General features: G+C 44.4%; 2 protein-coding genes and 1 non-coding gene across 3 annotated transcripts; 1 reads left to right on the top strand and 2 right to left on the bottom strand.

Moving 5' to 3' along the window:
* The first annotated feature begins 13,706 nt into the window (after positions 1 to 13,706).
* Positions 13,707 to 13,778, top strand: TRNAA-GGC (transfer RNA alanine (anticodon GGC)). The gene has a single exon. It is a non-coding gene; the product is annotated as a tRNA-Ala (tRNA).
* A 16,793-nt stretch (positions 13,779 to 30,571) lies between these two features.
* Positions 30,572 to 48,168, bottom strand: LOC130480746 (mitochondrial amidoxime reducing component 2-like). The gene is made up of 7 exons (XM_056853369.1): positions 47,927 to 48,168; positions 45,066 to 45,239; positions 42,718 to 42,880; positions 39,836 to 39,976; positions 35,932 to 35,993; positions 35,539 to 35,610; positions 30,572 to 30,858 (listed from the first exon to the last, which is right to left on the bottom strand). Exons 1-7 carry the CDS (start codon positions 48,166 to 48,168, stop codon positions 30,735 to 30,737), a joined length of 978 nt encoding a protein of 325 aa, XP_056709347.1. The 3' UTR covers positions 30,572 to 30,734.
* Positions 48,169 to 50,124: 1,956 nt separating this feature from the next.
* Positions 50,125 to 59,165, bottom strand: LOC130480350 (mitochondrial amidoxime reducing component 2-like). Its single transcript, XM_056852839.1, has 7 exons — positions 58,915 to 59,165; positions 54,738 to 54,911; positions 54,102 to 54,264; positions 52,741 to 52,842; positions 51,853 to 51,914; positions 51,529 to 51,600; positions 50,125 to 50,251 (listed from the first exon to the last, which is right to left on the bottom strand). The coding sequence occupies exons 1-7, from the start codon at positions 59,163 to 59,165 to the stop codon at positions 50,125 to 50,127; spliced, it is 951 nt and encodes a 316-aa protein (XP_056708817.1).
* Positions 59,166 to 61,731: the final 2,566 nt, after the last annotated feature.

The raw sequence follows: 61,731 nt of genomic DNA on the forward strand, positions 1-61,731 counted from the left end.
TTCTGTCACCTTCTACTTTTGCTTCTCGTCTATCTCTGGCAATTTTAAGAGTTTCCTCAGACATCCATCGAGGTTTTTCTTTTCTTTTGGCTACAGGAATAGTCTTTGCACATTCTTCCTTGATAATATCTCTAGTTTCCACCCATAGTTCTTCAGGTTGACATTCAGTTGAACTTAGTAATGCAAATCTGTTCCTTACATGGTCTTTAAACTCTTCCGGAATATTGCTTAGATTGTATTTTGGTGCTATGAATGTTTTGGTGTTTTTCTTAAGCTTTATCTTGATTTTCGATATTACCAGTTCATGATCTGTACCGCAGTCGGCTCCTGGTCTTGTTTTGGCCGAGAGAATAGAGCTTCTCCATCTTCTGCTTCCAATTATATAATCTATTTGATTTCTATACTGGCCGTCTGGTGATGTCCATGTATACAATCGTCTATTTGGTTGCCTGAAACATGTGTTTGCAATGAACAGATTGTTGTCTTCACAGAATTCTCCGAGGCGTTCTCCTGCTTCATTCTGTGCTCCTAGCCCAAATCTGCCAACAACATTTGATTCTGCTTTGTTTCCTACTTTCGCGTTCCAATCACCTATGATTATCAGCATATCTTGTTTAGGTGTGTGATCAATTTCTTCCTGAACACAGGCATAAAAACTTTCAATTTCTTCCTCATCAGCATCTGTAGTTGGGGCATAAACTTGAAGGATGCTTATGTTGATAGGCTTTCCCTGAAGTCTGATTGATATTATTCGGTCAGACTTTGCATTATAGCTCCTGACTGCCTTTGCTACATCTTGCCTCACTATTAAAGCAACTCCGTTTCTTCTCTTTTTGTCATTCCCTGAATAAAACACTTTGTAATTTTCTGATTGAAAATGTCCTAATCCAGTCCACTTTAATTCACTTACTCCCAGGACTGAAATGTCCATGCGTTCCATTTCTTGTTTAACAATTTCAAGCTTACCCTGATTCATGCTTCTCACATTCCATGTTCCTATTATATGCGTCGAACAGCTTCGGACTTTCCTTTTGCATCTATTCATGTCAACCACTGAACGTCCTTTCGGCTTTAGTCCAATCGCATCATTAAGAACAGCGCTACTCGTACTTGTCCTCTGCTCTACCCCAGTAGCAGATTGAGTGCCATCCGACCTGGGGGTCCCATCTTCCAGCACTATATCTTTTTTCATTTTGGATTGTCTCATCATAGGGTTTTCAAGGTAAAGGTTGGTCAGAAGTGGTTTACCAGTGCCTTCTTCTGCGCAGTACTAACCAGAGTTAGCCGTAGTGGCACTGCCGTTGTCTAGGAAAGATCTTCCGCCAGTGTCACCTTCCACTACTGCTGCTGCCCAGTAGCTAACCTTCAGGGATTCCTCTACCCCCATCCCCATTGGAACTGCCTGTTCTCTTCTGCGGATGTGGCCATTGATCCCTTAAGGGGGTGGATGCATCTTTGTCTGGTGTCTCAGCTGTGAACATTCCGTCTTGAGTGACTCTGCTAGGAGTTTAGTCTCTTGATAGAGTCTAGACCCCTTACGGTATTGCTCTCAGCTTCCCTGACACTCACAAACCCCCTCACCACGTTAAGGTGTGCATCCAGAAGGGGGAGTTCAGTGTTAGAACACCTGATTTTCAGACAGTCCCAGGTTCAATTTCTAAGTTAAAAGGATTTCAAGTACGAAGGTGATAAAGACCCTTGTCTCGTCCCATACAGAGCTGCTACCTGATAGAATAGACAGAACTGGGCTAGGTAGACCAACTCAGTATGTGACAACCCTTATTTAAAAGCACGCTAATATTTGACTGATTGATATTTATAACCCATTTTACTCACTAAGATTCAAGGCAGATTACAGCATAAAAACAATGTACTCATACAGCATCAGATATCCAGTCCACAATGCAACAGGACTAGGATTACAGCATTAGAAAACCATGCAGACAACTAACTGCCTAAGGCAAGGCATAGGGCAAGCAATTTACTAAAGCAGAATTTCAAAGGTAGCCACAGCACAGTACAAGTAAGATAATGCCTAGGATAATAATTGCAGGGGACTACAATTCTATTCCATTATAAAGGCACCCCCCTGGACTGTCCCAGAGCCTTGAGAAGTACATTACAATAGTCTAACCTTGAGGTGACTGTAGCATAGATCCACATGACCAGATTAGCTGAGCCAAGGTAGGGGGCCACCTCCCAGGCTCCATAAGTATGAAAGAATGCATTTTTACAGCTGCATCAACTACCTTCGCCAGCAATAACTCTGGATCCAGTATAACCTCTAAGTTGTTAACTGAGTCGGGGAGTGATCAAACAGAGATTCCAACATGAATGTAAAATGAGGCAATAGGCAGACTGCGTTTGATAATTTGGAGTGTGCGTGTGCAAACACAGAGATGCAAACATTTGTGCAAACACAAATGATGACTAAGCTTTACAGAGTCACAAAAAGCCATAACAAATGTTCTAAAATGCTGTTCCAAGTTCAATCAGTTGTAATAGCGGGAGATCTCCAGCTACTACCTGGAGGTTAGCAACCCTCCCTTGTAAGCCCATTTACTTCGACTGATTTAGAAGAGCACGTTTAGGATTGCACAGTTTGGGGGTGCTTTCTTTTTTTACTTTAGTTAAAGCCCAGATTTTTAATTACTCCATCCAAAACAAAGACTAAATGTCCTTCCAGCTTCAGCAGCATTTTATAGTAATGCAAGGAAAAACGATTTTGTATTGCTGGTGGGAATTGCATGATTGATGTTAACAAGACACGTGCAGTCAATTCCTGAGTACATTCAGGCCCAGATGGAAAAGAGGTGGGGTTGTTTGTTCGGAACGGCCTTCCCTGCAGCACCTCTTGAGGTGCCTCTCGCCAAGAACTCAACAAGCCATTCTTTCCTCTGAATGAAAAATAGCCCGTTGTGTGTGTGCACGCCTGAGATGCCTATTTTTACACCTTCTGTTTGTTCTTCGGGGTGACGTTGTTCATCACAATCCCACCGACCTGCCATTGTTCAGCTCTTCAAGAAGAATGTTGTTATACTGATTGTTTGTGCGTCAGCTCAGCCCTCTCTGGAGCTGCACTTGGATGAAATTAGATAATTTCCATTAGCAGAACATGCATTATTAGTCCCCTGTGCCAGACCGGAGAGCGAGCCAAGATTACTATTTCTGGCCATGTTCACCTCAGGAAGGAACCTTCTTCGTTTTAATGGGATTTTGCTATTGTTGGTTGCCTTCTGTTTGACAGAGTGCCAGCAGGGATGCAAAGTGTTTAGAAAGCTGCATGAAATATCATGAAGCCCTAGCCATTTGCTGCAGCACATTCCACCGTGGCGTTTATTTTAAAACAAAGGGGGGCACAATTATTATCTTTTGCAGGGAGGAAGAATAAAAACCCTCCTTCGTAGCCCAAATCCAAAAACATAAGCTTTGTGCAGATATTGTCTGTGAATGACAGGCATCGCTGAACTGGATATGTGGAAGTGGGCCCAGGTTTTTTTAGAACGGAGCTCTGCTGATATTACACACACACACACACACAGAGATGAAAATATTCAGGTGGGGCCATGAAGAGGGTAAGAGGGAAAAAAAGGTAAGAGAACCTGCATCTTGACTTAGACTTGGAAGCTAACAGTCAGGCAGCATAAGGTCTTCCAAACATCAACAGTCAAGAAGCCCCAGTTAGAGTTGCCAGATCCCTCTTCGTTACCGGCAGGAGGTTTTTGGGGTGGAGCCTGAGGAGGGCGGGGTTTGGGGAGGGACTTCAATGCCATAGAGTCCAATTGGCAAAGCAACCATTTTCTCCAAGTTAACTGATCTCTATCGGCTGGAGATCAATTGTAATAGCAAATCTCCAGCTAGTACCTGGAAGTTATAATCAAAGAACAGCAGTGAAGAACGTGCTAACACAATATTTAGAAAATGTAAAACATGTGTAATATAAGGCATCCACAATCATACAGCAAATATCCTTGTACCTAATACACAACAAGAAACCTCAAAAAAAAGTCCACAGACACATATCTCCTTGAGAACATTGTCCATACAGCTTGCTCTCCCTGGAGTGCAATGAATCAATGCTGGACTTCAATCCTAGGTACAATGATGGTGATGCAAAGACGTAAATCCAAAGGTTCCTTGTAACAGTGAAATGTTAAATACTGTGAACCGTCCAAATGGACTACACAGGGATCCAGGTATAACCCTGTTTCGACAGAGTCTTCATCAGGATTCAACATGGACAGCTACATAGCCTGTTCTCATGTTGATTGGAACATAAGAGTTTTACATTTTCTAAATATTGTGTTAGTACCTGGAAGTTGGCAACCCTAGCTAGACCCAGTTGATAAACAAGTTGCCACATTTTGAACCAGTTGTTTCTGTGTTGTTTTCCAGACCTTGTTACACCCAAAACAACACAGAAACAACTGGATCAAAATGTGACAACTTGTTTATTGACTGGGTCTTTCCTTTTTCATACTCTGCAATGGAGGGCCACCATGACGATGGAAAACAGCACTGTGGAAACAAAAACAAAGCGCAGGATCCAATTGTTTTTAAGCAATTATTATCTGTGTCTTCTCTATAATAAATTGCAGCTTTAAAAAAAAGTTTTCTGCTTTGATATTGTAGGAATATAAGAAAAGACCTGGTTGATCAGACCAGTGATCCATCTGGTCCAGCATTCTGTTTCACACCGTGGCCAACCAGTTGCACTGAAGGACCAACGAACATGGCATGGAGGCTGAAGCCTCCCCCAGATGTTGCACTGGTGTTTAGAATTTTACTGCCTCTGAATGAGGAGGTTCCCTTTAGTCACCATGGCTAGTAGCCATTGCTGGACCCCTCCTCCATAAACTTGTCTAACCCCCTTTTAAAGCCATCCAAGCGTCTCGCCATCACTATATCTCATGGCAGTGAATTCCACGATTTAATTACTCATTGAGTAAGGAAGTCTTACTGAGACTGAGACTGAGGCTGTTGTATTTTGGTCACGTCATGAGACGATAAGAGTCACTGGAAAAGATAGTTATGCTAGGAAAAGTTGAGGGCAGCAGGAAAAGAGGAAGACCCAACAAGAGATGGATTGACTCAATAAAGGAAGCCACAGCCTTCAATTTGCAAGATCTGAGCAAGGCTGTCAAAGATAGGACATTTCATTCATAGGGTCGCCATGAGTCGGAAGCGACTTGACGGCACTTAACACACACACAAGGAAGTCTTTTCTTTTGTTGTTCCTGAACCTATTCATTGGATGCCCCTGAATTCTAGTATTATGGAACAGAGAGAAAAAATATCTCTTGATCTCCTTTGTCCACAACATACATGTCAGGCCAACCTGATCCCCACTCTGTGTTAAAGGAGGATATTGGCGGACCAAGTGCAGGTGAGGTTGGGGTTTGTGTCTTTATTACAGCATTCATTAGCTGCTAGGAAAGCTTTAAACTGAAAGTTGGGGTATAAATATTCCAATAAATATTCCAAATGAAAATGGAGGGGCGGTGGCTGAATGGGATGAAGGGGTTAAGGCAAAGCAATAGGCATCAGATGGATCTGTTGATCCTTGCCCTGGTCATTCCAATAGGCTATAGCACTGCACTGTCTCAGATGCAGCTGTGTGTAGCTCTCTTCCTAGCCTTCCCTACTGGTTGATCACATCTGGATAGTTAATCCAGGACTCTATGTGTTCTACTAAGCCTGTGCTGTTCCATCCACCTCCAGTTTCAGATATAACCCTGCAATACTCCTACATTTCAGGAAAGGTAAGATTGTCTCACTGTGATCTAAATATGAGAGATTCAGAGGTTTTAGGGAGTGATTATAGACCATCTGCCCTGACCTGGATGGCCCAGGCTAGCCTGATCTTGTCAGATCTCAGAAGCTAAGCAGGGTCAGACCTGGTTAGTATTTGGATGGGAGACCACCAAGGAATACCACGGTTGCTGTGCAGAGGAAGGCACTGGCAAACCACCTCTGTTAGTCTCTTGCCATGAAAACCCCAAAAAGGGGTCGCCATAAGTCGGCTGCGACTTGATGGCACTTTACACACACACACATAGACCATCTAATTCGTTTTCTCTAAAGGCATGACATAAGACACCTCTGAGCACAGACTAACACTTCCCAAATAATAATTGTTTCACACTCTGTTCTGCTTCTTCTGAGATTTATTCTAGGCATAAAGCCATTCATCCATAAGTTCTCCTTCTCAAGGCTGAAAACTCTAAGTTAGCTCAACAGTTTTAAAAAATGCATGTTTGCAGATGTACCCAAGAAGCGAAAAGCAAATTCTTAGGCCTACTGTGTCAACATTCTAAACAGCATACCTGCAATACTCCTACCTACGGCATCACGAGGCTTGTGCAGGGGAGATGCTATGGTCTCTCTTTGACTGCTAGGTCATATATTATGTGTGGGATGGTGTTGATCTTCATTCCATAGCATCATGGAAGCATTCCCCTGTCCATCACTGTGTGTTGACAATTGGAAGCCTTTTATTCAGGCTGTTTCCCTTGTGGTCACCCCTCCAAAGACTTCAATTTGGGTCTTTGTGTTGATTATGCATGCCGTTTCCGACCGTCAGAGGTCGCCTCGCTCTCCCTATTTCCCGCGTTTTGCATGCATTTTCAGGGACCTATTTTATCTCAAATTTGAAAATGCAATCAAAACGCAGGGAAACGCAGGGGAGGCCAAGGCTACCTCTGATGGCCAGAAACGGCATGCATAATCCAAACAAAGACCTGAAGTTGTCAGACAGGTGACCGCAAAGGAAATAGCCATGCATAAAAGGCCATAGTCTCTTCATGGTTAATGTGATGTTGCCATTGATGTATAAGATTTGTGGTAGATGAATGGTGGCAGAGTTGTCATGGACACTATAGGAGGGGCTGTTGGTGTTGCTACATTACTGGTATTTTTTGCTTTACTGCTGGAAGCACCTAGGAAGGTGACTGCATTATGCTGTGCAGCTGTTGCACAGAGAGCATCATCATAGCAGGACCAGAAGATAGCAGGACCCTGCAAGTCACCCACCTTTGCTCTGAGGTTTCTACATTAGCTTCGAAGCACACCTGTATATTCTTCCCTTTTCATGGATCTTCTTCTTGAACAGTTGTTGCTATGGCATCTGTAGCTGTTCGATAGACTTTCCTTGGCCTCACTTTCCCATTAGCAACTTCTCTTCAGTTCTCAGTTTGAGGGCATAGGCCAATCTAAACCTTATTGCTTTATTATATGTGCCACCCTGTTGATTGTATTTGGCCTACACTATGTAATCCACCTTGAGTCTCAGCAAGAAAAGGGGACTATAAATAATGTAAATAAATAAAATTGAGAGGTCGTACCCAAACACTTAGGAGTCTGAGAGCTCATGGGAAAAAAGCAGTATGTGTTAGAATCATAGAATCATAGAGTTGGAAGGGACCACCAGGGCCATCAAGTCCAACCCCCTGCACAATGCAGGAAATTCACAACTACCTCCCCCCCACACACCCCTAGTGACCAGAAGATGGCCAAGATGCCCTCCCTCTCATCATCTGCCTAAGGTCACAGAATCAGCATTGCTGACAGATGGCCATCTAACCTCTTCTTAAAAACCTCCAGGGAAGGAGAGCTTACCACCTCCCGAGGAAGCCTGTTCCTCTGAGGAACCGCTCTAACTGTTAGAAAATTCTTCCTAATGTCTAGACGGAAACTTTTTTGATTTAATTTCAACCCGTTGGTTCTGGTCTGACCTTCTTGGGCAACAGAAAACAACTTGGCACCCTCCTCTATATGACAGCCCTTCAAGTACTTGAACATGGTTAACTTATCCCCTCTCAGTCTTCTCCTCTTCAGGCTAAACATACCCAGCTCCTTCAACCTTTCCTCATAGGACTTGGCCTCCAGATCCCTTACCATCTTTGTTGCCCTCCTCTGGACACGTTCCAGCTTGTCTACATCTTTCTTAAATTGTGGTGCCCAAAACTGAACACAGTACTCTATTTGAGGTCTAACCAGAGCGGAGTAAATGTTCATTGCATCCAGAAAGAATCTGCAGTGAAAATATGGAGTTCCCTGTTGGTCTGATTCAGGAGGTATTAATAGCCATGGAAAGAATTCAGTGGGATCTGTAGTAGGCTTTCCCCATCAGTGCGAGCCTTTTTCATTTCCCTTCTCTCTATTTCCTAGTCTCTGCATGTACCTCGACAGGTCCCAAGATGCTAGTTGCTGTAAATTATTTGGAGAGCAGAGATGGTGGGAATGAGATCTTTCTCAGCCTTGACAACTCCCCAAAGATCTATCTTGGTTCTGTATAGCATGGTTTTGCTCTATAAATGACATCTTACAATAATTATTAATGAAAGCAAGATAGGCTTTGGAAAGTTTTTCTGATCTCTTGGTGTTTCCATTGTATCAGGTTCCTAAGGATATGCCAATATGATTATTGGGGAGGGTGAGAAGAGATTATCTGGGTGAGGGGGGACAGAATGGAGAGAACCTCTGTTAACTATGTATCGCGGCACACAAAAGAGCAAGTGTTGAACATTTGAATACTCTTAAATTAGAGCTAATACTGGGACACTACTCAGTATTATGCCATTAAGTATGGAGTTATGGAGACTGAAGTAACTTTGCTGGGTTTTGCTACTTATAGTTCTATGTGTCAGCTTAAGTGCCTGAGGGCAGACATTGTACAGAAAGAGAAAGGGAATTCATGGCTTCTTAATTTTTTTAAAAAAAAACCTCTATTAATTTAAAGTATTTGCATCCCATTAACAAACCGCAATTCTCAAGACAGTTTGCAACATTTTTAAAGAAGACAATATAGTATAAAAAGAAACGTTAGCATAAAACGAGAAACCTTATTGAATTCAGCTAATTCGTGAAAGGCACCAGGCATCTATCACAATGATCACAAAGACTATCCCTTAAAGCTCAGCCACTCTCATTCAGCCACATGGCAATCGGCAACCAATCTGCTGTTTGGAAAAGTAGAATTTTTGGAAGGGCCAAATATTGCAGTTTGAATGCTTGGAAAAATAAATATATCTGTAAGAGAAACACAGGCTTGAGGGGAAACAGGCTGTGACACAGCAGATGAGAAATATGTATGTATGTGTTTTGTGCAATAAATAGATTGTACAGAAAGACCATGCATCGTGGTACACTCATGTGTTTGTGTTTTTTCACAATAATGATTGAAAACCTAGACATTTGTTTGTTCCATCATTGAAAGGCTTTTCCCCATGAATGCATTTTCATCTGCTCAGAATAAACCTACCAGGAAAAGGTTTGATGTTGGGGGAGGGATATGACTGTCACATGAATGGGATATCAGCATCTTTAAATGGGCCATCCCTGAGGAACTTGCAACCCTGGGCAAGGGAGATCTTAGTGATTTTGCAGCCCTGGGCAAAAGTCTAGGGTGGGGCCCCAGAATCCTTCCTTCCCCCCCCCCCCCGGGTCTCCTCACCAGCCTCCCTGCTGGGGCCAAGGAAAGGGCCATCCTCACACCATGTCAGGCAGGCTTATGCTGTCCCTGGAAACTTGTTCCCAGCACCTGGGATGGAGCCAGCACAATTGGCTGCTACTGAGAGCCAGTGTGGTGTAGTGATTAAGAGCGGTGGTTTGAAGTGGTGGACTCTGATCTGGAGAACCGGGTTTGATTTCCCACTCCTCCACGTGAAGCCAGCTGGGTGACCTTGGGCTACTCACAGCTCTCTCAGCCTCACCTACCTCACAGGGTATCTGTTGTAGGGAGGGGAAGGGAAGGTGTTTGTAAGCTGGTTTGATTCTTCCTTAAGTGTTAGAGAAAGTTGGCATATAAAAGCCAACATTATTTCTTCTTTTTCTTCTTCTTTGCCAGCTGCCTGGGTCTTAGACAGATGTGAGTGGTGATGGCAGGAGCCAGCTCTATCTTTTCTTTTCCCTCTCCATCAAGGGGGCAGGGTTGCAGATGGTTGCCCCCACCCAGCATGAGACCCAGGGCAGCTACCCCTGTTGCCCATTGTCTCAGACCACCACTGACAGCAAATGCATGAAAACACCAATGAGCACAGGACATGTGAATCCTTGCAGATGATTGAGAATGGAGTTCTGATTTTTAAGCAATATTTGAAGACCAAGTCATTGTGTGTGTGTGTGTGTGTGTGTGTGTGTGTGTGTGTGTGTGTGTGTGTGTGTGTGTGTGTGTGTGATAAAGTGCCATCAAGTTGCAGCTGACTTACAATGACCCCAGCAAGGGGCTTTCAAGGCAACTGAGAAGCAGAGATGGTTGGCCATTGCCTTCCTCTGCAGAGTCTTCCTTGGTGGTCTCCCTTCCAACCCTCCTTAACTTCCAAAATCTGATGAGATCAGGCTATACCGTGCTGCCTTCCCTCCCAACCAAGCCATTGCAGAGGTAAAATCTGCCAAAGGAATGGTTGTGCGCCAAAGCTGAGAAGGTGGGAGGCAAACACAAAAAATGAAATCCAGATGGAATTCACATGATCTGGAAGAGTGTGTTTGTACCTTGTAAATTGTCTCTCTGCTTTAAAAAAAATTCACGTACCTCTGAAGCTGAAATATGGAAGAAAGCAACTTCTATTTTGTATGGTTCAAATTTAATTTTAGAAAGACCTTATTTTGAGATGCTGTTTAAAATTTGCAGCCAGGTTGGCTTTGAGTTAGGGTTATGGGATCTTTTAGGCTTGTTGGAAATTTTAACCGTGCAGTGTGTGAGTACTTTAGTGAGTGCAGAACAGACTATGGGGAAGAGGGAAAGAGCACCCCTGATGGGGGATTATTATGGGAAGGGAGAGGTTGGGATGGGGATGGGGGGTCAGGCAAGCCAAGCCAGTTCTCCAGATCAGAGTCCACCACTCCAAACCACCACTATTAACCACTACACCACCCTTAGCTCCTTGGTTCCTGCCCCTCATATGGATGGCTACCAAACAACCCTGGGAGGAACCCCAGGCACAGCTTATGTCTTGCACGATCAGACATTATAACGGGAGCTGATCCCTAAAGGTAAAGATCCCCTATGCAAGCACTGGGTCATTCCTGACCCATGGGGAGATGTCACATCCCGACGTTTACTAGGCAGACTTTGTTTATGGGGTGGTTTGCCAGTGCCTTCCCTAGTCATCTTCCCTTTACCCCCAGCAAGCTGGGTCCTCATTTTACCGACCTCGGAAGGATGGAAGGCTGAGTCAACCTTGAGCCGGCTACCTGAAACCAACTTCCGTCGGGATCAAACTCATGTCGTGAGCAGAGCTTGGATGGCAGTACTGCAGCTTACCACTCTGCGCCACGGGGCTCTTACACCAGTCGTTATGGCTGTCAGGTCCCAGGTGTATTGCTGTGTTGCGTGATGCTTCTGTTCGAATTCAAGCTGGGAGGGCTTAGGGTACTGATTAGACACTGGTCCAGCCTGACACTGCCCATTTCTACACCAGCACCACAGTTGCACTGGAACAGCCCTGGCCTGGATTGGCATTGGCATATCTTCAGTTACGCCAGCGGTGCTAATAGTCTCCATCTCTGATCCTGTGGTTAAAGTTGAAAATTACCAATGAGACATCAATAATAAGCATAAAACAAAAGGTGAATGTAAAAATAATATTGCACGAAATAAATATATCACTCCTTGGATAAAACAGCTGAAGACGCTTTCTGAGAAGCAGATACAGCGTTATCTGCTGTCAAATAGATCAGTCAATTGTGTGAGAGGTGTGGCAACTTTTCTCCTTATAATGTCAAGGAAAAATTAAATTTCATCTCCCCTTTTTAAAGTGTGAAGTGGTTGATGGATAGCCAGTGGCTGTTAAATCTAGGGAAAGGAATGTAAAAATATAAGAAATAAACAGGATAAACTGGAATAAAGACATTTTTCTGTATAAAAACAATCTTAGGTGGATACGAGTGGACAGAGAAGTAAACAAACAAGCAAAGAGGACTGCTATCCTTGGTTGCGTTAAGATTCTGGGCTGTCTTATAATTAAAAGCTGATGATAAAAATGGATTCTCTATGACAAGCCTTTTTTCCCCATTTCTAATTTTAAGATTTATGGGAGCAAATGACCTTTCAGTCTCAATGGTATGAACTCAAAAACATTCTTATGGGATTCCAGTCTTCATTTAGCAGAGGAATAAAAACTCAGATATACAGAGCAATAAGCCCAGATGTTTTAGTTCTACAGAAAAAGGGAGTGGGAAAGAACAATGTGGCTGATGCTTCATTGCTACCTTACTGGAACCTGGAGTTCCAGGAATTCCAAGCTCCTTGCTTCCTTGACCAAGAGGAGTCTCATAGTAGAGTCACAGTTGCTTGGAGAGAAAAGAATCCCAGAGACTTCTGGCTAGGGCTGCCAAGAGCTATCATGCCCCCTCCAACTATAGGGTTGCCAACCTCCAGGTACTACCTGGAGATCTCCTGCTATTACAACTGATCTCCAGCCGATACAGATCAGTTCACCAGGAGAAAATGCTGGCTTTGGCAATTGGACTCCATGGCATTGAAGTCCCCTCCCCAAACCCTGGCCTCCTCAGGCTCCACCCCAAAAACCTCCCACCAGTGGTGAAGAGGGACCTGGCAACCCTATCCAACTATGATTCTCCCTGAGGCTCCTACACAACAAATTCGGCCCATTTCACATTCACACACAAGACCCTTGATTAGAACAGGCATGCTGCTACTATCCCCATATTTACCTGGCAGTTGGGACCCCAGAGCAACCTGGGTCCTAGAATGTTGTGTGGCAGTTTCCCTCCCCAGCTGTCCTGCTGGACCACTTCTGTAATATTTATTTATTCTCCCAAACACAGGACAAATTGTTTGAACTGGAAGCAAACAGGCACTTGGTCAGGCAGTGTCACTCCAAATCATGTTTTTATCCCACCATTCTTCCAAGGAGCTCTGGTGGTTCTGCTTTCCTTTATTTTACCTGTACAACAACTCTATGAAGTTTAGGTTAAGCTAAGAAAGGGTGACTGACCAAGATTATGCAGAGAACTTTATGTTATGAGCAGGAATTTGAAGGAAAATCTCCCCAGTACTATTCTGACATGGTAACAAATATATCTCACAGCTTTACAGATGGAACCCTCTCCCAAGGGAACTCTAGGAACTAGTAGAAGAGTAGAAGAAGAGTAGGTTTTTATAACCCTCTTTTCTGTACCTTAAAGAGTCTACCTTAAAGTGGCTTACAATCACATTCCCTTCCTCTCCCCACAACAGGCACCTTGCGAGGTAGTTCAGGCTGGATGAGTTCTGAGAGAACTGTGACTGAGAAATCAAACCTGGTTCTCCAGATTAGAATCTCCTGCTCTTAACCACTACACCAGGCTTGCAAGACTCTGCCTATGAATGCTGAAAAATAAACAAAACAAATAAAAATTTGCAGGCGCTTAGGACACATATTTGAGTGCATATAGAAGTTCTGGATTGTCGTGCTATTCAGTGTTGTCTTTAGCCTCATTGCCAAATGATGCAAATTGACTCATGCTATTCCTATCTTCAAAAGTGAGAAAAGAGAAGGTTTACAGAAATATTATTGCCTTGAGCCAGAGGAGTCAGTTACTTTTGAAATAAAGACAATAATATATTCATTGTTATCACTATATCAAGAAGAAGAAGAAGAAGAAGAAGAAGAAGAAGAAGAAGAAGAAGAAGAAGAAGAAGAAGAGGAGGAGGAGGAGGAGGAGGAGGAGGAGGAGGAGGAGGAGGAAGAGGAGGAGGAGGAGGAGGCGTGGCTCAGTGGTAGAGCATCTGCTTGGCATGCAGAAGGTCCCAGGTTCAATCCCTGGCATCTCCAGTTAAAGGGACTAGGCAAGTAGGTGATGTGAAAGACCTCTGCCCGAGATCCTGGAGAGCTGCTGCCGGTCTGAGTAGACAATACTGACTTCGATGGACCAAGGGTCTGATTCAGTATAAGGCAGCTTCATGTGTTCAAGAAGAAGAAGAGTTGGTTTTTATACCCCATTTTTCTTTATCAAAAGGAGTCTCGAAGCGGCTTACAATCACCTTCCCTTCCCCTCCTCACAACAGGCACCTTGTGAAGAAGGTGGGGCTGAGAGACTTCCGAGAGAACTGTGACTGGCTCAAAGACACCCAGCAGGCTTCATGAGGAGGAGTGGGGAATCAAACCCAGTTCTCCAGTTTAGAGTCTGTCACCGTTAACCACTACACCACACTGGCTTTCTAGTAGTGTGACAGGAAGCTATGGATCTCTATAATAGATAGTTTATGGCACCTTTTTCAAACTACAGTTTCCAGGATTCTTTGAGGGGAGCCATGAGAGTTAATCTGGTATAGGAAGATTGAAGTATGATAAATTATATGATCCCGTCATCATTCTGCCTAGAAACATTCTTCCTTCTTCAGGGAGACACTCTGCAGAAAACTCCAGGGATTATTAAATTGTATTATTTTAAGCTTGTGACTTTTCCACATTAAACACTGTAATAACTTCAGATTATTATCGTGCTTTTGGAACAGTAATGTGAGTGATGTGCAAAGTATTTTTTAATATGTGCCTACTCAGAGACGTCATCTTAAAATAATTGTCTTGATCAGGTTCCTTTCACTTATGAGGCCAACAATGGTCATAACTTGAAACAATGGTCTTAACTCCTTCAGAAGACATAAAGGGCAACTGATTGCTCTGGGGCTCGGTCCTCTTTGCAAATAGCATTTCTGCTGACAGATGGCCAAGTCGAAGGGGGAACTACAATAATAAGATAAACAAGACAGAACTATTGTGTTGGCTTTGTCCTCATGCTGATAAGTGAAACAGACTGTCTTTGCTGGAAAGAGACTGGTTTTGGATTTAATAAACAAGACAAAATGTGTTTTGTTTGGAAATCCTGCTAAAAATAAAAGCAACTGCATAGCCACTGTGAGGTCAATTTGTTGAGAGCAAAAAGGGATGATGGTGAAATTCAGTGAGACGGCAGGGAAATACTGCAGCTAAGAAAGCGGATCATTTAAAATATTGTCGAAGGCTTTCACGGTCAGAGTTCATTGGTTCTTGTAGGTTATCCGGGTTGTGTAACCGTGGTCTTGGAATTTTCTTTCCTGACGTTTCGCCAGCAACTGTGGCAGGCATCTTCAGAGTAGTAACACTGAAGAGACACTGTCCTTCAGTGTTACTCCTCTGAAGATGCCTGCCACAGTTGCTGGCGAAACATCAGGAAAGAAAATTCCAAGACCACGGTTACACAGCCCGGATAACCTACAAGAACCAATCATTTAAAATGTTTGTGAACCTTCTATGGCATAACAGAGGTTTAGCCCATTTTCCTGTATGTGTGAGTGTATGTACAGGGAGGGTGGCTAATTTCAATTAACCCAAACCACATCTCTGGTAGCACAGGCTTCTATGACATCACAGCAGTTCAGCAAAACCCAAAGAATTGCTGAGTGATTGACAAGTCAGTCACAGTTATATTTTCAGGAAACATGTGTGCTTTTGTGTACTGTGCTTTAATTTGACTTCATTAACATACCTCCAAGTGCAGTGTGCCCCTCCCACTAGATACTATTTCGAAGGGGAAAGGAGATCACCAAAAAAGGACATAGGAGATACATATCTGAGCTGGTATTAATCAAGTGACATTGATTTTTCTCTGTAATAAAGGAGTAAGTAAAAGTAAACAATGGCTCATGAACACTGGCTCATGAATAAAATTATAGAACGTTTAAAAATTATATTTCAGGGAAATGAAGCATTTTTGCTATCCACAAAGAAGAAACCTGTAATATGCTTGATAGTAGCCTAATACTAAAGCTTTGATCTCATTAAAAAATTCTTTTACATGGTGTCTTTTCCTTCTTGGCTTGCTTTCACTTTAAATTATTGAATGGATTCCATGTGGAATTTTACCAGATGATATGAAGTGAACTAAAACGGATATTGCTAGGTTATAATGTGTGAGGAAGGTCACGTCCCTGGTTTTTACCCTGCCGTACCCGTTTAACCAAAACCAGTGAGGATACTTCCCAACACAGGAGCTGGCAAACAGCCTCTGAAATTGAAAGCAGTTCCTTATAAAAGTACTTCCTTGTTTGGAGAGGTGAGCTACCAACACTGTTAGGTGCCGATAGAAAGTAATGAGCCTTCACTTACTCCATTTGACTATGTGATTTGTGGGTGACCAGCAGTCTGAATAAGTGTGGTGAAAGGCCTAATAACCGAATAAATACTAATGGGTTACATATGTTAAATTAACAAAGCTTTAATTATAACAAATAGTTTTTAAAAATCCGTATTTTGCTTCCTGAATGTGGATAAACACACCACAGAGCCACAATTCATTCTGATCTTGCTTACAGAGATATTTGGACCATGAACAACCACAGTCTGGAAAATTATTTTTGATAGTCCTCATCTGAAACCACCTCCAAAAGTCTCTTGCCTTGAAAACCGTACAGGTCGCTATAAATCAGCTGTGACTTCATGGCATTAAAAAAATCTATTCCATTTAATCTGTTCTATTTAAATATTTCTGTTTAATGGATTTTTTTACTATTTGTTATACATTGTAGCTTTTTTTTGACTTAACATATGTAACCTGTTAGTATGTATTCTGTTATTATGCCTTTTGTCAATAGGGTTGCCAGCCTCCAGATGGTGGCTGGAGATCTCCTGGGATTACAACCGATCTCCAGGCAGCTGAAGAAAATGGCCACTTTGGAAGGTGGACTCTGTGGCATTATAACCCATTGAAGTCCCTCCCCTCCTCAAACGCTGCCCTCATCAGGCTCCACCCCCAAAATCTCCAGGTATTACCCAACTGGCAACTGGCAACTCCATTTGTCAACCTTCTTGGTGACCTGGTTTTTCTGGGTTTACGTTTTTTCTTCCCTGTTCTGTTTTGGTTTTAGTCTGAATAAGCGTGTCAGTCACCCAGCAAAGCATTACGGTACTTTGAAAATGCCAGTGTCTGGAAATGTTCAGAGTGTCCAAACCATGTGTAACAATGGCTTTCCCATAACACTTTCAACTCTCTTTAAAAATAGCCCCCCACCATTGTCTGTCTCCATCATTTGTGCAGGAATTCTGTATGATTTTTCTGAAGATCTCCTTTATTACCATGTCGACACACTGAATCTGACACACTGATATTCCATACTCTTAGGTCTTCAAATGTTCCCATCTGCTTCGGGGGAAGAATAATTTCCCTTTCTGGCAGGGATGTAAGGAGTGGGGCAGGCAGCTGGAATAAAACTACACAGACTTTCAAAGCCAGTGCAAAGTTGACCTGCCAGATGTGGTAGGCCATGGAATCTCACTGCAGCCCATAGTCCTTTGGGACTACTTTCCACAGACTGTCTATCAACTTGTATGTACCAGTATACAAGGTCCATTCACCAAACTTTCATTTCTGGAAGCAGATGGAAAGGCACATAGTAAAACAGACATTTTAGTGGAATAAATCTACAGTTCCTTAAGCCAACGGCATGCTTCTTATTTCCTGGATGAAGATGAGAACTAGAAGCATAAGTCTTTCTTTTGTGTTTACATTGCATGTGGAGTCAACCAACAACACCAGGATCTCCATCTGGAGTCATTTTACTGCACAAGAGCGAGTCTCTTTGAAAGGAAGCTAATATAAAAATACCACTCAGGAAAAAAGCAATATGTTTTATTGAGCTGGTAAGAAAAAAAATGTATATGGCTGAATTCAAGGCTTCCATTAAGGTCTATGAATATATCCAAAGAGATTTATTTTTATAATGACTTCAAAGTGGTAAGGCAAAACTGGGGTTGGGGTTTTCTAATGCTCACAGTAGCAAAGTTGCTCCAGAAGAAAACTCCAGTGCATTTGCAGGCTAAAGCTTCCAAAGTCCATCACATGAATAGGATCACTCAGAGCACCAGAAAGGGTGCTCTGGTGGCCCATAAGGTATAGAATTTGTCTTCTGGAGACCGGTATGTATTGCCTGCCTTTTGACAAGGCTCACTTATCTGTGATTAAGGTCCATTGAGAGCCAGCATGGTATAGTGGTTAAGGTGTCAGACTAGGTCCTGGGAAACCCAGGTTCAAATCCCCACTTGAGCCATGGAAGCTTGCTGGGTGACCTTGGGCCAGTCACACACTCTCAGTCTTGACCCTGGCTAGTATTTGGATGAGAGACCTCCAAGGAATACCAGGGTCGTGACTTGGAGGCGGGCAATGGCAAACCACATCCTAATACGTTTCTTGCCTTGAAAACCCTTGAAAACCATAAGTCAGCTGTAACTTGATGGCAGACAGACAGACAGACAGACAGACAGATAGATAGATAGATAGATAGATAGATATTAATTTCTTAGGAAGCTGAATTCTGCACTGAGTATCAACTTCTATGACTTTTCTATGGTCACATAGAATTGCAACATTCAGATATTTCAATGTCAGCAAGTGAAAAGTGATGCATATTGGGGCAAAAAATCCCAACTTCAAATATACACTGATGGGATCTGTGCTGGCAGCAATGGACCAAGAAAGGGATCTTGGGGTGGTGGTAGTGGATAGCTCGATGAAGATGTCAACCCAGTGTGCGGCTGCTGTGAAAAAGGCAAATTCCATGCTGGCCATAATTAGACAAGGAATAGAGAATAAAACTGCTGATACCATACTGCCCTTGTACAAATCTATGGTGAGACCACACTTGGAGTACTGTGAACAGTTCTGGTGACCACACCTTAAATAAGGATATTGCAGAGCTTGATAAGGTACAGAAAAGAGCAACCAAAATGATCAGGGGGCTAGAGCAACTGTCCTATGAGGAGTGGTTAAAACGCTTAGGGCTGTTTACCTTAGAAGTCTATAAAATTATGCCTGGTATGGAGCGAGGGGAAGCTTTTCTCCCTCTCTCATAATACTAGAATGCGGGGTCATCTGCTGAAGCTGCAGGGTGAGAGATTCAAAACAGATAAAAGGAAGTATTTCTTCACACAATGCATAGTTAAATTGTGGAATTCCCTGCTCTAGGATGTGGTGATGATGGCTGCCAACTTGGAAAGCTTTAACAGAGGAGTGGACATGTTCATGTAGGATAAGGCTATCCATGGCTACTAGTAAAAATGGCTACTAGTCATGATGCATACCTATTCTCTCCAGTATCAGAGAAGCATGCCTACTATATTAGGTGCTGTGGAACACAGGCAGGATGCTGCTGCAGTTGTCTTGTTTGTGGGCTTCCTAGAGGCACCTGGTTGGCCACTGTGTGAACAGACCGCTGGATTTGATGGGCCTTGATCTGATCCAGCAGGGCTTTTGTTATGTTCCTATGTTCAAGTGATACGCTTGGAAGACATGCAGCAGTGCAAATTGTATACTATACTGTCAACTGGTGGATGTGAACCAAAGTTGCTGTGGACTCATATCCTTATTGCTGTACCACCTTTTTAAAAGATGGATGTGTGTGAGAATCCAGGAAAGGGGACAGTACCTCCTCCAGAGTATTAAAAAAAAAAAACAGACTTTCAAAAAGAGAAATGTGCATATAATTGCAAGGAAATTGCTATTGATGATTGACCATTGATCATTTAAATACGGTTAAATATGGTTAAAGATTCCCTGAAGATGAATGTGTTCTCATTGATGTAGCAACCAGCCTGTATTTTTAATTGAATCCCTAATGACATCTGATTGCAGAGGAAGAAGTCAGGGTTCCTTGCTCCCAGTCCTGCAGGAATTTATGCCCACAGGGATCCCAGGTGTGAGATTTTAGGGTCTGTAACAAGAGGTCTGTCCCGATGCTTCCTGCCCATCTGAAATGAAGACAGTGCTGACGGGCCACCATGCCTTTGTTAAACTCTTGTTAATGTCTTTAGGGCGTGCATAAGAAAAGGGCGCAGAGGCTTGTGCCCCTAGCATAACCACCCTAATGCATTTCCCTCTTTTAATTCCAGAGAGAAAGAACAGTTTGGGCCCAACTGCCTTCTTCATCCAGATGTTCACAACCCAGGATCTCCCACGACTAGAAGAGGCAACGAAACAAAACTATCACACCAATTAATATATTTGTAGCAGCTGGGAGTAATTCCTAAATCTGATTGCAGTGCCGCCTGGGGAACAGCTTAGCTGCTTTAAACTGTCAGGCTTTAATGAGACTGTTTTATAAGCAGCATCTCTGTGATGAAAGTCCCAGCAGAGCATCAGAGCTTAAGAGAGAATCCTGAAGCCAAAAAAATCTCTCAGCCCTTTTGCTCTCCCAAGAACTTTCAGTTCAGTCCCTCCAACCGAATGGCCTGGGTTATTTATCACACCAGTTACTTCTGTTTCACACCCTCAGAAGGTGCCTGGCTGTATGAAAACCATTAAAATGGAGTGGTTTGTGTTAGACTAAGATCTGGGAGTCCTGGTTCAAAGCTCTATTTTGGTGCTTTAAGGCAGCATGGCAGCTATGAGAATGAGCTGTGATGGGAGAGGCCCTCAGCTAAAAATAAATGCCATTATAACGGCTTTGGGCTCTGCTACAAACTCACTAGTGGTGCAGTCCTAAGCAGAACATTGACGTCCAACCGCCATTGTGGCATAGCGGTTATTGTGCCCAACTAGGATCTGGGAGATAGAGGTTCAAATGCCCACTCTGCCATGGAAGGTCACTGGGTGATAGGGTTGCCAACCTCCAGGTACTAGCTGGTGATCTCCTGCTATTACAACTGATCTCCAGCCGATAGAGACCAGTTCACCTGGAGAAAATGGCCACTTTGGCAATTGGATTCTATGGCATTGAAGTCCCTCCCCTCTCCAAACCCCACCCTCCTCAGGCCCCATCCCCAAAACCTCCCGCTAGTAGCGAAGAGGGATCTGGCAACCCTACAGGGTGATCTGGGACAAAAGAAGAAAAAGCAAATCTTAACCCAAAACGAAGTGAATTAAGAACCAAAAAAGGTTAAGACAATATAAATGTATGGGCTGAATATGTCTAAGTTAAAAGCATAAATCTAAACAAATATGGAGATAGATGGATAGATAGATAGATAGATAGATAGATAGATAGATAGATAGATAGATAGATAGATAGATAGATAGATAGATAGATAGATAGATAGATAGATAGATTACAGTAGTCCTTAAAAACAAATATCCTGGCCAAAATTATAGCCTCACAAATGTGCATAAATACAAAGGACCATTATTGACCCTGACCAAACACATTTAGGCCCATTGGCCTTCTTCGGTGGTCAAATAATATAGATATTAAACATAAAGGAAGGCTCCAGACATTAGAATAATATATACACAATCTCTAAAGTAGACCAAGATGAAATGTAATAGTAATAACACTGAGCAAAGGCAGAGATAAGGCCTCCTGCTTAGTATTTTGCTGCCATGCTCTGGTACACGTATCCTAGATGGTGATTCAGTTGTGTACCTTTCTCTCCTGGTCAAGGAATGAAATGATGTCTGTAGCCAACATTCACATAATAATGCCCTGGGGCCTCTCATACACTCTCTCAGCCTACCCTACCTCACAGGATTTTTGTGAGGATAAAATGGAAGAAAAGAGAATGATGTAAGCCCCTTTGGGTACCCAACGGGGGAAGAAATGGGGTATACCTGAATATAAATAAATAACATTGAAGGCTTAGAACTGGCCTGTAGGTAACCTCAGGAAAGCCACTCTCAGCCTGAGACGCCCCTCCATTTGCGATATGGAGATAATAATACTGGTTACTTTAGGGGTGCTGTGGTGTCAAGATTAAGCAAGAAAATGCGAGAAGCACTTTGAGCATTTTAACTGTTACCTAAATGCTATGTGTTATTGTTGCTATAAAGGAAGCCACAGCCTTCAATTTGCAAGATCTGAGCAAGGCTGTCAAAGATAGGACATTTTGGAGGACTTTCATTCATAGGGTTGCCATGAGTCGGAAGCGACTTGACGGCACTTAACACACACCCATTGTTGCTATTATTGTTATTCAGCTGGGAGGTTCCCTAGTTGACACTGTCACTCAACCTCATTTACCTCACAGGTGTTTACAGGTGTTTGAGATAAAGCCCTGTATGTCTCCTAGTAACCAGATAAGAATAATAGACCATGGCTTGAAATAGGGGATAGGGCTAGGGTTGCCAGGCCCCCCCAGCCACCGCCAGGGGATGGTGGGGGGAAAATAGGGTTGCCAGATCCTAGAGATTTGGGGATGAAGCCTAGGAAGGACAGGGACTTCAGTGGGGCATAATGCCATAGAGTCCACCTTCCAAAGCATTCATTATCTCTTGGGGAACTGATCTCTGTAGTCTGGATATGAGCTATAATTCTGGGGGATCATCAGGTCCCACCTGGAGGCTGGCTGGCATCCCTAGATAGGAGTGACTGTTCCCACCAGCCTTCCTAAATAGCACCCTTGGCCCCCTGTAGGGTTGCCAGGTCCCTCTCCGCCACCTGCGGGAGGTTTTTTGGGGTGGAGCCTGAGGAGGGGGGTTGGGATGGGGAGGGACTTCAATGCCATAGAGTCCAATTGCCAAAGCAACCATTTTCTCCAGGTGAAGTGATCTCTTTCGGCTGGAGATCGGTTGTAATAGCAGGAGATCTCCAGCTAGTACGTGGTGGTTGGCAAACCTAGCCCCCTGTTATACATTAATGAATGCAAACACATTGATTCTGAAGTAAACAGAAAGCTACTGAAACTGAACCAAGGGGGAAAGTTCCTCTTTTCCTTCTCAGTTTTAGTAGAAAGGCTTTCAAACAAACAAACCTCTACAGAGTACACCATACCAGAATATCTGCTCAAAATACCCAGGATAGGACAAAAATGTGGGTTATCCTCCACAATAATAATGGTGGTGGTGGAAAGTCACAGATGACTTATGGTGACCCCCGTTGGGTTTTCAAGGCAAGAGACATTTGGAGATGGTTTGCCATTGCAAGCCTCTGTGTGGGCTGAGGGGGTTCTGAGAGAACTGTGACTGGCCCAAGGTCACCCAGCAGGCTTCAGGCAGAGGAGTGGGGAATCGAACCTGGATCTCCAGATTAGAGTCTGCTGCTCTTAACCGCTACACCACACTGGCTGTCTTCAATAATAATAGCCCTGTTAAATAATAGACTTTACAATTGCTCTGCATGAGTTCCACGTCTATACCGTGGGGGAAGCTATATGTCAGAATATATTTTTTTTAAAGGTGGCCGAAACAGGGCAATAATCAAGAGATGCATGAAAAGTCGAGTTACCTAATGGATCTGTAAAACATGATCTTAGCTGCCCTTGATACCTGTTCTTCCAGGCCCAGCCCTGGCTCCAAGATCATACCAAGACTATGAGGTGGGGGGGGGGGGAGAAGAAGAAGAAGAAGAAGAAGAAGAAGAAGAAGAAGAAGAAGAAGAAGAAGAAGAAGAAGAAGAAGAAGAAGAAGTTGGTTTTTATATCCCGCTTTTCTCTACCTTTAAGGAGTCTCAAAGCGGCTTACAATAACAAGCCCTTCAGTGATTGATGAACCTAATAGTGCAACAGCCTGCACTATAAGTCTATGGGCCTGGTCGGCCATAGATTATGTCTAACATATAAATGTATGCTGAGATTCTGCAAAACTAGGTCCCTACAAAGACAATTTCTTCATTTCACTTCTAATAAATTTTGCTGGCCTTGGCTGCCCTCTACATTCAGACAGGAGAAATACAGCGTAACTTGGACAACTAATATTCTTGTAATTACAAGTTGCATCTCATGTTATTGAGAAAAGCAGTTATATACATCTGTTCTTTAAGACGTGTGAAAATGTGAAAGCCAACATTAATACACTTGAATAATGAATTTAGCAGGTTATGTGTAGATACCCTGTCAACGTAGTTTCCACAATTGCACTGGTCTAGTGAAAATGAAATTATGCACTTTGTAGATAAGGGGAAAAAGTAAATACTGGCAGAGGGGATGCCTCTGCAGCCAATGGTTCCTTCTTAATTGCAAAAAATTGCTGCAGCTTTGTATTCAGATTATCAAAATAGCATGTGGAAGTTTGAAGCATGCTCACTGGGAGCAACCCTGAAGATTGCTGAGGTGCCAAGGGAGAGAAGTGTATGTCTGTACATTTGGACAATTGGGATGTACATTTGGAAAGAGATCTGCAGAGATGGAAGTTACTTTCAGGATAGGATCCAGGGATAAGAAATCTCTCTGAGCATGGGAATTCCTCAAGGCAACAGAACAGGTTTAGTGTAGTGGTTACAAAAACAATCCTGTGGGGTAATTTAGGCGGAGAGAGCGTGACTGGCCCAAGGCCACGCAGTGAGTTTCCATGGCAAAGTGGGCATTCAAACCTGGGTCTCCGAGATGCTATTCTAACACTATAACCACTATACCATGCTTGCTTTCAATCCAGAATCAATACACTGAAAGATGTGTCTACACAAACACACAAACAACGTGTGAGAAGTGGATTTAAATGTCCTGAAGATCAGACCATCTTTGCTAGAGTTATGCCAAGATGCCCCAATGTCAAAAAATATGGCACTGCAAATGTTTAGAAGATCTGATTTAAAGTTATACAGTTTCCCTTCAGCCATAAACCAGAACAAATACTTAAAAGATTTATTACATCCTTCCCCCGAGACTTAAGTAACTGTAGTTAAATAATAGAGCAGTTAAACAACACAGAGTCCCATTATTCTGCTTCCTGGATTCTTGAGAGGCATATTGTTTTTCAAAAGGATTAAGGTCTAAAACCGGAGCCTCTAAATATGCCCTTTATCATTCCCAATGAATAAAAGGCACATCTGTAATGTTTTCCCTTATGTGTCCTGTTGCGCCACACTGACAGTGCAGTCCTAAGAAGAGTTATGCCCGTCTGAGCCCATTGACCTCAATGAATTTAGAAGTGTGTAGCTCTGCTTAAAACTGCACTGTTTTAAAGTGTAATCCACCCTGAGTGTTTGTGAGAAAGGCAGACTATAAATGAAGTAAATAAATGAATAAAATAACAATCAAAGTAGGCCTCAATCATTAATCAACTGAAGGGTAAAGTGGTTAATCTGTGAGGCACCACAGAGGCAGTGTGGTGTAGTGGTTGACAGCAGTGGACTCTAATCTAGAGAACCGAGTTTTATTCCCCACCCTTCACATGAATGGCAGATGTGAATCTGGCAAACCAGATTGGTTTCCCTACTCCCCCACGTGAAAACCAGCTGGGTGACCTTGGGCTAGTCACAGTTCTCTTCGAACTCTCTCCACCTCACCTACCTCACAAGGTGTCTGTTGTGGGAAGAGGAAGGGGAGGACATTGCAAGCTGGTTTGATTTTCCTTAAAAGGTAGATAAAATTGGCATATAAAAACCAACTCTTCTTCAGTAGCATTATGTCTTTTAAAATGTACTGTAATAATACTGGGAAAAGTCTGATATATTGCGAGAATTACCAAAATGTGACACAGAGGCAGGAAGTGAGCATATCCTGTTGGAAAAATAGTGCCGATGGACTTGCTCGAAAACACAATATCTGCAAAGCACAATAAAACGAGGTATGTCTGCACTAAGTAGTAAGTTGTACTATATTTGATTGAGCTTACTCTCTGGTAAATATAGTGCCGATGGACTTGCTCGAAAACACAATATCTGCAAAGCACAATAAAACGAGGTATGTCTGCACTAAGTAGTAAGTTGTACTATATTTGATTGAGCTTACTCTCTGGTAAATATACATAAAAGAGGATTGTGGCATAAGATGTTTTATGAGCCATGGCACCTTTCTCCAAAAGGGAAATTACAAGTATGAGCGTCCTGCCTGTTTATTTTACACTGTGTGCTTCTCCCGGACCCACAAAGGAGAAAAGCCTCCCAAAGATCTGAACACATGAAGCTGCTCATGTTGAGACAGGCCACTGGGCCATCCTCTCCCTCCCCAAATGCAACCCAAACTAGTATGTGTAATTAGAATACATGCCCATCCTTTCCCTGTTTATCCCCTCTCAGCGTGGTGTAGTGGTTAAGAGTGGTGGCTTGGAGCAGTGGACTCTGATCTGGAGAACCGGGTTTGATTCCCCACTCCTCCACATGAGCGGCGGAGGCGAATCTGGTGAACTGGATTTGCTTCCCCCACTCATCCACCTGAAGCCAGCTGGGTGAACTTGGGCTAGTCACACTCTCTCAGCCTCACCTACCTCACAGGGTGTCTGTTGTGGGAAGGGAAGGTGATTGTAAGCCAGTTTGATTCTTCCTTAAGTGATAAAAGTCGGCATGTAAAAAACCAACTCTTCTCTTCTTCTCCCCCGCCTCCCTCCCTCATCTTTCGTGTCTCTTGTATGGAAAAATGTAACCTGTAGCCTCCTCAGGGCAGGAACCTGTTCTTGTACTCTGTAAAGTGCCGCGTGCATTGATGGCCTAATCATTATTATTAATTTCTACTGTGAGTGGCAGCGGCTCTAGTAGTTCTCAGGCAGAGAAGTATGTCATTATTCTAAAACAAGAAAAACTAGCAACACTGTGGGGGGAAGGGACCATGTTAACAGCCATTTGACAAGAGTATATTTCCTCAGGACTCTCACATTCATGCACACCAGCTCTGTGTGCTTCCACTGGTTTGAAATATAGCCGCACATTTATCTTGGCTGCATTAACAATATCTGTTTTACCAATACATTTATATTTATGATGACTGAGGGCAGATTATAGCTGTTAAAGCTGGTCCTCCTGACATGAAAACACTCCTTTGTCATTAATACATTTTCTAGTATAAACTGTGATGTCAGGTCAATGGAAAGGGTGAAAACTTTCCTAAAGCAGGCACACATTGGTGGGGTTTTTTTTCCAAGCAATTGAGCCCTAATGGAATAACAAAAGGTCATCATAACAAACCATTACGGCTTTGGTCTTGGCAAGGAGGCCTACAGAAGAATCTCCCAAGCAAGAGCCATCATTTCTCCAGTGTTATGGCATGAGGATGACAGGGAACGGTACACAGATGGGAGCGCAGCACGGTGGTAGCCATGTGAAAAGCTGAGCGATCCATTAGTCAATTGTTTACCGAGAGCCTTCCTAGCTGACGCTGTCCAGAGCTCAGTGGAAGAAAGAAGATCCCAGCAGCTGTCACAGGGTGGGCACCCACAGAGCATGTGCGTGGCAGCTGCTTGAGTCAAAGGGATGCCAGCTGGGCGAAGCGGACAGGCCAGAGTGAACGTGGGGAGCACGGCAAAGGCCCCCCGGCCTGATTTCTCTGCTTTCCCCCAAACCAGCATTTTCTTTGAGCCACATCTGCAGCTACTTATCAAGTCCTGTGCCAGCAGTACGATATGCAGGAAGCCTGGGGATTACTGCTCCTCTGTGCAGTAATAATTTTTTTTCCCCCGAAGCAGTTTAGCCAGGCACACTGGGGGTCGCTGGGGCAGCTCCATACAACTTTCCAACCTGCAGAAGCAAAAGCCTCAGGGGGGAGTGGGCTGACCATGTTCCATTCTGGTATTCTTCCATAGATAGCATCACACGTTCTGCTCCTCCTGAGTTTCTGTGTAACCTGGGGAATTTCTAACATTGACTTTTTGGAAATTAACGTGTGTCTCCTCCCCGCCTTTTTATATTAGCACAGGTGAAATGGCTTTTCAATTTTATGAAAATCCCAACTTCAAAAAAAAAAAATTCAAATCCCAGCCGAGTCACTGGAAACAAGGCTATGCATTCATTCATTAAAATTTATTGCGGTCCTTGACAGTATTACAAAGTTAAAACATCATTAAAGCAACAATAGTTCAATACAACAACAAAAATAGCTGCATGAACATTTGAGCTAGTCAAATGGGTTTAAAACTCTGTGTCAGCTTTAATATCGTTTCCCTTTGTCTTGCATATCCCTAGATAGAATTTGGCTATGCATTAAATCCAACTGATCAGGTGAATGCCAGCCATTCCTGTGAATGGAGGTGGTCTTAGTGAGCATGCTAACAATCTGCCTGTCAGTGACCACTGAAATCCACAGCCCGCTGCTTCCCTTCCAAGGAACACGACCTTGGCTGCAGTATAAACCACTGCCAGTGGTAAGTCTAGATCAATGGTTCCCAAATTGTTCGAGCCACCACCCCCTTGGTTCCACAAACTCAACCCCAGCGCCCCTACCCTATAAAAAGCATTATTCAAAATAGGGGTTTGCATGACGCACTAAAGAAGATAATAACAATGAAATTTCAAAACCGCAACAATTAATTGCACATCTATTCAAATCAAATTAAATTTCAACTAAAAAGTTTTATTCAGCAAAACTGATGAATTTGATCCAGTGGTACCAGCTCTTCAAAGTCTGGGAAAAAATCCTGATAGTTCCCACCAAATTTGCCATCATGGTGCCATAGCTTGATCTATTGTAAATTAGTGAAAACAGTTGAAGGGGCACACCTCTAGCGCCCCCTGCTGCCCCCTTGCCTCTTAGTGCCCCCCAGGCAATCCCACCGCTCCCCAGGGGGTGGTACTGCCCACTTTGGGAACCACTGGTCTAGAACATGGGGCTTGACCAGACGTAACGTAGCGCACTATGATGTCACATGCAAATACAGTTCATTTATTGATGCAAATGATTTATTCATTTAACGAAACAGTACCTAAACAAGTTGTGCAACATGACTCACAACAGTAAAAATAAAGTGCTTTGATTGTGGGATCCTGCATGGTGGGGGGAGGGTTGGGGTCACTGGGGATGTGGGGGGAGGCAGTTGTTAATTTCCTGCGTTGGGCAGGGGGTTGGACTAGATGACCCTGGTGGTCCCTTCCAACTCTATGATTCTAAATACCATTTAGAAGAGTTGGTTTTTATATGCCGACTTTCTCTACCACTTAAGGGAGACTCAAACCGGCTTACAATCACCTTCCCTTCCCCTCCCCACAACAGACACCCTGTCGGGTAAGTGGGGCTGAGAGCTTTAGGAGAACTGTGACTAGCCCGTCACCCAGCTGGCTTCATGTGGAGGAGTGGGGAATCAAACCTGGTTCTCCTCTTAACCACTACATCACACTGGCATCTTGAGAACGTTGCTTTAGATTTGAGGACTAAGAAAGACTCTGGTAACCTTTTGTTTTAAAACTTTGTATTTAATTGAAAGTTGTAAATACTTTAAACGTAACCAAAGTTATGTAGGTTTCACAGAAAAATAAATGCTTCCTGTTTCTAGAAATCAAAATGGCTAATTTAAAATCTTAATTTTTCAACAGGTATCATTTTTAAGTTAATGGCTGTTACGTTACCAAGGTTAAATACGAGGCACAGTCTCAGTATAAAAACAAATTGTTGAATGGTTGTCATCTGTATCCTTGGGGTGGTCTAAATCTTTTGTGCTCCATCTCAAGGCACCTGGCCTAGAGGATGTTCATGGCTCTCGTCACCACCGCCTCCTCCCCTTCCACTCCATCTGCTCCTCTCATACATGTGCATGCACAGGCACGCTTCATTTCTTTGCAGTCAGTGTTGGGATGGCTAAAAGAGGCCAGAGAGAAACACTGCTCCACTTCCTCCAGCATCTTTGCAACCTAAAAGTGGGAGATCACTGCAGAGACCTCTGCTGAATCACGGAGGCTTCTAGGGCAATCTAACATTTCCTGCTGAAGGTGCCTGGTGGGAGCAGAGTGCAATTACCATATGCTTGCAGCGGCTTGTAGTAGGGATGCCAGCCTCCAGGTGGGGTCTGGGGATCCCCTGGGATTACAACTCACTTCCAGACTACAGAGATCAGTCCCCCTGGCTAAACTGGATGCTTTGGAGGGTAGACTCTATGGCATTGTACCCTACTGAGGTCCCTGTCCTCCCCAGGCTCCATCCCCAAATCTCCAGGAGTTCCCCAGCCTCGATCTGGCAACCCTACCACCCCACCCCCCTGCCAGTAGCCAGGGACAACCTGGCAACCCTAGCTTATATGATGCTCTCCTGTTTCCTTGTGAGAACGGATGAGTCAATCCTTTCTGGCTGGTGGTGGGCCTTGTGCAAGGTCATGATACTCAGAAGGTGCCTCCTCATACCATTCCCTGATGCTGGCTCCGTTTGTGGCTCTGTGTAAGATTAGAATACAAATACTCCCATCCAAAGCCTAAGCAATGTAAGATTAGAACTGGAAGAATGCACAGCTATATCAGCCAAAGTTAGGCACTTCTAGATCCCTCTTATTTCAAATGGGGTGTTTATTTCTTTATTGAATTTCTATCCCGCCCTTTCCCAACAAGGTCAGGCTCAGGGTGGCTAACAACATATATTCATAAATCATTATATAAACGTACCTATAAAACCTATCTGTATCAACATTAACATTAACAATTAAGGCCGAATTGCCTAAAAACACCTAAGTACTTTGTTTTTCAGCATTATAGAACAGGAAATGGATGAAACACCCTCTCTCCCATTGAACATAAGAACACAACTGATAGCCTGCTGGATCAGACCAGGGGTTCATCCAGTACAGCATCCTGCTTCGTACAGTGACCGGCCAGTTACCCTGAAGGGTCAACAAATGGAACACGGGCCATGGCATACTCCCGATATTGTCTCTAGTATGGGTAGTCAGGTGCTTATTGCCTCTGGGCATGGAGATTCCCTTTAGTCACCATGGCTAGAGACCATTAATGAACCTCTCCTCCACGAATCTGTCAAATCCTCTTTTAAAGCCATTTACACTACATCCACTAGCAGTGACCTTCACAATTTAATTACTTGTTGATTGAAGGAGCAATTCCTTGTCTGTCCTTGGGACAAAATGTATGGGACTTACACAGAAGCATTGCTTTGGCTGGATTGGACCCTAGGTTACTTTAACATTACAGTTACTGAATAGGATACACATTGTTTTAGGGTAATCATCCTCCCATTTTAAACGACTTTTTATGACATCTTGTACACTGGATCTCCTACTTTAATGGTTCCAATTTTATCTATTCCATAAAAGCTCCCAAACAATGGAGCCGATTTGTAGAGATCCTTCTGAGCTGGGTCACACATACGATAGCTGTAAACAACAAAGAATCTTTATTAGTGATGTTCTGGCAAGAGACGGATGTCAAAATAATTGGATATGAAAGCAGAAAAGCTATACTAGGGATGCAACAGCCCATAAGGCACAGTGGAACCCAGGGATACCTGGGTTCAAATCCCCTCTAGCCATGAAGCTCACCTTTCAGCCCAACCTACCTAACAGGATTGTTGTGAGGATAAACTAGGGGGGAGAGGCATGTACATTACCATGAGTTGCTTGGAGGAATCAGGAGATAAAACCCTGAATTGACATAGGTTGCCAATACAATGCCTCTGACTTAAAGATATTTCAATTATCTTTGAGTGTATACAAAATATTTACCAGCAGAACACAATATAGCAGACCCAAATCTTAGCTATACAGCTACATTTTTTTAAATCCCTAGAATAAAGGCCAGACTAGAGAATGCTGAGATATCAATAGTAAGATTTACCAAACTTTTTAAAGCAGGGAGGCTGATTCAGACCTGGACCATGGCACAGGGGGAAAGGGTCCCCCCCCCCCAAGTACATGCTTTTACAAACTGGAACCCCCTCCAGGTATTAACCCTGAAAGGAAAAAACACAGGGCTTGGTTTTGATTGGTATGACTGTAGAGGGGAGAGTTCACACTCTTCTCCCCCAACACAACGGCTGTGATCTGAATTAGGACTTCACCGCTGCTATTTACCTTTTTAAAAAACCTGGGCAGATTCATTCACAAATCTCTTAGTGTCTGGTCTGGTCTGACCAGGAGGTCCAGGTAGATTGATTGGAGGAGAGGTGTATTTATTTCTTTTATTCCAGCATTCCTCTAAGGAGTGTTGGGCAACGTGCGCAGTCTCCATTTCTGTCCTCACAACAGTCCTTGAGGCAAATAAAGCTAAGAAATAGTGACTGGCTCAAAGGCCACTTGGGGGCTGAGCAACAATTTGAACTGAGGTCTCCCAAAGCTCAGACCCAAACGGCCATGACTGGAGCTCAGTCATGCTCCAGTTGTTACCAGAATAGCCTTGCGGGAGGAGAAGAGCTTAACCATTCTTTCCTTGCACCCTTTTCCAAATCAAAGTTATCCTGCTGCAAAGAAATATGTATTTCTACCCCTCCATTTCAGGGCTATTTCCACACAGTTGTTGTGTTCTGTCTTGGCTTCATTGCTGCAGTGCTCTTTTCAGGGGCATCCCCATTAAGTAACCCTCTACTCATCCTGTGTGTGTGTGTGTGTGTGTGTGTGTGTGTGTGTGTGTGTCCATCCTTTTGCTGAGATCTTTCCCAAACTGGGCTTGATACAATCTTTGGGGAATGATCACAGTCAAAGGACATTTGGACATCTTGGGGTCAGGAAGCTGTGCATTTTTTTCAGGCCCTGCCCACATCAGTACCATTTTCCTCACCCCAGCCCCTGCAGCGCCCATTTTCACCCTCCGCTGGAGAGACCCCAAGCGGTGTACAAGAAACAAAAAATGAACAACAGAATATAATGATACAATAAGAAGAGAGGAGCAATAACTGGGAAGGGGGGTTTGAGCAGGTGGCAGAACTCAGCCCTTGGTGGAATGTTCTCCCCTGACAACCAGTAGTACAGAAAGCAGGAGGAAGCAGCTCCTTTTCAAGCATAAGCAGCCACCAGTTTGAGCTGATCAGGGAAATCTCAGCTCTCAGTGGAATAGTCTCTCCTGACCAGCAGCAGGGGAAAGGTACTGGCTGTGCAGCTCTCCTTACAACTCTTCCACCAAAAGGGCCAGACTTGATTTTTTCAATAAAAAAAAAAGAAAGCTGAGAATTAGTACATTGTCACCATAGATTGTTATAATGCTATAGCCGTTACTGTTTTGTTTGTTAAGCCTGAATAAAGCTCCCCAGTGGCAGAGGTGGAAATGGCAGCCATGAAAGGTGGAGGCCTGGAAAGTGTGGTGAAACCTTCCAAGAGGATGTCCCACTGATGCTGCAAATGCCTCTGCATTCGCAGCAGCTATGAGGGCTACACAGAGAACTGCCTCTGTGTGAAAGCAGTTCACGGCTAACAGAAAGTTTGGGAAATGGTTTCGATCAGGAAAACAGTCTGAGGGAAAAGAGTTAACATCTCTCTCCTCTCTAGCATCACTGCTTTGGTTGCAATCGGAGCCCCAGGCATCTGCTTTAAAGTAAAAATAGAAACGTCAGGAGATCAATGTTTCCCACAGTTTGGCCTAACTCCAATACGCTAGCCATCCTGGAACTTCATACACTTTTCCAAGTGCCACTGTACAGCTAAGAGCTGGATCTGCTGTGCTAGCAACCAAAGCCCCAGGGAACATGGTATTGAGAGGGTTTCTGCTGTTATGAATTCTCCCTCAGTTATAGGGGTTAATAGGGGTGCTGCTGAGTGATGACTGAACATGCCTGTTGGGAGGCTCCCATTTTCAATCTTGCTTAGCCATTGATTCTCCAGGTAACCTGAGGCAAGCTTCAGTCCTCTACTGGGGATAATACTGACTTACCTTATGAGACTAATTACTGTGATAATATATATGAAGAGGCTTCATACACTCAAAAGCGCAATATAAACATACTCAGCTCTTGTCACAGCTGAGCTGGAAAGACCAAAGTCTGTCAAGTCCCAGACTTTACGTTTACACACTGAAGGGCCTTGTCTCCTCATGCTGGCATGTAAAACAGAGCAGATTAAGAGAACCAGTTTTCTCCCAGCAGGCTGTAGTCACTTAGTGGTGGGAATCCAGGGGGACTAGCTTGTCTGGAAGCCCCCAACTACTAAGTGGACCATATTTCCAGCAGCCATCACATTTTAGCTGGTCCACAGTGGTCTGTGAGAGAGGAAACTCTGGGACCTCCCAGACAACCTTATTCCATTGGGTTCCCAATATGAAATGACTGTAGATATTGGGAGAGGGTGGTTTCTTGAATCCCATGACTTCAATGAAGTTAAATCCAAGCATTTCAACCTTAGTGAATCTGGCAGGTGCCAGAAATCTCACACAAAGAGAAGGAAAAGGGTGTTGATTTCACCAGCCATGAAAAGAAAGGTATTTAATATGAAGAATTCCCAAGGCTGCCGTTGTTGTAAACAACCTAAATACCTAATTTTTCATCTTTTGAGAGCAATGTCTCATCAGGTTCTTATAGGTGGCCGCCACGAGTATGTTGTGAAGAAGTTGAAAGGGTTAAAGCTGCTTTTCAACACACACACCCCTTCCAGGTTTATTTCCAGAGCTGCAGCAGTGTCAAATAACTGACGGGCGAGGATCACCACTGTTGTTTGGACATCTTAGAGACAGAGTGCTGGGAGAATTGTTTTCTTTGGACCATTTGCCCAGCTGTGATTTAGCACCCTGACACGGTCAACTCTCCCCACACAGGGATGGAAGGCACTTTCCAGTTGCCAGATGAGCCCTTGAGATGATTATGGAAGACCTTTTCTCGCCCAAATTTATGGTGTCCCTCTTGGGAGCTTATATTTACATTTATATATTTATGACAGTTTAAAAGCGATGTAGTCCTGAGCGCTGACTTTGCTGCATAAGAATCCCAAGCTCAATTACAGCACATTTAGCTAGATGTTGTTATACGATAGGTCAGATTACAGAGTGGTTAACTTGTTAAAAACCTCTGTTTTACCATGAGGGTTGTCAAAGCCATCCCTCTCCCCAAATTATTAGCTGATTCATCATCTGCTTTTAAACACATTAACTGATTGCTTAACCAATTAAAATTAAATATGTTTGCATATTACCAAAATCTAACCTTTTGAGATATTGGAGGAAGGTAAATTGGAGTTGAATACGCATAAGCTCCTATTCATTTCCTATTACAACAATTCACCAGAACCAAAACAGTCTAATAAAATTTAAAAAGTGTAAACTTTCAAAACAAATCCATTTTACTGCATTGTTGATTGTATGCATACGATTCTGACTGCATTGTTTTTTAGTGTTTGTGAGAAAGGCAGGCTATGAATGAAGTAAATAAATGAATAAAATAACAGTCATTAATCAACTAAAGCGTAAATTGATTTATCTATCAGATTAGAGTCCGCTGCTCTTAACCACTATACCATGCTGGCTCTGTATCATACAGTCCTAAACCCTGGACACCTTTAAAAATAAGAATCAGGATCGAGAGCATACACCCAAGATAACCTGGTACAAATTATTCGGACCTGAAATCTCCCTAACTACTTGCCATCAGAAATTGTTTTAGAAGATGGATTTTCCTCACATCCTTTCAGAGCATATTTGCAGTTGATTTCTAGTCCATATCAATTTGGTATGAAATGCAATACAACAAAGTACAATGAAACAGGAGTTATTTATTAACTGTAGATTCATTCTCTAGACTACAAAGACCATGAACTTGTCCATGTGGTGAAAACGCAGTATATTTTTTTGGAACTGACTTCCACCTAATTTACTTAGTATCTGTGTGCCAGTTCTGTAAATCAAGTATTCATGCAATAGTATGGAGAATATTGTTCTGTAGCGTAAAATAGAAATATGCATAGCAATGTATGTAACTAGGAAGACAGACACCAAGTGCAAGACATTATCTAGACATACACAGACTACACTTTTGAGGTTTATAAAACTACTTAGTTTCAGAAGCAATGTCTTGTTGAGCCACCAACACTATGTCTACTCTATTCTAAACATGTAATTGATAAAGATCACTGTTGTCTTACCTTTTCAGTGTTTCCAGTGGTTGTTTTCTGTCTATGATTCCTGTATCTGGATCAACAGTTGTTAAAATACACCTGCAACGGCAAACAAGGTTTTTGTAGAAAATATGGGTAACTAAGCTAAGCTAAGCCCAGATCTGGATGGCCCAGGCTAGCCTGATCTCATCAGATCTCAGAAGCTAAGCAGGGTCAGCCCTGGTCATCACTTACATGGGAGACCACCAAGGAAGTTCAGGGTCACTATGCAGAAGCAGGCAATGGCAAACCACCCTGGTTCATCTCTTGCCTAAACAACCCTATGGGGCTGCCATAAGCTGGCTGTGACTTTATGGCACTTTCCATCCCCAACCGAAGCTAAACTACTGTGATTTTTCTTGCCTCCTGAAACAAACTCACCTGCCACATGCCATCACCTGTTTCATTTCCACGTCACCAATTACAACCTTGTCCCAGGTGTCCTAGGGAACATTAAATAACTTAGATGGATTTTAGCAATAGCTACGGAGACATGTTTTCCCATTTATTAACATGCAACCCCTGAATTTTTTGAGTTGTTCTGGTCAGCAGGACAACAAAATAAAAATATCTTAAACAAATACACTGCATATAAATAAACAAATAAATAAATAAAGGAAGATTTGTATTTTCTTAGGCGATGGAGAAAGATAAAGATAAATCATAGGATGGGAAAGCAAGACAGAATGGAGTGGAACAGTCACTTTCTTTTACATTCTCTTTCAAACAAAAAGCCATGACTGGGCTGAAAGGTGGGATATAAATCTTATACATAAATACATTTTAAATAAAGAAAGGAAAGTTTGCTAGATGGACCATCCTTCTGAACCAGAAAGGCTGCGATCACGTTATCTGGGTCAATTCACATGATGCCAACAGGTTACTTTCTTCTTGAATTGTCATGTTCTATAGCAGCCATGTAAAAAACACCCCGATGTGACATGTTTTACTCAAGATATGATAATTTGCCATTTTACTATGTGGGGCCTTTTCCATAAAACTAGTATCACATGATAACTGAGATGGAAGGTTACTATGTGGTGAATCTTTCACCTCAAAAATGGCCCTGTGAGCCAAGTCTCCAGAGAAAGCCAATAGACAACAGCTAGGCCTTTACATTCTGTAGATGAGAGTAGAGATTATAGCCTTCTGGAAATTTTGAAGCCAGGAGAAAAACGTTTTTCCTATTTTGGTGGAAGGGAACAGAAATTTTGGGGAAATTGACATATACTTAATACTTACTTTCCTATCAAACCTAAACTTCTTTTACTGATTTGGCATAATAAAATACATCATGACCAGGGGCCTACCCCGCTCGCTCCATCTGCCAACCCTGTAACTCACTGTACTCATATTTAATGGTAGTTTGAATATGGAATGAATACTGATTATTGAAAGAGTTGCAGCAACACCAGATGAAGCAACAGAGTCATCATCCTTTTTTTGTGAACCATATTCAAAATTATTCTTATAACAAATGCCATACAGTGCATTTCTCCCTTGAGGGAACTCAAAGAGGATTGTGAGCGGCTTGTTAGTCCAGAGGCATAATTCTCAGTTCAGGTGTGGGTTCAGTTATCAGAGAAGTGTATGCTGGGAAGGGCAGAGAGTCCACATGAGAATGTAAGATGTGCGCTGCTGGGTAAGGCCAGTCATAAGTCTGCACCCTTTTTCACACAGTGGCTCACTAGTTGCCCAAAAGGGCCAAGAGAAAGGGTATAGAAGTCAAAGCTTCCTCCTGATGTTGCCCTTCTTGCACTAGTCCTCAAGAGGTTCGCTGCCTCTGTACGTGGAGCTTTGCTTTAATACTCATGGCTAGTGGCTAGTTGGACCTATCCTTTATGAATCTGTTTAAGAGAAACCAATACTTAGTGGTAGGGCATCTGTTTTGCCTACAGACGGTCTCGGGTTCAATCCACAGCATCTCAAGTTAAAAAGGACCAGGCAGTAGGTGCTGTGAAAGATCTCTGCCTGAGAACCTGGAGAGTCACAGTCAGAACAAACAACACTGCCCTTGAATAGACCAACTAGCTGACTTAGTATAAGGCCGCTTCGTGCGTTCATGCAGGCCAAAGAATTGGAGGGGCTAAATGTCCATACTTTCATAAACTTGAAGTTCCTTCACTGTACTCACTCTTTCATGCTCCGTTTCCCCCCCTCCCCACACACACACACAGTGTTAAGATGTCAAAATAATGTGTTATCTCTACACTGATTATAAGACAAAAATGCAATACAATAATCTGATTCTCCTGCTTCTTAGGCAGGCTGCTTGGACCCTGTATTCAAACTGCTTGCTGTTGCACACCTCACCACAAGATGGCAACAATGCCCCTCTGAAGTAGTTAACCATGCAATAAGGCACTCCACAGCACCAAAATGAGCCATCTCACCATGAATGTCAGAAAACATTGAAACAAGAAATGTATTTTATTAACAATAACAATTCATTACCTTACCACACACTCTGGATGCAGGATTTGTTTACAACCCTTTGCTTCCTTGATGAACAGGAGAGAACCACATTTGTATAAATAGTCTGGTACTTCACTAAACAGTAAATCCAGAGCAAATCTCCTACTCCTTTAAGTTCTTTCAACACCTGTGCTAGGGGCCAAGCCATGGCTCAGTGGCAGAGCACCAGCTTTGCAGGCAGAAGGTCCCAGGTTCAATCCCTGACAAATCTAGTCTAAAAGTATCAGGCAGTAGGTGATGTGACAGGACCTCCACATGAGACCCTGGAGAGTCGTTGCCAGTCTGAGTAGACAATACTGACCTTGACAGACCGACAGACCAACAGTCTTATTCAGTTTAAGGCATCTTTGTGTATTTTCACAGAAGACATAGTAAGGCCAGATTCTAAATGACTGTTTCCTGATAGTTAGGCCTTATTCTGTGCCTTTTTGTGTAGGGAACAATTCCTGAAGTTGGGCTAACTAAATCTACCAGCCCTGGACCCAAACTCACACCTTCTGCCCACCATTGCTCAGCTGCTCATGTGTGTGTGTAAAGTGCCGTCAAGTCGCAGCCAACTTATGGCGACCCCTTTTGGGGTTTTCATGGCAAGAGACTAACAGAGGTGGTTTGCCAGTGCCTTCCTCTGCACAGCAACCCTGGACTTCCTTGGGGGTCTCCCATCCAAATACTAACCAGGGGTGACCCTGCTTAGCTTGACGAGATCTGACGAGATCAGGCTAGCCTGGCTCATAGCCCTGCATTAACATAGGGCACTCTCTTCATGTCCTGCTCAAGGGGCTAATGAAATGGTAACCTGCCCCTAAAGAAAACAACAGTCTTCCATGTCCAAAAAGAAAGAGGTGTGATCCATGAGCAAATAAACCCTGTTTCTCTGTTGCATTCATCTCCTTCATTATTACAGCACGTTCCACAGAGTAATATTAGGAGCTCTGAATGAACGTGGAAAGCTGAGGTAACTTGGTGCTGATCTCTTGGCTGGGTATGTTCTCGCATGTTGCTCTGGAAAATCCTGATTCATACTGACCACGGTGACAAGACAACATGTCAGTAACTAGAAAAATGCTTTCAGGAATGTCAAGGTCAAATGAGGTAACCATATGCTGCCAGAATTCTAAAATGGAAGGTTTACAAAGCATTTGCTGGCAAAGAGAATGAATGCCAACAGTCTAAACAGCACAGAGGATGAAAGAACCTGGATTTCATTTTTGGAGGCAACCACATGGCAATATAACATGTGCTCTTAGCTATGATAGAGGGAAAGCAATAGCCTTCCCTGCTGCTGTCTCTAAATTTCTTACTTCCTGTGAATAAACTGCTGGCAAGGCTACTGGTTATGTAAATACTGACCCTAATGCAGCAAGTACAGACTAAAATGTAACGTGCGTGAGAAAGGAAGAGAAGGCAAGCTCCAACAGAAGAGCCTTGTTGAACTGCCAATGTCATGCAGCATGCAGATGCTTTTTTCTTTTGGACTCCTCTTTTGCAAGAGCTGGAAAACAAACACATAGCTCTCACTGGTACAATTCGTCCCACAGAAAGCATCTTTTCCCATGTTCTTTGGCACCATCATTCCGCTTGTCATTGCCTCTTGAAAGGCACTTGTGAACTAAAGTAGTTGCTTTATCCAGGCCTGCACATGCTATTAAACTTACTAGTATAACAACCCTGATAACTGACCACATCTTGCAAAGCAGTTCCATTTTAAGACACAACTCAAGTGATTTCCAAATGCCTGCAGGAATAGATTTCGTAACTTTTTAAAAAGAACTATTACAGATGAGTCACAGCAGCTCCAAGAAAGGTTTACCTCTTCATAAGCACTGCAGCCAGAAATGGTGATACTTGGTCTAAAACAATACATATCTATTTTCTTCTTCATTCTACTATTTAGGTCTTCCACCGAAGCTTCTGAGATGATCAGAAGAGGACCACAGTCACTGTAGGGAACCTATGTTGCAAAAATTCAGAAATTTTATTACATACCTCTGCAAGAATGCACTTATTAGTAGCCTGCAAGTACATCTCTCAAGTGTTCCTCGTGATTTGGACAATCCATGGGTTTTTCTTTGAAAAGCTGCCTTGCCTTTTTACTGGATTTGCATAGATCGACAAGCTCTGACCTCCTTCAACCTCTGAGTAGGCAAAACTTCGGCAAATTCATAATGCTTTATCTAAGAACTATTTTAAAGGCTTATGTACAGGTTTTTTTGTATGTGTAAAGTAATGTCAAGACGTAAACAACTTAAAGCAACTCCATAGCATTTTCAAGGCAAGAGACAAATGGAGGTGGTTTACCATTGCCTGCCTCTGCACAGCAACCTTGGATGTCCTTGGTCAGTGGTCGGCAAACCCACCAGTCAACAGAGCCAAACATCAACAGCACAACGATTGAGATTTCCCTTGAGAGCCACCTAGACTCCACCCCCTTTTCCCTCAGTCCGAGGCTATAAAGATCCCTTTCCCCGCACCTCTTCCTCTCCTTGCCAAGAGAGTTGTTTCAGAGGGCGGGGGCCTCGTCGTTGCCCTCCCCTGGCTCTTCCGCCCGCCCTCAGCCCGTCCTGCTTGGGGTGGGTCTTTCCTTCAGGCGTCTCCTCTCCGCGCCTGTTCCCCCCACTGTCCCGCCAACCGTTTCCCGGTGGGAGCTGGGACTGGAGCCGCGCCAACCCCTCTGCCTCCCCGGCGCCTCCCTCTGCCATCGCGCTCCCCCCTACGCCTGCCAGCTGATGGGTGGGCTGTTCGGCCTCTCCCCGGGGACCCGGCTGGCGGGTCCCTGGGGAGCCTGGGGGCCGTGGGCCGTGGCGGCCACTGCAGCGCCCCGTCAGTTCTCCCGCTCGCCAGCTGACGAGCGGGCCGGTTGGCGGTTGTGGGGACCTCGAGCCCGCCCCCCCGGACACTGGGAGGCGGCTCTAGCTGGCTGCCGCTTGCCACCTCTCCAGGCTTCTCTCCAGGCGAGTGGGGGTCCGAGGGCTCTTCCCCCCTCCCCTGTGGGTTGGCGCTGGGACCGGGGTTGGGCTTGACGGCCCGGGGGTGGGTGGGCTGTGACCGTGCACGCGCGGGGGAGAGGAGCCCGGAGCGGGAGAGGCGGTGCCTGCGCAGAGGTGTCTCGGAGGAGGGAGGGGGGCCACCCGCCGGCCGTCGCAGCAACAGGAGAAGCGCCGGCAGGAACCGCGGCCGCCCGGGCCCCGGGAGAGACTAAGCAGCAGGCACGGCGCCCAGGGGAAGAGCCGCACCCAAGGGGCCAAAGAGCAGCATGCGGCTTGCGAGCCACGGTTTGCCGACCACTGTCCTTGGTGGTCTCCCATCTAAGTACTAACCACAGTCAACCCTGCTCAGTTTCTGAGTTCTGATGAGATCATGTTTGCCTGAGCCATCTCAGGGTGGCCAAACAGTCTGGAGAAAAATGGCCTGTCCCTTTTCATAAGGGCTTAGTGGTCTGTTATTTAGCAGGCGATGTTATCTATCTCCATGCAAAGAAAAGTTTCAAGTGACATTTCTACACATTAAGCCTCTATTAAAGGAAAAGGACATGTTTCTCCAGGCCAGTTGGCAACCCTATCTACAGATTCAATAACACCCCCCCCCCATTTCAACTGGCTATTTCAGAAATCCCAAGCATTTCAAGTGGGCCTTATACAGTTTCCACCCTTGTTTTAAAACTTGTTAACTTCAGAGGCAAAGCCTAGAGAATTGGTGTTGCCCAAATTGGTCAAAAGTGCCAGAATGAGTGCATGTGCTCACCTGATAGCAGAGCTAATAAAAGGAAGGACAAAGAGAAACGAAGCCATGTTGCAGGCAGTAAGGAAGAGGAGATGGAGTAGAAAGAGGCCTGAGTGAGCCTCCTGTCAGAATTCCCAGGAGAGGAGGCTCTCTCTGACTAAAGACTGCTGGCTAAGAAGAGTTGGTTTTTATATGCCAAGTTTCTCTACCTTTTTGAAAGAGAATCAAGCCAGCTTACAATCTCCTTCCCTTCCTCTCTCCACAACAGACACCTTGTGAGGTAGGTGAGGCCGATAGAGCTTAAAGAGAACTGTGAGTAACCCAAGATCACCCAGCTGGTTTCATGTGGAGGAGTGGGGAATCAAACCCGTTTCTCCAGATTAGAGTCCACCGCTCTTAGCCACTACACCATGCTGGCTCACCACGCTGAGGATGATCAGTTTGTTTGGAATTTGTTCCTCATCTGAGGGTGTGAAATCAAAACCCATTAACAGCCTCCATGGCAACACCAGAGTTGGGAACAATCCACTGTCCGAGTGGCTGAAGAACTGGGCTGTTCCGTCATCTCCCTGTGCCCCTTACCACTCCATGGTATGAAAAAAAGACCCTCAACTTTGATTTCTGGATGGACCAACTGGCATCTTCACAGGGGTCATCCAAACGGCAACTTTTTGCAAAAGCTGTCTAGTGCTGTTGGGCTGAATGGGAAGTGTGGGGGGAAAGGGCCCAAACAGTTCAGGAATATTAGCAGCTCAGAGTAAAGCAGGGACACTTTTTTGAGATGAAAGTAACTATTTCACTGTTCTCTGCTTCCCTCCATACTGAGACTTCCTGGTTTTACATCTAACTTCAATGTGTTGTGAAGTCCGGCTATCAGCTACTACTAGTTCAGTTGATAAATCTGTGACAAGAATTTGTTTTTAAATGCAGTACTAAACACATAATGATCAGAATGAGAAATATCTGCCAAACCTTATCCTTAGTTCGAAAAGGAGACTTAATCTCTTCGCATTTCCTCGGTGTCATCTGAGTCTCAAAGTTCACCAGCCGGTACGGTTCTGAATTCAAGAAAGCTGTGAGCCAGCTTGCCACTTCATCCCCGCAGTCCCGTCCTTCAATATCAAGCCCAAAGACCCTGGCAGAGGTTACAACATAGATGTTAGTTGACAAAATGCCATCTGGATTAATCTGGACTAATAAAATAAAAAGCACACATTTCAATGTCTAACTGATAAGCATTATTCAAGATGTGATAGCCTGCATCTTGTTCCAAGGGGCTGCTCGCCCAAGACCCTTTCCCCTGCAGCAGAAATATGACCTCAAAAACTGTTGTGCTGAAATTGCAGCTCTCGATCCCTCGGGCGACTGTAGCAGAACTATTTGCTCCAACAGCTGTGGAGGACCATAAACTTTGAGTTGCCTGAAGCTTGGCCAAATAATATAGTCACTTTAGTGTGGTGAGGTGCTAAGTTTACTGACCCAATGGTGTGAACTGAATCCATAGGAAAGAAGACATCTGATTGCTGGCCCACGGGCCCAAATCAACAGACTGCGCAAGCCATTTTGGGAAGGCTTTAATCAGTCTGATGGTAACTACCAAATCATACTTACTGCTGGCCCTGTGAATGTGATCACAGCTGGAAAAAAACAATTGAATTTATTTATTTAATCTTATGTCCCGCCCTCCCCAGCAAAGCTGAAGATTGACCTTCATCTTGTGAATGTCATTAAACTCGCCCAAAGACTTCTGTGTTCAATGGGCTTGTAGTTATCCCAAAGTGCTATTAATGAATCCCCACAGCACACTCAACTGATAACCATCTCGTTTCCCCTACCTTGGGAGGAAAAAAAAGAGTGACAAGTTATGTCAGACATACAAAATATCATTGGATTTTCTCCCACAGAAAATATTAAGAAGCAGATCTGACTAAATATTTAGAGAAACTTCTTATAGGTAAGAGCTATTCAACAACAGAGCAGACTCCCAGCGTGGTGTGAGAGCCAGAGTGGTGTAGTGGCTAACAGCGGTGGACTCTAATCCAGAGAACTGGGTTTGATTCCCCACTCCGCCAATGAAGCCAGCTGGGTGACCTTGGGCTAATGACAGTTCTCTCCGAACTCTCTCAGCCCCACCTACCTCACAAGGTGTCTGTTGTGGGGAGAGGAAGGCGATTGTAAGACGATTTGATTTTCCTTAGAAGGTAGAGAAAGTCGAATTATAAAAACCAACTCTTCTTCTTCCCAGAAGGGCGGGGGGGGGGGGAGAGTTCTCTCCTTCACTGGAAGTCTTTTAGTAGTGGCTAGCTAGCCATCTATTGGTGATGCTGTATTTGTAATGCTTCCAAGACCTATCCTAACTTTAATCCTATATGACTCATGCGTTGTTAAGTGCCGTCAAGTCGCTTCTGACTCATGGTGACCCTATGAATCAAAGTCCTCCAAAATGTCCTATTGTTAACAGCCTTATGCAACCCAGTGGCACACAGTGGTAAGCTGCAGTACTGCAGTCAAAAGCTCTGCTCACAACCTGAGTTCGATCCCAATGGGAGTCGGTTTCAGGTAGCCGACTCAAGGTTGACTCAGCCTTCCATCCTTCCGAGGTCTGTAAAATGAGAACCCAGTTTGCTGGGGGTAAAGTGTAGATGACTGGGGAAGGCAATGGCAAACCACCCCATAAACAAGTCTGCCTAGTAAACGTCAGGATGTGATGTCACCCCATGGGTAATGACCCGGTGCTTGCACAGGGGACTACCTTTAAACCGCCTTACTCACATCTTGCAAACTGAGGGCTGTGGCTTCCTTTATAGTCAATCCATCTCATGTTAGGTCTTCCTCTTTTCCTGATAACTTCCACTTTCCCTAGCATTATTGTAAACACTTAAACACAAACGCCATGCTATACCTTATTTACCTCTGTATTTAATGTATGTACTTGACTTATACCCCACTTTTCTCCCCAGTGGAGAACAAAAGTGGCTTACAACGTTCTCCCTTTTAACCTCACAACAACAATGGGCAGTAAGTTAGGCTGAAAGTATGTAACTGATCCCAGATCACCCAGCGAGCTTCCATGAGAGAGTGGGGATTGCAGTCTGGGTCTCCCAGGTCTGATACAAACCATTACAGCACACAGGCTCACCAACATTTAGGGGAGTCCGAAACCTAGTAACAAAGGACTTGTTTCCATGAGGGCTTTTAACACAATTGTGGTCTGACATGTTTTTCATAAAACTCATGCAAGGGAAAAACATTAAATGGGAAGAACATCTTGACAGTATAAAAAAAAATATAAAACAAACAAACCACAGTGAATTCACCACCTGCAATTCTTGACTGGATTCTCCTCAGGGAGCTTGACAGGAATGCTCAATTCCTTCATCTCTGGAGCATTCAGGATCAAGTGGCCATTTTCACAAGCGACAGAAATCAGCACCAGGCGAGGCTCCTGCCGAGCTGTGACCATGTGACCATCTTCTTTAATTACAAGCCAAAACCTACAGTTTAACATGGAGAGCCCGTCAGTCTTTTACACTTGCCTCTCAACTGTGTGTGTATGTGTGTGTGTGTGTAAAGTGTCTTCAAGTCGCAGCCGACTTATGGCGACCCCTTTTGGGGTTTTCATGGCAAGAGACAAACAGAGGTGGTTAGTGGCCAGTGCCTTCCTCTGCACAGCAACGCTGGTATTCCTTGGTGGTCCCCCATCCAAATACTAACCAGGGCTGACCCTGCTTAGCTTCTGAGATCTGAGCAGATCAGGCTAGCCTAAATAGCTAGATATATTATCATATCAAGCCTCCTAATTAGAAAGTGAAGCAGTTTGTGATGCAAGGGCATTATAATGCCACGGTGTACCAATGAATGGGTTCCTGATATTTTGCAGAACAAATTTCAAAATTAGATTGTTGAAATGCTAATTTTGATATCAACTTCAAGTAAGTAAGAATCACCACTCTTCTCATATTGTTTTAGCTCTGCTTAAAATCTGGGTAGGTTACATTCACCCAAGCACACACTGTAATGGAAATCCCATATCACAGAATTGCCTCAAGCACATCTCTGGAGAGGCAGCATATGAATTTAAATAAATAGCATGCCTGCCATTGATATTAATGTACGAGTAACCAGAGTTCTCTGGAATGGAGTTGTGATGTTTATTGAAAAATTGCAGCCATCATTATTTTAGCTCTTCATGTTCACGAATCCACAGCATTTTTAAAACCACAGGAGCAGCCACTATGCCAAACCTACCCGCAGTGCATACATCAATGAAATGGCAGTGATGGACATTCAAATGTTATAGAAATGCTTCTGCACAGTCTTTGCAGGTGCCAGCAACTGAACCTGATGGTTCCTGGCTGGATCTTTTTCCCATCATGAAAATTCTGTATGAATTTTTTCCAGCAAACTGACACCTGGGTCTTGCAGTAAAAAAAATAATCCTCCATATTTGTTAGGAGAGAATATCATTAGCTTTAAAAACATTTGTAAATTTTTGCGCTAGCATTTTACCCTATTGGATGTTGATGTATTTGACTGAGCTGTGTAGAAGTTTGGGGTTGCAGTTCACTGGGAAAGGAAGGGTTAACTCGTTCCCTTCCTGCCATTTCCCCAATTTAAAAAATGCTTCAACCTTGCTTTAAGCCCCAGAAGGGGTAAATGCAGATACTGCAAAGAATTTCCCCCCAATTAAAGCAGGTGGAGGGAGGTATTTCCAATAGAGAAAAAGAGGTGGGGAACAGTTTCCAGGGTTTAAAATAGCTTCCAGGATTCTATGGCCCCAATCCATTATCCCCTCCCCTAACGCACACACATATTGGCTGACTTTTTGCAGCAACGCTAGACATTTGGCATTCAAACTGCATAACATCTTGCATAATTTGACTTGCAGACTGCAGGTCGAAAATCACATTGTTGCATACTACCCTATGATAAAAACTTGTGCAAATATCAAATCCATACAGCAGGCAAAAAGCCAACCTCTGTCGCTTATGTTGTTGTTATTTTCAAGAAGTGTCTTATGCCGGCAGCATTTATCCTCCGTCGTCTGAAATGCAGTCGATTCTACCATCTCATTCCCTCCCCACATCTGCCTCAGGTGTAGACCAAGCCTAAAAAAAAGGGGGGGTTGACCCTCACAAGCAGAATCTCCAGGCTTTCTCAATAGGTGGAAATCATGAGCGAGGTAGGCTGAGATGGTCTTGGGAATCTGACCACCGCATGTTCAGCGTAGATCCGATTTTGCCAGGCTGCTCGGGTGCAGCATTCACACAACCACCTTTCGGGGGGGGGGGGGTTGGGACCAAATCCTGCCGCTATCACCAACAGAGGAGATGGCGAACTTGGGCCCTGCAGATAATTCAATGGGTCGCTGTGTTAGTCTGTCTGCAGTAGTAGAAAAGAGCAGGAGTCCAGGAGCCCCTTAAAGACGAACAAGAATATTTTCTGGCAGGGGATGAGCTTTCGTGAGGCGCAGCTCCCTTCTTCAGATACAGCTAGAATGTGAATCCATCCGCCTTTAAGTCGAGGAGAGTGAATCCAGACAAGCGTTCGGATGTCAATGCGAACCGCCTGTCAGTGTGACTAGCAGGCGTGGTGGGCTGAGGTGTGGTGTGCAGAAGAAAGAGTCTGCGACGTCCGGGGGCGAGATGGGTGTGGGGAAATCAGCCGGGGTCACGAGCCCGGGATGCAGGGTCTTGATGCAGCCCAGGTCAATGCATTGACTTGAGCTTGGCGAGCAACCGTAATGCAGCCGTTTCTCTCCCCAATCTCCCTTTGCAATTCCTTGGTAAGAGGGGATGGCGACCCTGGGCCCCGCCCTTGCCCAACTGGCCACCAGGACGGGGACGCCACAGCGGCGCCCCCGGCCGCGGCATCAGCCGCCCATCTGTGCCCGATCCCTTTCCTAGGGGACTGCAACCCGCGCGCCCGGGCTCCGCACTGCACGTGCCGGCCCGCCGAGGCCGCGGGTTCGACTCCCCCCTCCCCCTGCGCGCACTGCCGCCCGCCCCAATGGCAAGCGGCCCCGCCCCCTCGGCCGACCCCCGGCGCCGTGGCTCCTCCTCCTCCTCCTCCCCTCTTTCCCCCTGGAAAGGCAGCCTCCCCGCGGCGAGCGGCCATTGCTGGCTGCTGGCCCCCGCTTTGGCAGCCCGGCGTCCCCGCGAGCGCCCCTTTCCCTCCGTACCTGTCGCGCAGGTCGCCTTTGCGGAGCCCCATGTCGCTCACCTCCGCTTCCTCCACCGACACCCTCCGGCAGGACTTGAGCGGGTAGAGGTAGAGCCCCGACACCGTCCCCACCCGCACCGCTCCTCCGCGCGCCCGCCGGCGCCTCCACGCCGCCGCCGCCGCCCCCAGCGCCAAAGCGGCAGCCGCGACGCACAGCCAGGCCGCCCGCGACGGGGCCAGACCCCACCGCCCCAGGCCCATGGCTGCCGCCCGCACCGCCAGCCCGCTGGACGGGGGGCGGCGCTCGGCCCAGCCAGCCTCCTCCTGCCGCCCGCCCAGGCGCCGGCTGGCTGCCTACACGCACGCGCACACGCACGCACGCGCATCCTCCCCCCACCCCCGGTTGGTGCGGGCGCTGGGCGCTGGGAGCAGGCCCAGCTCTCTGCAAACATTTGGCTGCAAACACACAACTACCCCCGCGCGCCCCGGTGCAAAGGTCCGCTGGAAATAATTTTTTTCTTTTTAAACACAACAAATAATTCCAAACGTGAAGCAACAGCAATGCATTTTGGTGCCCTTTCCGGGTTCCCCCCCCTTTTAAAAGTGACCGGAATATGTATTCGGTTTTATTAAAACTGTCCGTGTCCAGTAAAATATCCAACGCGTGTACAGAATAAAAGGTATTGAATTCCGAAAAGGAGATCAAAACGAACCGGCGCAGGTCGTGTACAATACATTATATACGATCTTAAGCGTGATTAACCAAATAAAATCCCAATATGATGCTAAGCACTGAAATGGAATTAAAACTAAATGGTATTCTTTGGTTCTTGAAGGTTATCTGGGCTGTGTGACCGTGGTCTTGGTATTTTCTTTCCTGACGTTTCGCCAGCAGCTGTGGCAGGCATCTTCAGAGTAGTAACACGGTGTTGCTCCTCTGAAGATGCCTGCCACAGCTGCTCGCAAAATGTCAGGAAAGAAAATACCAAGACCACGGTCGCACAGCCCGGATAACCTACAAGAACCAATGAACTCTGACCGTGAAAGCCTTCGACAATATTTTAAATGGTATTCTATCTACATAAAACCTAAACTGTTTACAAATGTCTTTCGTTTGGCAATCGCGATATACAGAAATTTGGCCACCAAATGTGATATCCATATATGCTCATCTTCCAAGAGATATAATTTCTGCTTGCTGCGAGAAAGTTCTGGCGGGATTAAGACACCTTAATAGGGGTTCAATTAGCCATTTTCTTTCCGCATTCATTTCAGTTATGTATACTTCAGCTTGGTTTCCATAGGGGAAACCAGAGGTTTCACAGTAAAAAGGTGCCATCACCTATCTGCTTGAGAAAGCATTTTGCAGGCATCTGGGAAACCAAGGCAGAAAGAACAGTCCAGCTGAGGGAGACAGAGATCTTCAGGTGGCTGAGGTGATGGAGCTAATCAAATGTCAGCTGTGCAGACAAAGGAAAGAAATTCCAAAGTTATTGTTACCCCCAATCCCCATCACCTGTAGGTTCAGGTACCATTCAAACCAGACCTAATAAAGGCATAGGTTCAGTCAACCTGTACAGGAATTACTCACTTGAAAAGATCCAGTTAAAGACTTCAAACTGTAAACTTCTCAATGGGTTCCAAAACAGGCAGACTTTCAACAAACTGAAAAGGGTAGTTTAGCAAAATTTATGCAGAAAGTCTATTTGCACAAGAAACGAACACGGTTCATTTCTACCTAAGCCCTTTTCAGTCACCGCATTTCCAGAGTTCCTACCGTGTGAACCAGGAGAGAGCATTATGTGCAATCGGCCCAATACATATGAACATCATTTTGTCTAAATAGGGAAATGCGCATATATTCTGGCTTAACTATACATAATCAAAAAACCTGATTTCTTTCAGGGTTTGCATTCATAAGAACATAAGAAAAGTCATGCTAGATCTGATCAAGGCCCATCAAGTCAAGCAGTCTGTTCACAGTGGCCAACTAGGTGCTTCTAGAAACCCACAAACCCACATGTACTTAAGATGGAATAAATATGCGGCACCCAATTCAGACAAAATGGCTGTTACACATATTGAGACAATCATGTTACATTTATTGTTACGGCCATTGGCCCGCACAAAGACAATCATGTGTAGTGCACTTTCCCAGTACATGTGGTAGGAAGCACCAAAAATGTAATGACTGAAAAGTACAAAAAATATCTTCAGTCAGTAGATTATCTTGTGCACAGGGTCTCCAACTTGGATTATTCCAGTTTTATCAACTCCATATAGCCATCCGAAAGGGGGATCATTTTTAAAGGCATGTTGTTCAGAAGGACCACACTTGCGGTAGCTAAAAAACAAGGAACGCAGAAAGATGTGTCATTAGTGGGGGGGAAATACTTAAGCTAAAACGAATTTTGACATAAAAATGGACAACGTATAGCAGGATAGTACAAGGACAGTGAACACACATTGTTGTATCAATTGAGGGCATAATCTAGGTCACTCCTGTACTACAATGGCAGAATAATTTTTTTGGAGTGTTACTTTTCTAAATCTAAAAAGACTGTCAGGATTTTTATTAATGCATATTATGTAAGGACATGTCACACAACACCTACATATGTACCAGTTTAACTCTTTGGTACTAAACCCGAGCATGGTAAGTGCTCAGTGAAAAGATGATACTTTCTTCCCACTCTTTAAAATGGAAGAGTCAGTCAAGTACCACTGTACAATTGGCAGCATAGCTAATTGCTCCCATAGGATGAACGAGGTATAGAAATGGGAGAAACATAAACACTTCTGTACCTGTACTAGAAAAGAATCAATGAACTTCTAAAAACCCTTTCAAAACATTAATGTAGATGTGCTTTAAAAAGCCCACATCCCTTTTAAAGTGAAAGATCTTGTATACTGTATTATGTTAATTATTTAAAAAATTCTAATTGTTGCTGTTATGTACTGGTAAAAGGGAGGGACAAGAAGGAGACCAGTCCAGGAAACCTTAAAAGTGTACAAGCATCAGTTAATATATTAAGAGGGAACTGGTCCATGGAACTGGTCTCTTTATTATTGGGCCTCAAGACATTAGCTGGAAGGGCTAGTTTCATACACGATTACTCAATGACTTACAGGTATGTGTGTGAGCCAACTCCACTGGGAAGTGCATGTCCGAGACTGGTGCTGTGAGATCGGGGTGGACTGGGAAATTTCAGCGCCTCAGGAACAAGCCAGCACTGCAGGGACCACTCAGCTCAGACATGACTGGCAGTGCTGATGATGGGCATCATCGTACCCATTGCCTGGGGGGGAGGGCAGCACAGGAAGGAGGCAAATGGTGAGTTGACACCAATCACTGTAGCTGCTGAAGGGCCTGATCCAAGGAAGTCCTGCAGGGCCGGGGGAATCCCAAGGGCTCGGCATTCCTTGTTCCTGCCCACCTACAGCCCACTGCACACTTTCCTGGTAAGTGAAATGGCCAGTACGCCCCATTTATGATCTTTCTGTGATGTTGGAAAGGGCAACCATTTGATCCTGAACACCATGGTCTTGAACACGTAAATGCAAACAAGAGTACCGAAACACAAAAAAAGTACACAAAGCAAGTGGTAATATGTTTGCTACCTTTTCAGCGTTTTTAGTGGTTCCTTCTTATCCATAATCCCAGTGTCTGGATCAACCTTTGTGAATATACACCTGCAATTACAGAAAATATTAAATTAAAAGATGTGTCCTACTAACATATTCCCTCAAGAACAGTTTTAACTTCGTCTAATAAGGACCACATTTTAGTCACTGAATGCAGAGGCTGTTGGCCCACAAAAATCCACCACCTGAGGCCACCACTCCTCATTCCAGGATGGGCCCTGTTTGAAGTAGAAATGCTCAAAAAGAAATACTCAAAAAATAAACACAAGTGCTGCGGAGACCAATGCTTGGTGCTCTTACCTGGGACAAGACATTCGTCCTTGCAACTTCACCTGACCAATCAACAGCTCAACCCATGTATCCTACAGAAAAAAAGACCCATCACACATTACGGCAGAACTCTGATGAGGCAGTGTAAAAATCTGAATAAATACATCTCCTAAATCATTTAGGCAAGATATTCCATTGTAACTATTGTGCATAGGCCTTGGAAACCCTATTTGGGTGGGAAAGCGGCTTATCAATGTTTTGAATAAATAAATAATACAATCAATGTGTACTGCTATTATGGTAGGCAACTAACTAATACCCTCATTATTTATATATTTGATTGCATATTTTAGTGACATTGCACTCTGCTTTTTGAACTCGAGTCCCCAAAGCTTCTCACAATATTCCTAAAATGAACAATTCTACTAAAAATATACACAAACGGAGAACACGTGGGAGGGAAGAAATTAAAAAGGAAAGACAGAATTGAACCAGCAGCAGGCGTATGATAGGATCTTTGTATCAGTAGATCATATTATGAAAACTGCAAATATTTATTGGCCAGTATGATACTTCAGCCCTCACCTGGATAGCCCCAGGGTAGCCTGATCTCATAAAATCTCAGAAGCTAAGCAGAGTTGGCCCTGGTTACTATTTAGATGGGTGACCTCCAAGCAATACCAGGGTCATGAAGTGGAGGCAGGCAATGGCAAACCAACTCTGAGTGTCTCTTGCCTTTAAAACCCTACAGGATCACCATATGTCAGCTGTGACTTGACTGCACACACAAAATAGTACTTCAAGCTATACACCCAGTTTTCAAGACTTTCAGAGATATTATTGGGGGGATGTTTAGACAAGAACTAAGGATTTTGAATGAAGTATTCCCAATATACATTGTAAGAACTCATTACTTACCTCTTCATAAGGAGCACAACCTGTAACAACTACATTTGGCCGGAAACTGGTTATTTTGATTTTCTCCTCTAACCGGGCATTTAGATCTTCAGCATAGGCAACCTGTACACATAAATGCAAAGACGATAGGTGTTGATAGTTTCCATGATGATTCTCTAATTGAACCACCTTCTGCTGGGGTGTGAAATGCAAACTTTTGCCTGAGGTTTTAACAAGCAGTGAAATTGTTCCATGGAACTTGAAAAAAGAATGCCGTCTAGTAAATTCCATCCTAACAATTGCTCCAAAGAAGAAATTGCCTTTTTGTTAATTTCATAAGAAACAGAGGACAAACTTTGCAAAATCACACCAGGGTTATAGCCTAGCTCAGCTAAATATAAATAAATAAAATATAATTAAGAATAGTACAAGGGTAGTTAACCCAAGTTAATGGAATGATTCAGTCAAAGACAACCACTTTTGATTTCAATGGATGAGGTTAAGCACATACACATTTCTTCCTCTGAAATCAATGGGGCTCTGTATTTCTTAACTTAAGCTGGATCATCCACTAAACTCTCTTTCCTTATTTCAGTTCATTCATACCAATAAACAAACAGCTGTGGTACTAAAAATGGGCCCAGGATGCAAAAGTATCAGGCAACAAATGCCTAGGAATACAAAAAAAGGTACCCAAAGGAAGGGAAACTCAGCACCATTTCCAGGAAGAGTGTTCTTAGTCTTGTTACAAAGATCAAATACTGATAGCAACATGCATGACATCTTGTCTTTTCTCCAACTTGTGAAAAAGCAGTCTGAAAACATTAAAACAAACATCTCTGGATTGTCAAAAAATAGAGTCAGACTCAGAAACACATGCATGAAGGAGTTTTGCTACAGATGAGTGTCATGATTACATTGACCTTTTCTGGCCACTTCCCAACATGCATTTTAGAAACATGAGTATAAAGATGCCTCCCTGAACAACATCAGGGAGAGGTCAAACAGTCTGAAGAAGGCAGGCCAGCAGAACGCCCAAAGGGAAAGGCCAATCACATTTACTTTACTGCATGAACCTGTTCATCTCTTAAGCAAAATGCCATGCTCTCCCCAGCTGAACACTACATGATCCAAGCCAATATGAATTGGTATCGTACTTATTTTCCAGCAAATGACAACATGCAATGCTCTCAGCATCCTAAACACATTTAGAGAGTCCCTAATTTTGACAGAACCTGTTTCAAAGTTAGTATGCTTTGGGACTTCACCCTCAAACCAATACCACATTAGCATTCTTGGATCACATAAGTGTTAAGCAAAAAGTAACTGGCAACCCAAATACTTTAGCAAATACTGAAAATAAATGTTTGGAGGACTCTAACCTCATCTGTAGGTTGGAAAAGAGGTAGGAAACCAACCGGTTTCCTTGTTTTCATATCTTTTTCATAATGGACCAGTCTGTAAGGCTCTGAGTTCAGGAAGGTTGTGATCCACTGAGCTGCTTCATCTCCACAGTCCCTGCCTTCAGCATGGATTCCAAAGCGCCTAAAGGACCATCAAAATGTTTCCCGTAAGTACCCTTTTACAAGCCGTACATTTAGTGTAATACTTCACATCACAAAATTATGATGACAACCCATGTCATCTGCTTTCCATATTTTGTTTTTACCCAGATGGTGATTGGCAGTACCATCCTAAACAGAGTTACACCCTTCTCAGCCCATGGACATCAATGGATTTAGAAGGGTGTAACACAGCTTAGAATGGTGTTGTGGGTCACTATTCTACAGAGAAATAAGGAGCAGAAAAGAGAGGTATATGTAAGGATTAAGAATATAAACATAAGAAAGAGCTTGCTGGATCAGGTCAGTGGTCCACCTAATCCAGAACTGATAGGGCTTGCACAAATGCACACACACATCTTACATTCAGCTTAATCTTTCTTCATCTAAACAGAGAGATCATGGTAAATAGAAAACTCCAGTTTCCAGGGTGCAAGGAGAAAAATCATCTACTACCTGCAATTGCAGATGGAATTTGTTCTGGGTACTTCGACAGGAATACTCAGTGTGTTCATTCCTGGAGCACTTAAATTTAAATAGCCAGATTCACAGGTTACAGAAACTAGCACCAAGCGAGGTTCCTGCTTAGCAGATAGCATACGTCCGTCTTGCTTGATCACAGTCCAACACCTGACATTTAAAACAAAAATAAATAATGTTCATTAAAGAGTGACAAACTCATATTCCATACAAATATCTCAGTCTTAAAATGCTACATCTTTTGAAATCAGTACATAATGTAGGGGAGGGAAAGTGGCATTATACAGTCTGATCCTGTCAGATCTTGGAAGCTAAGCAGGTTCGGTACTTGGAAGGGAGTCCACTGAGGAAGACTCTGCAGAGGAAGGCAATGGCAATCCACCTCTGCTTCTCACTTGCCTTGAAAGCCTCTTGCTGGGGTCACCATAAGTCAACTGTGATTAATGGAACTTCACACACACACACACACACACACACACACACTTAAAGTAGGCAGTATCAGGGCACAGAGATGCAGAGCACACAATAGAAGACTGAGAGACAGAATGCTAACAGCAGCATCACTGTGCCCTGTAGGAAAAAGGATGGACTTTGGACTCTCAAGGAATTCTGAAATTCCTTTGAAAATGGTGTCTACTGGATTGTGTTTCCCCATTTGGGTCTAATACAATGACAAAAGGCACAGGGGTTATAACTTCAGTTTTGTAACTCTTGTCAGAAGGGCTTACCGTACATCACACCTTGACCCAATCAGGACCTGGATAAATGAATGGTCTCCTTCGGTGCAGCAAATATACTGGAAACCTCCTCAGAGGTAGGGCAGAAAACTTGGGTGAAATGCAACCAGAAAATGTCCCTGGATGCAGTTTCTAAGCCCCTTGGTGCACATTAAGTAATAATGTATTACTTCACAGTAGCCAGTGTGGAAACTGGGGCTGAGGTTGCAGCAATTAGGGGAAAGGAGAGAATGACCTCTTTACAGACACACAGACACACACGAAATGTAGGCAGTATCAGGGCACAGAGATACAGAGCATGGGAGGGACCGTAGCTCAGTGGTAGAGCACCTGCTTGGCATGCAGAAGGTCCTAGGTTCAATCCCTGGCATCTCCAGTTAAAGGGATTAGACAAGTAGGTGATGGAAAAGACCTCAGACTGAGACCCTGGAGAGCCGCTGCCGGTCTGAGTAGACAAGATTGTCAGATTGCACAGAGAAGCCATTGAAATTCATAAACATCAGCACAACTTTAACAGAAAAGAGGAGAGTTTAAGAATGAATAAGGCTTGGCTTCCTGCCCTGAAAAATCTCCAGACAAAGACAACATTCAACAATAGCCATACAGATTAGTTTTGGATTACACACATTAACAGATCACTTCAGGATACAATGGTTCCATATCAACATACCATACCCTCATTAGCACATTATCTTGATACTTACAGGACAATACTTTTGCAGGACAATACTCAGCTCAAACCCAACCCCTTTCTGACTATATATTACTCTTCCTACACCCTTGACACTGAGAGACACTGTCCTTCAGTGTTACTACTCTGAAGATGCCTGCCACAGTTGCTGGCGAAACGTCAGGAAAGAAAATTCCAAGACCACGGTTACACAGCCCGGATAACCTACAAGAACCAATGAACTCTGACCGTGAAAGCCTTCGACAATACTGACTTTGATGGACCAAAGGTCTGATTCAGTAGAAGACAGCTTCATGTGTATGTAGCAACCCTAATAGGCCAGACTAGCCTGATCTTGTCAGCGCTTGGAAGCAAAGCAGAGTCCGTATTTGGATAGGAGACTACCAATGAAGAATGGACTGCTCTGCAGAGGAAGGCAATGTCAAACCACCTCTACTCATCTCTTGCCTTGAAAACCTCATGAAGTTTCACATCTCCGTGGGTCAGTTGTGACTCAACAGCATGCTTTACCTTACCAGTGTGGTATAGTGGTTAAGAAGGATGGTTTGGAGTAGCGGAATCTGATCTGGAGAACCGGGTTTGATTCCCCACTCCTCCACATGAGCGGCAGAGGCTAATCTGGTGAACTGGGTTGGTTTCCCCACTCTTACACACGAAACCAGCTGGGTGACCTTGGGTTAGTCACACACTCTCAGCCCCATCTACCTCACAGGGTGTCTGTTGTGGGGAGGGGAAGGGAAGGTGATTGTAAGCTGGTTTGATTCCCCCTTAAGAGGTAGAGAAATTCACATATAAAAACAAACTCTTCTTCCTCTTCTTTAAGCGCTCACCCAGAAGGCTCCATCCTCTGTCCCTCCACTGCCGTTGCACACCCTTCCTTTAACCCAGTGCCCTCACAGTACCCTCCCTCTTCAACTCTGTAACATGCTGCCTCTCCTTCACATTTCATCTTCCAGGAATGCCCCTTTACACTTGGATTAAAGCCCGTTCTGTAGTCCTTTAAGCCACATGGGTCTCTGTTGATTTCTCCTGCTTATTTACTCTGATTTGTCCTCTTCTTCTACCCATCTGTTGGGGACAGTTGGCCATTTAACTTACTGAGAAGGTCACCTGGAACTGAGCCTCTTTAAGTGCTGGTAGTGCTGCATGGGCTGCTCAGCTTGAACCCGGCCAGTGGCAACAGGGGTAGGCTTGCCCATCACCTTCTATTCTGCTGCTGACCAGCTGGCTTGGATCCAGCTGCCAGCGGCAAAACAGGAAGCAGTGTGGAGGGGGGGAGCCTACACCATCACCATGCTCACCATGGTCTCAATCCAGCCAGTGCCATACGATCTCTTGCCTTGTTCCTGGGCTGTTTCAATGTCCCAGTCTATGTATTTATGCTTCCTTCCCTTTCCTACACAGGAAGTGACAGAGAGCGTCCAGCAGAAGATTGCCCACCTAATGCGCTTCATGGCCGAGCAGAGATTGACCCAGCTTCTCACGGTGCCCTTTGCTCCTTTAATAAACACTCATCCATTTTTGTGCTCCTCGGGTCTTAATTAACCATGGACCTGGCCATAGAGAGCAGACTTGCGAGCAAGACCAGTGGTTACACAAACCTAACTGGATTGGGTTTGTGTAACCAGATGGCCAAAATCACCTGGGATGATATCCTGGGCTGTTGCCAGTGACTCATGCCTGTGACTTCCTCACAGCCAAGAGATATTTCTGTACTGAGTCTATGATTGGTGTCAGCAACATGTAAGATGAACAAAAAATGTTAATTTTAATTTCAAAAGGTGTTATTTGCTTATAATGAACACCTCCTTTAAACAAATAATTGTTTAAACAAATAATTGAAGCTACTTCTTATCGGCTTAGGCACTGTGACATTTACAGATAGTTGCTAAAGGATTCCCTGCCCCCACCCCCGATCATTTAAGCATGATGTATGAGTGACAGTGATCTTGCAAAATGTAAGTTGAGCTAGTGGGAATCTGAAGTAGGATGAGCAGGTTGGATCAAGTTGGTGAGACTTTAAGTACTGTGTTTTTAGGTATATAAACGGCAACTAATTTATTGGGATAACATTGAAGGCCTTCTAGTTTCAGAAAGCATACTACAGAAAAAGAAAAAGATAAAATACTGCAACGCTTAAGTATCCCTCGTGTTTGGAGGCTGTAAAATTAAATTTACATGGCCAAAAATGAAGGATCGACTTTCCAGCGGTTCAACAGGTGCGGGAAGAAGGGGAGGGGGGGGCACATAAATATGGCACGCACACCAGGTATTACATGGATTTTGTTTCACACATACCTTCGGACAGCCAGAGCTCACCCTGATCATGGCTGAGACCGTTATTAACGACGAGGGGGAAGAGTCTCTTCTCAACCCCAAATCTCAACAGAAGCAGGGAGTGGTTTCGAGAGTCCACGCTCTCAAAAACCAAAGCGCTGCTGCTTTCCCGCTTGCCCTGCAGGTCTTAAGGCCGTGTATGCACGGGAGGCTTCGCCTTGGGTTTGCCGCTCTCTAGATGCACGTTGTCCCCATCCAAATGCTCAAAACGCAACCATAATTCCCCTGCAGAGTTTTGAGCATTTGGATGGGGGGGAACGCGCATCTAGAGAGCGGCAAACCCAAGGCGAAGCCTTCCGTGCATACACGGCCGTAAGAGTTTGCACCGGGCCCGATCTGTCAAGGAGTAGCCTGTCAAGGTGTAACACCTGCCAAGGTGCATCCCTACCTGTCGCGAAGGTCCCCTCGGCGGAGGCCCAGCCGGGTCACTTCCGCCTGCTGCACGGACACCCCTCGGCAGGACTTGACCGGGTAGATGAGGAGCTCCGACACCGTCCCCACCCGCACCAGCTCTCCACCAGCCCGCCGTCGACGCCAGGCCGCCACCCCCAGCGCCGCCGCCCCGACGGCGGCCAGGGCGCAAAGCCAGGCGAACCCCGTCTGCGGCGCACGTGGGAAAAGCCCCGCCGGCCCGGCCATGATCTGCCTGCCTGCCGCCCTTTGGCCGGGGGAGCCCGAGGAAGGCAGCTCCTGCTGGCCACCGCCCGCCCTCTCGCCCACTCTTTTATAGCCATGCTGGGAGGGAAAGAGGTCCTCCTCCCCAGGATATTGTTCGCCTTTTCCCCCGCCTCGCTCCAAATACATGCTGAGCACACACACACACACACACCCAATAAAAACCTGAAACCTAAACGCAGACAGAGCTTTCCTGAGCCAGAGCCCACTTCATCAGATGCATGAAGTGTTACAGAGATAATTCCTACCCAGAGCTACAAAGAAGGGCCATGGGTTTTTCTTCTCACTCTGAGCCTATGTGATACGGTCAAGCTGTTTGCACTTGCCTAAAAGAAGGATCTAGCCTGATCTCGTCAGGTCTCAGAAGCTAAGCAGGGTCAGCCCTGGTTAGTATTTGGATGGGAGACCACCGAGGAAGTCCAGGGTTGCTGTGCAGAGGAAGGCACTGGCAAACCACCTCTGTTCATCCAGGGTTGCTGTGCAGAGGAAGGCACTGGCAAACCACCTCTGTTCGTCTCTTGCCGTGAAAACCCCAAAAGGGGTCGCCATAAGTCGGCTGTGACTTGACGGCACTTTACACACACACAAAAGAGGGATCTGTGACGGTTGCTGCAGGAGATGGATGGATTGCCACTTCATGCTGCTAAATTCAGGGCCATCCATGAAGGCAGATTTCAAGTTTGGGAGGGTGGCCACCAGTGAGACCACAAGAGTACCTTTTCTGGTACTAAGGTCTGAGTCCGGCAGCACCTTGACAACCAACAAGATTTCCAGGATATAAACTTTCAGGAGTCAAAGCTCCCTTCCTCAGATTCTTTGGTGATACCCCCTCTGGAATGCCCTCCTTCTGGAAGTCTCCCTGCTTCCAATGAATCTTCACAGCACCCACACCTTACTTCAAGTATCATATCCATAGGGTTGCCAGCCTCCAGGTATTCAGTACAGGAATCCAGCCGTAATTGATGCCAAATATATTCTGGCTAAATCTTTACAGTATGTGGTAATGTAACCACCAACACCATATATTACCAACAAACACGTGTATTTTTTCTTATTTACAGAATATTCCAACAGGTAAGTTTGCAATCAATTCCTCTATCAAGTAAGTATTGAAGCAGAGTTCACTTTAAAAGTCCTTTAAGGTGTATATCTTTCTTTGCAGCACAGCAGGCTATTGAAGGAGAAAACAATCGTTTCGGAGCACGAAGCCCAATTCTTCCTCAGTTCTTCAAAAATATACTGCATGCAGTTATACATCACCATCCATGATATCGGGTTTCAGCTGAATACCATATTCAAGATTAAAGTGCAAAATTCTTCCCCAACAGGGGTAAGATATTGGATTCCTTCCACTCCAGGTGGAGAAAATGGCTGTTTTGGAAAGTGGACTGCATGGCATTATAGACTACCAAGGTCCCTAAACCCCACTCTGCCAGGCTCCACCCTCAAATCTCCAGGTATTTCTGAACCTGGAGTTAGCAACCCTAGTGCAACAGCAACGACTGGGTGGCTCTTTGGACGCATAACTGTTATTTAAAAGTGCCCTCTGAGGCAGTGGCCAAATTCTCTACAGGTGATACCAGGCTGGGTTCTAATGCTGCAATAGTGCAAGGCAGGGGAGTGGCTTGTGGCTCAGTGGTGGAGCATCTGCTTGGCATGCAGAAGGTCCCAGGTTCAGTCCCTGCCATCTCCAGTTAAAAAGATCAGGTAGTAGGTGGTGTGGAAGCCTTCTGTGGGAGCCCTTGAAGAGCTACTGCCAGTCAGAGTAGATAATACTGACCTTGAAAGACCAATGGTCTAACTCAGTAGAAGGCAGCTTCATGTGTTCCTGTGCAGTAAGCCTTAATTTTTTAAACCAGGGCTCAAAGTTGTCAGGAAACCCTTTGGATGTCTGCATCACAGACAAAGTAGGTTAAGCATGTTCACTCCCTTACCTCTATGGTCACTGCAGGGGGTGGGGGGAAACAGTCCACGTGTGTTCTGAAGAAAAGTTGTTGCACTGAATACAAATTTTCAGATGGGGCTGTGGGAGAAGAGGCTTCTGGTCAAAATGGCATAGAGTATGGCACAAGTATCATTAACAAAATGGCACAAGTATCATTAACCACCACCACCACCCCACACACACATCCTCTTCACTATTCTTCCACTCATGGTTGTATGGCTAGCTCAAGTTGGTTGCCCAAATGTGCTATTGGCATAAAACCATTGCTCATAGCTTCTCAATATAAGACCCCTTAGACATGCAAAACAATTGGCTTTTTGTTTTGAACAACATACTGTAGGTTCTGGTGTAGATACAACAGTGGCAAACACCAATAGGATGGGGTGTTAGAATGAAGCATATTGACTTAAAGCAGAAGAAACCTGATAAACCGGTTGTGCTAGATTTGCCTTAGTAAATTTTCCAGGATTATTGTTTTGCTAGTTCAGAATAAGTGGGCTATGGTTTAAAAACATCCTTTGATGTTGTCATATAACTAACTCCATCAAAAACCAAATCCTTTTCAAGCTACTGTTTTAGTTTTAC

Source organism: Euleptes europaea, chromosome 7, assembly GCF_029931775.1.
Source record: "Euleptes europaea isolate rEulEur1 chromosome 7, rEulEur1.hap1, whole genome shotgun sequence".
Lineage (NCBI taxonomy): Eukaryota > Metazoa > Chordata > Lepidosauria > Squamata > Sphaerodactylidae > Euleptes > Euleptes europaea.

What these genes read in the sequence shown, in the direction of transcription:
- LOC130480746 (XM_056853369.1), bottom strand. Translation starts at nt 48,168, where the DNA reads ATGGGCCTGGGGCGGTGGGGTCTGGCCCCGTCGCGGGCGGCCTGGCTG. An exon ending in AATCCAGTCAAGAATTGCAG is followed by an intron (nt 42,881 to 45,065) that starts GTGGTGAATTCA and finishes AACCTCTGCCAG; the next exon opens with GGTCTTTGGGCTTGATATTG. An exon ending in GCTGCAGTGCTTATGAAGAG is followed by an intron (nt 35,994 to 39,835) that starts GTAAACCTTTCT and finishes AATGTTCCCTAG; the next exon opens with GACACCTGGGACAAGGTTGT.
- LOC130480350 (XM_056852839.1), bottom strand. Translation starts at nt 59,165, where the DNA reads ATGGCCGGGCCGGCGGGGCTTTTCCCACGTGCGCCGCAGACGGGGTTC. An exon ending in TTTTCCAACCTACAGATGAG is followed by an intron (nt 52,843 to 54,101) that starts GTTAGAGTCCTC and finishes TTATGTGTACAG; the next exon opens with GTTGCCTATGCTGAAGATCT. An exon ending in GGACGAATGTCTTGTCCCAG is followed by an intron (nt 51,601 to 51,852) that starts GTAAGAGCACCA and finishes CTGTAATTGCAG; the next exon opens with GTGTATATTCACAAAGGTTG.